This window comes from Saccostrea cucullata, unplaced genomic scaffold (genome assembly GCF_032062105.1).
Source record: "Saccostrea cucullata isolate Sc308-1 unplaced genomic scaffold, CSIRO_AGI_Scuc_v1 ctg305, whole genome shotgun sequence".
In the NCBI taxonomy this organism is placed as follows: Eukaryota; Metazoa; Mollusca; class Bivalvia; order Ostreida; family Ostreidae; genus Saccostrea; species Saccostrea cuccullata.
This window is the reverse complement of record NW_026938238.1, coordinates 119,160-171,486: the sequence shown is the minus strand read 5'-3', so window position 1 is coordinate 171,486 and position 52,327 is coordinate 119,160. Positions and strand designations below refer to the sequence as shown.

At 36.3% G+C, this 52,327-nt stretch overlaps 1 protein-coding gene across 1 annotated transcript; it reads right to left on the bottom strand.

Annotated features, from left to right (window-relative positions):
- Positions 1 to 18,915: 18,915 nt before the first annotated feature.
- Positions 18,916 to 48,066, bottom strand: LOC134249737 (uncharacterized). Its single transcript, XM_062732086.1, has 6 exons — positions 47,943 to 48,066; positions 31,874 to 32,692; positions 28,522 to 28,592; positions 21,079 to 28,301; positions 20,706 to 20,956; positions 18,916 to 20,470 (listed from the first exon to the last, which is right to left on the bottom strand). Exons 2-6 carry the CDS (start codon positions 32,682 to 32,684, stop codon positions 19,707 to 19,709), a joined length of 9,120 nt encoding a protein of 3,039 aa, XP_062588070.1. The 5' UTR covers positions 32,685 to 32,692; positions 47,943 to 48,066; the 3' UTR covers positions 18,916 to 19,706.
- Positions 48,067 to 52,327: the final 4,261 nt, after the last annotated feature.

Here is a 52,327-nt window from a genome sequence, read left to right as displayed (position 1 = left end):
GGCGAGGCCACAATGGCCGACCAAAGTTTTACATAGAAATATATAGGAAAATTCTTTAAAAATCATCCTATCAAGAATAGCAAAGCATGATTGGTCATGGGACTACTTTTGGATAATAACTATTCAATAATAAACCAATTTCTACTTTTTCCCAGCCACAGTGATCAGGTGAGCAATGTGGCCCATGGGCCTCTTGTTTAAACCAGGGACAAATTGTCTATTTCCAAAATTCCTTTGATTTAGGGATTCCTAAATATCCATATGTATGTTATCATAATTTTTTTTTTTATAAATCTGGTGTAAATGTCTTAATATCTACAAAAAATAAAACTGTTAAAAATATTGATGCTTTGATTTGTGATTTTTTCATATTAAATATTAACCTGATGTAGAAAAAATGTGCTGTACCCACTGGGGGCCTCAAGGCAGCCCCAGGCCTGGGGACCATAAAACTTAGACAAGCTCACTTTTGATCTCAGTCTCACTTTTCCACTATTTATTCCTTTGGGAAAAGTGAGACTGAGATGAAAAGTGAGCTTGTCTAAGTTTTATGGCCCCCAGGCCTGATCCCGTGCCTACTTTTGGCGCCCCCTCTAACTTATTTCCTGGATCCGCGCCTAGTATACCATCTTTTAAGTCAAAAACAAAGGTTTTTCAAGAAGAATCTACTAGCTATTTTGATAAGATATATGACTTCTTATAATTATGTAATTTATGGAAAGAAAAACAAGAGGCTCACAGGCAATATAGGTTACTTGAGCATCATAAAATTACTTAAATTTCCAACAATTGAAAATGTTTCATGCTTTTAACCAGAGGACATGGCATTCACTATTTTGAAAGAAGCACCATTGTCCATCATAACTATACACTTAGCATGCTTAGTTTGTTTACTTAATACCCCTAAGCAGTGTAGGGGAGCAAAAAAAACTGCATTTCAAGAAATCGGTAATAATCAGCAAAAATTAGTAGTGCCCCTACTCCACAGGAACCCCTCACCCTGGGGTTTTTGGAAAAGGAACCCTAGCTCATCATAAATATTTGATTAATACCAAGGAGTGGATTTAAAAGTATTTATTCATTTTCAGTATATACGTAATTAGAGCCCCCTCCCCCTCTATGGTACCCCTGACCTGCATGGTCTCGAAATTCACAATTGTGGAAGAGGCCCCCTTGCTCATTATGACTATATAGGTAGTTCATCTGCTTAATTCCCGGAAGCAGAGGAGATGGTTTTCATAGAATTGATCCATTTTCACAGAATAATTTATATAGCCCACCCTAACCCTGGGGCCATGAAATTCACAATTTTGAAAGAGACATTCTTGCTCATTATAGCTATATGTATGTAGTTAGTTTGTTTAATACCAAGAAGCAGAGAAGATCATCAAACAATGCAATTTTGCTTTCAAATTTATACAGTCCTGCCTAAACACTACAGTGGCATGAAATTCACAATTTCGGAAGAGGCGCACCCTTGCTTATCATATCTAATAGACTATAAAAGTAATTCATCTGCTTTATACCCAGAATTATGGCATTTTCACTATATAATCAATATAGAACCCCACACTATCATCACAACCCCTGACCCTGGGGCCATGGAATTCACAATTTTTGGAAAAGACACCTTTGCTCATCATAACTATGTATATAGTAAGTTTGTTTAGTACACAGGAGCAGAGAAGATTTTCACAGAATTAGTGCATTTTGACTATATACTCTATATAGTCCCACCCTTGCCCTAGTTCCCCTGTCCCAGGGACCATAAATTTCACAAGTTTGGAAGAGACACCTTTCCTCATCATAACTATGTTTGTATTAGTTTTAGCTCACCTGAGCTGAAAGCCGTGAACACAATCAAGATCCCTCGCTCTATGGCACGCCAAATTCACAAAAATGAGCAAAACTAGGTTTATCGCACGTAAACTATAGTTTACGGACTGTAAACTATAGTTAACAACGTTAATCTATATTTTACATCTGTAAACCATAGTTAACGCGATAATCTATGTTTCACAACTGTAAACTACCCGGTATACTTAATACCGAAAGCAATCATTTGCGATTGCAAAACATAGATTATCTGATAAATACAGTTTCACGATTGTAAACTATGGTTTAAAACTCTTAACTATAGTTAACGATCGTAAATAATAGTTTACAGACGTTAATCTATGTTCAACAACAAAATCTATTGTTAACGTTTTATTACAGACAGATAAACTTAGATTAGCATTCGTAAACTATAGTTAACAACCGTTAAATATAGTTTTACAGATGAAAACTATACTTAACGAATCGTTAACTATAGTTTACATTCGATAAACCTAGTTTATCATTTGTGAAACTATGTTTAGCTCATTTTTGTGAATTTGGCGTGCCATATCGCTCGGCCCTAAGCATGTTAAGCATCGAACAAAGTTCTCAATTTATTTGAAACCCTTCACCTTTATGGTGGCGTCCCTATATGAGTGAAACATTCTCGGAAGGAACGTTAAACAACGCATACATTCGGCATAGGGAAATATATGGTCCATTTCGAAAATATTCGATAATGAACAAAATGTACCGTATTTGTTGCCATTTTCAACTGATCTTCCGTAGTTCTCCAAGGATGCCTGAGTATCATGTAACAGCTTTCAAACAATTGAATTTGGTTCGTGTTTTAAACCAGAGGCCATGAAATTCACAATTTTGAAAGAGGCACCATTGCTTATCATGATTTTAAACTTGGCATGCTTACGTTATTTACTTTTAATACCCAGAGGTAGATCAGAGTAACAAAGAGAAAATGCACTTCCACTTATAACCAGTTGTGCACCCCACCCCAAAGGAACCACTGACCCTTGAGCCACATATTTCAAAGTTTTGGAAATTTTAAATCATAAATTTAAAATGGTTGATTAATACCAAAGAGCAGATTTCAAAGCATTAATTTATTTTCAGACTATGTAACCCTCCCCCCAGCTCCGATACCTCTGACCCAGGGGGCATGAAATTAACCATTTTGCTAGATGCACATATTTTCATCATAAATATATATTCGTACTTGGATCATTAACATAATACCCAGTAGCAAAGGAAAAGATTTTCAAAGAATTAATGTATTTTTACTATATAATCAAAAGAGCCCCCCCCCCCCCCTTACACCAAAACCTCTGAAACAGGGGCCATGAAATTCACAATTTTGAAAGAGGCACTCTTGCTCATCATAACTATGTACTTAGTAAGTTTATTTAATACCCAAGAGCAGAGGAGAAGATTTTCAAAGAATTAATGCATTTTCACTATATCATCAATAGAGCCCCGCCCTAACACCGGAACCCCTGATCCTTGGGCCATAAAATTCACAATTGTGGAAGAAACACTCTTACTAATCATAACTATGCACATAGTTAATTCATTTAATACCCAGGTGCAGAGGAGAAAATTTTCAAAGAATTAATGCATTTTCACTATATCATCAACAGAGCCCCGCCCTAACACCAGAATCCCAGAACCTGGGGCCATGAAATTCACAATTGTGGAAGAGGCACGCTTGCTCATCATAACTATGTACATAGTTAGTTTATTTAATACCCAGGAGCAGAGAAGAAGATTTTCAAAGAATTAATGTATTTTCACAATATAATCAATAGAACCCCGCCCTAGCACTAGAACCCCTGACCCTGGGGCCATGAATTTTATAATTTTGGAAGAGGCACTCTTGCTCATCCCAACTATGGAATTGAAGTTAGTTAAAAAAAGGCAGGGGGTTTATTTAATACCCCCAGTATAAGGGCAAATTTTGGGGGCCCAGCGAGCCCCCGCAATTTTCTAGCGATTTTGTAGGGTAAAAATGAGGTCTACCAAGTATACATATTTACATTTTCTAGACGAAACTGTGATTTACGTTAATTTGACAATTTTAGGGGGGGCGGGTGCGCCCCCCCCCTTAAATCCGCCACTGCATCCTAACTATGTACTTAGTTAGTTTATTTAATACCGTATAAGTTGAAATTTTAGCGAGACGCAATTTTAGCAATTTCTACCTTAAGTCTGGTATTTTATTTTTAGCGAGAAGTAATTTTAGCGATTTTAAAATGTTAACTAAAGAAGCTATTACAAATAACACGCAATTAATTTTTAGCGATATTCAATTTTAGCGATGTCAGTACCCTCGCTTATAATGCCAACATTAAATCCTCGCTAAAATTTCAACTTAATGCATTTTCACTATATCATCAATAGAACCTAACCCTAACACCAGAACCCCTGACCCTGGGGCCATAAAATTCACAATTTTAGAAGAGGCACTCTTGCTCATCATAACTAGGTACTTAGTAAGTTTATTTAATACCCAGGAGCAGAGAAGAACATGTTTGGAGAAATAATGCATTTTCACCATAGGAGCCCCACCCTAATACCAGAACCCCTGACCCTAGGGCCATAAAATTCACAATTTTGGAAGAGGCACTCTTGCTCATCATAACTATGTACTTGGTTAGTTTATTTAATACCCAGGAGCAGAGAAGAAGACTTTCAAAGAAATAATTTATTTTCACTATATAATCAATAGAACCCCGCCCTAGCACTAGAACCCCTGACCCTGGGGCCATGAATTTCATGAATTTCATAATTTTGGCAGAGGACTCAATAGACATTACATTCATGCTTACAGTTTGCTTGCTTGATGTCCAGGAGTAAAGGAGAAGATTTTTAAAGATTTCATTAATTTTAGTGGTTTTGGCCCAACCCCTCAGGCCCCTGGGTGGCAGGGACCATGAAATTCACATATTTTGTTCCCCTTCACCCGTAGATGCTGTTTAAAAAAATTGATTGAAATTGGTTCAGCGGTTTCAGAGAAGAAGCTGAAAATGTTCACATGTTAACACACGACGCACGACGGACGACGACGGACGAAAACGGATAAAAATGAATTTGAACTACAATACATATATTGAATTCCGAAACTTCATAAAAATCCTTAAATTATAAACAAAGACACATTGCAGGTTCCAGTAAATGTTCAACCAAGCCTCCTTCTTTACTCCTCACAGAAATATTGACAGTAGTGAAGGAAAAACTTCAAGAGTACTGTGCAACAATATATTCAAGAGGTGGTGCGAATCAGATGTGGATACTCAAAAATTCCAAAGAACTTTTGACAATTTGAAATCACAAGATTTTACAAAATTCAAAAGTTTAAAAACTTACAACTTTTCAACTTTATACACAACCATTCCCCAACGATAAATTAAAGTCCAGGCTTTTTGATATCATTGACAGCTGCTTTTTCAATAAAAATGGAACTCGTAAATTTACTTACCTGGTCATTGGTCATGTGCAAAATTATTCTGTTAAAACACATTCTGATTGCACACACAAGTACTCTGAAGATGACATCAAAAAGATGCCTGAGTTTCTGATTGACAATATCTATGTTGTTTTTGGAGACCAGGTCTTCCAACAATCTAGAATTACCATGGGTACAAAATACGCTCCGTTATTAGCAGACCTATTTTTGTATTCATATGAAGCTGAATTTATGCAAAACCTTATGCATGCAAAGAAGGAAACACTTGCTGTGGCCTTCAAATCGACATTTAGATATATCGACGACGTATTGACAATTAACAATGATAATTTTCATTCCTATACCGATACGATATATCCTGGTGAGCTTGAGATGCGATGAAAGATACCACAGAGTCTGACACATCTGTTTCATACTTGGATATTTTACTTGAAAAGACGTTAATGATAATCTAACAACCAATATCTATGATAAACGTGATGGCTTTAACTTTTCTATCGTCAACTTCCCTTACTGATGTGGAATATACCTTCATCACCTGCATACGGAGTTTATATCTCTCAGTTGATTCGATACGCAAGAGAATACTCTACGTATGAACAATTTCTAAAACGAGGTAAATTATTGACAAACTAGTTGATGAATCAAAAATATTAACAGTCTCGTTTAAAGTCATCATTTCGTAAGTTCTATGGTCGATACAATGACTTTGTCACCAAATACAATTTATCATTGAGTCAAATGCTGACTGACGTTTTCATACTTATTGTTAGTCCATTATTTATACACAGAACTGACGACGGATTTTCCGTTATTTCCCGATAATGACAAGGCGCATACGAGGCGGGTGTTACCGGTCGGCAGAGGATTCTCACTCCTCCATGGCACCTGATCCCACCTCTGCTGTTTTGGAGGTCCGTGTTTGTTCTGCTTCTATTTTTGTATTGTTTTATGGACTTTGATATTGAATACTGTTCGTTATCGCCATATTCATCATTGCATACGCCAAGATGTTCTCACATATTATAACAATCTCTAAAAACTACAAATTATCGAATTCAAAAGTTAGCGTTATAACAAGGTGTTGTTGTTGGTATGATCATGAATTAACGCTATACATGTATATCATGCATTGTCTTATCCATGTCTTCGCGGTAGGTATATTCTTGCGCGCTAAATTAGCCTCTAAAATATAAAGCTATTCTGTTAACTAATTTTTGTCCGTCGTTGGCTACTTTGTATAATATCATGCGAGCTGAAATTCTCTTAACCTTCCCCTACAAATCGTTCGAAAGATTGATTGTATGGTGTTTTACGTCCTGTTCGAGGGTTTTTCACTTTATTATATAGAGACATAACCATGCATATACCAAAGAAGGGCTTCAAATTTAGTCCTTTTCTTGTCACTAAGAGCCATTGAGCAGAGGTGGTTCTTACATTTATCGTGCCAATGCCTACCGCGACACGGTGCTTCGATTTTTAGATATTAAATCCGAATGACTTCAAAATGTCGAGCGCATGGCGAAGGAACAGTTGCTACAAAATGTACCTATGCGACTTAGCCTAGTTGGAGCCATGATTCGTCTACACGACCTTCCGATCCATGAGCGAGTGCTCTATACGTTGACGGCCCATCTGTAAAGAATGTCACTCTCAGTGGAAACATTATTCAAACATAAAAGAACCATAAAGAACTTCACACAAATTCTTAACCACTGACCTTCTCTTTGACCAAACGTTTGACTAGGGAAGAATCATTCTCTTTGTTTTGCATATCTTTTTTGATGAAATTGTGGCATTGTGCCGTTTTATAAAGACCAACTAACAACTAAATTGTTTAACAAACGAAATGATTTCAATTTTTTCATCGTCAACTTCCCTCATTTCTATGTAAAACTTGAATTCCCCATTGTGGCCCCGCCAAAACCTTTGAGGTCATGATTTTCAGAACAATTTAGAATCTACACTATCCCTTGGTGCTTCCACATACGTTTCAGCTTTTCTGGCCCAGTGACTCTTGAGAAGAAGATTTTCAAAGATTTTTCCAATATATTTCTACGTTAAACTTTGATTCCCTATTGTGGCCCCGCCCTACCCCAGGGGGGCATCATTTTTACAATTTTAAATTTACACTACACCAAGATACCTCCACATAAGTTTCAGTTTTTCTGGCTCAGCGGTTCTTGAGAAAACGATTTTCAAATTTTCCTAATATATTTCCATGTTAAACTGTGATTCCGTATTGTGGCCCCAACCACCCCCTGGGGTCATTATTAGAACAATTTAGTATCTACACTACCCCAGGATGCTTCCACATAACTTTCAGCTTTTTTGGCTCTGTGATTCTTGAGGAGAAGATTTTTAAAGATTTCTCCCATATATTTCTATGTTAAAGTTTGATTCCCTATTGTGGCCCCGCCCTGCCCCCGGGAGTCATCATCTGAACAATTTAAAATCTACACTACCCCAGGATGCTTTCACATAAGTTTCAGGTATCCTGGCCCAGTGGTTCTTGAGAAAAAGATTTTTAAAGATTTGTTCTATATATTTCAATGTAAAACTTGAATTCCCCATTGTGGCCCCGCCAAAACCTTTGAGGTCATGATTTGAACAATTTAGAATCTACACTATCCCTTGGTGCTTCCACATAAGTTTCAGCTTTTCTGGCCCAGTGACTCTTGAGAAGAAGATTTTCAAAGATTTTTCCAGTTTATATCTATGTTAAACTTTGATTCCCTATTGTGGCCCTACCCGGGGGTCATGATTTGAACAATTTAGAATCTACACTACCCCAGGATGCTTCCAAACAAATTTTAGCTTTTCTGGCTCAGTGGTACTTGAGAAAAAGATTTTCAAAGATTTTTCCTATAGAATTTCCAATCCAACGCTTTGGTTCCCATGTCAATTTGTCCGGATATATAAATTTGGATATCTGAATCACCAGTTAAACAAGACAAAATAACATTTAAAAATTTCGTTTTTATGAAAAATCTTGTCCGGATACTATATCCGGATATACATCAATCTCAAGGTCCACTGTATTTCTATGTTAAACTGTGATTCCCTATTTAGGCCCCGCCCTACCCCAGGGGGTCATCATTTTTACAGTTTTAAATTTACACTTCCCCAAGATACTTCCACATAAGTTTCAGCTTTTCTGGCTCAGTGGTTCTTGAGAAAAAGATTTTTCCTACATATTTCTATGTAAAACTTGAATTCCCCACTGTGGCCCCGCCCAAACCCTTGAGGTCATGATTTAAACAATTTAGAATGCTTCCACATAAGTTTACTTTTCTGTACATGGTTCTTGAAATTTTTTTAATGACCCCACCCTATTTTTGTCTTGATAATCTCCCCTGGGGGATTCGTATATATATGGATAAGTGATTCCTAAAACCGATTAACATCTTTCAAATTTAAAATTTAATAAGAAATAGTTATTTTATAGTAGAAAATATAAAGCAAGAAATAAATCCTTTTAAAAATAATCTATAAGAAGTCCCCTTTACAAAAAATGTTTGACATTTCCACATTAAACCTACATTGACATCAAAAGGGTCGATTACACCTCTTTCTAATCAACAGTGTCACCACAAAGGTCGACAGGTCGACAGTTGACACCTCTTACTAATCAACAGTATCATCACAAAGGTCGACATGTCGACAGTTGACACCTCTTACTAATCAACAGTGTCATCACAAAGGTCGACAAGTCGACATTTGACACCTCTTACTAATCAACAGTGTCACCACAAAGGTCGACAGATCGACAGTTGACACCTCTTACTAATCATCAGTGTCATCACAAAAGTCGACAGGTCGACAGTTGACACCTCTTTCTAATCAACAGTGTCACCAAAAGGTCGACAGATCGACAGTTGACACCTCTTTCTAATCATCAGTGTCATCACAAAAGTCGACAGGTCGACAGTTGACACCTCTTACTAATCAACAGTGTCATCACAAAGGTCGACAGGTCGACAGTTGACACCTCTTACTAATCAACAGTGTCACCACAAAGGTCGACAGGTCGACAGTTGACACATCTTATTAATTTTCAAACCCACCTGAGATATTAGGGTTAGTTTTCAAATCCACTTGAGAGACAAGGATTAGTATTCAAACCAGGCTGAAAGATTAGGTTTAGTACTCGAACCCTCTGAGAGATTAGGGTTAGTTTCAAACCCACTTAAGAGATTAAGGTTAGTTCTCGAATCCACATGAGAGATTAAGGTTAGTTCTCGAATCCACCTGAGAGATTAGGGTTAGTTCCAGAATCCACCTGAGAGATTAGAGTTAGTTCCAGAACCCACCTGAGAGATAAGGGTTAGTTCCAGAACCCACTTGAGAGATTAGGGTTAGTTCTCGAACCCACCTGAGAGATTAAAAATTTTTCCCACCTGAGAGATTTTAGTTAAAACATGATAGATTAGGGCTATTCCTCTATCCCACCTTGGGGTCAACCCGTCCATCTGTCTACCAGTCGACCCGTCAACCCATCGACCTGTCTACCTGTCAACCAGTCGCCTTGTCAACCCACTACCTGTCTACCCGTCGACCTGTCTACCCGCCAAGCTGTCCAAATGTCTACCTGTCAACCTGTCGACCTTTCAACCCGTAGACCAGTCTACCCGCCGACCTGTCTACCCGTCCACCCGTCGACCTGTCTACCAGTCGACTTGTCAACCCGTCAACCCGTCAACCAGTCTACCAGTCGACTTGTCAACCCGTCAATCTGTCTACCATTCGACCCGTCAACCCGTCTTCTGCTGGAAAAAATTCTTCTAATTTCCTTTTTATTAACCAACAACGCGCATTAATTCGAATCTGGCGCATGAATCCGATTATAAAGCAAGGCGCATCAATTCAAATTTGGCGTATGAAAATATTTTTACCGGGACTACTTATCCATATATCCTAGTTGAGCCCTTGGCTCTTCATTTTTACAATTCAAATTCCCTTTTACCCAAGGATGCTTTGTACAAAGTTTGGTCAAAATTGGCCCAGTGCTTCTTGAGAATAATTCGAAAATGTGAAAAGTTTACAGACGGATAGACTACGGACAAAATGTGATCAGAAAAGCTTACTTGAGCTTTCGGCTCAGGTGAGCTAAAATACATTAAACTATCAGCTGTTGAAGTCTTCAATTAAACAGAGACCATCTAAGCACATGATGAGAGGCTACGTGCCCTTGACATGCTTCAGATTGGCACAAGACAAGTCGCTGTGGGATGGGCAATGAATATTCCCAGTCTTAAATCATCGGATTATGGTCCACACATTGTGTTACAGGGTCTGTTCAGGATTGACCACGATCCGGACTACCAAGGGCACTGACTCAGGCTCACTACAGATTCACCAGCACTATTGCCTTGAGAAATCGTCTGGTAACAGCAAAGCAGATAAGGACTTAACTTCAAATGGATACTACCGTTCACGGTAGCTCAGTCGGTAGAGCGCTCCCTCCGTGATCGGGAGGTCGTGAATTCGTATCTCGGCCGCGACTGACCTAGTCGTTAAAATTGGTAGCAACTGTTCCTTCGCCATGCGCTCGGCACTTTGAAGTGAAAGTTACGGGTCCTTCGGATGAGACAAAAACCGAGGCCCCGTGTCGCGTCAGGCGTTGGCACGATAAAGATCCCTCACTGCTCAATGGCCCTGAGTGCCGAGTAAAGGTCAAAATGTGAAGCCCTTCACCGGCATACGGTGACGTCTCCATATGAGTGAAAAATTCTCGAGAGGGACGTTAAACAATATACAATCAATCAATCAAATGGATACTGGCTTGGTAATGAGTGGCCAGACCATCAGGTATTGACTGCACAGATTTCACTTACACACCCGATGTTCTCGTGTCATTCCGTGTTTGAGGGATCGTCACATTAGGGCCCGACTCCAATGGTGTCATCACAACCAACGCTGGGATAATCGACGATGGAACCACGTAATATTCTCAGGTGAGTCGAGGTTCACTGTGAACTTCGAATTCCTGGACAGACACAGGAGGGTTTGGCACCGACATAACGGACGTGAAAGCCATTAGATATGATCGGTTTGGGGTTGATCTGTAATTGCAAGAGGAGGCATCAGTGCTGCCGGCAGAACAGACTTGTACGTTGTTGCTGGACGTGTCACAGGGCAGTACTACTGGGACAAAATCTTGGCATCCCATCCCTGTTGTGCAGTTTGCACGTCGTTATATGTCTGCCGTTTTATTTTTCAAGATGACAATGTCAGGTGCATGTCATAGGGCCAGCATCGTTACAGATTACTAGTATCTCCAACAGCAGAATATCACCACATTACCACATCCTACACCCAGTCCATACCTTTCCCTCATCAAGCATGTCTGGGACATGCTTAGACAGCGGCTACTCCGACGTCAACCTGCCAATGTCTAAGAACTTGCTGCAGCATTGCAAAAGGAATAGAATAACCTTCCCCAAAATGTCCCGGGACGTCTCTTTAGGAGTAAGCAAAGCCGAACTCCTCGATCGAGGGGGATACCACTATTGACTTTCATAATGTTGGTAAATTTGCTTTGTGGCTGTGATAGTGTCGACACTTATTATGTTCCCCAAACGAAGTTGGGGAATCTTTTTTTACTCTGTTTCTTCTTATTATTATTTTTCTTCAAAATTTTGTCCGCGAATGATCTTGTAAAGTACACATCCGATTAAGGGGAAACCTTTTTAGGGTAAGTAGGCATGTTATTTTTGCGGAACGAAGGTCATTTTGCGCGCACGTGCTTGCAAGAGCGCGCACGTGCAACACGTGAAATGACCAATATACTTAAAATTGTCATAACTTTTACATTTTTCGATGTAATGCTTTGATATTTAGAATATATAGACATATTATAAATGTAGATAAGATGACATGGTCAACATGCCATTTTGTGTGCACGTGCTTGCAAGAGCGAGCACGAGCAACACGTGAAATGACCGATTTAATTGATATAGGCGTAATTTTTTACCTTTTTGATGAAATGCTTTGAAACTCATAATATAAGGATATAGAAGTAGCATAGACAAGATGACATGGTCAAAATAGCAAGATCTCACGCGCATGCACGTGTGCTTCGCTCTGATTGGCTGAAACTAAAGTCTCAATATCTTTCTTGTTTTTTGAGGAAATCCTTTGAAATTTTCAACATAGCCATGCACTAGGATATCCTACAACATGATATATAACAATTGTCATGAAAACACGAGCATGCACGTGTGCTGCAATCTGATTGGCTGAAACTTTAAATAGCTATAACTCCCTTGCTTTTCAACCAAACGGGATGGGATTTGGAACATAGATAGATATAATAGACTTCTACAAGAAGATATGGTCACCATGCACATCCATGCACTGCGTGTACGTGCGCTGCAATCTGATTGGCTGAACTTTTAAATAGCTATAACTCCCTTTCTTTTCAAGCAAACAGGATGAGATTTTGAACATAGATAGATATAAAGGACTTCTACAAGAAGATATGATCAAGATGCACATCAATACATGTGCGTGTACGTACGCTGCAATCTGATTGGCTGAAACATTAATCAGCTATAACTCCCTTGGTTTTCAACCAAACGGATTAGCAAAAGGAATAGATGTAATGGACTTTCTACAAGAAATGTCACCATGCTCATGTGTGCACGTGCGCGCACGTGAAATGAGTAAAATCAAAAATACAATTGAATGAGCGTATTTTTTAATACTTTTGGATTAAATACTTTAATATTTAGTTTATTAAAGTATATAGATTGTGTAGACAAGATGATATGGTCATTACGCACGTGCATTCACATGTGCACGCGTGCAATGCTAAAATTTGAATGAACTTGGTACCCTTCTGGGTAAACGTTGTTAAAGTCTTAAATGCATAGAGTTTGTCCTGTGAAGCCTCCAGTATGGCACCAAAAGGGAGTTGGGGAGCGTTTGTCATCTGAACGGTCCCCGTTACAATTAGCACTAGTTCCGGATGGAATGGCCACCACTAGCCGGAGGAGAGCTGCAAATTTTGTCCTATACTCGACACTCAGGGCCATTGAGCAGAGAGGGATCTGCTCTAGAGTCGCAAAGTAAGGAGTTGATCCTTACGTCGCGGGTTCGAATCCCACTGTGGGACGTGGAGACCGGCCCTTCGGATGAGACCGTATAAACCGAGGTCCCATGTCACAGTAGGTGCTGCCACGAAAAAGATCCCTCCCTACTCAATGGCTCTGTGTGCCGAATATAGGACAAAATTTGCAGCTCTCCACCGGCAAGTGGTGGCGTCTCCATATGAGTGAAAAATTCTCGAGAGACGTTCAACAATAAACAATATTCTGGAGAATCTGTCCTTTTCATACTGTATGCACAGAGTTTCGAATAAATTGACATTTCCTTAACGTTTTTCTGTCATTTGTTTCATGATCATAACAAGGAGCACACGGCGGGTGTGACCGGTCGACAGGGAATGCTCACTCATCTATGGTACCTGATCCCACCTCTGATGTTTTGGAGGTCCGTGTTTGCTCTGATCCTATTTTGTATTGTTTTATGGACTTTTGATCTTGAATACTATTCGTTACCCATTGGCGGATCCAGAGGGGGGTTCCGGGGGTTGGAACCCCCCCCCCCCTTTATTTTTGCCATGTGGAGAGAGAGAGAAGACGTTCTTTGAGAAAAAATATTTGTACGTCTAACTTATGTATTGAATAGATAGATTCCACACATTTAGTTCTCTCCATTCACCTTCACTATTACTTAATTTTATGAGAGAATGGTAGAAAATATTCTACTTATTTTTATATATCTTATATATGATATGTAACATGCGAGGTTTAATTTGATAAGATTCCTGCGATCTTTGGCTGTGTTGGCTCTATATGTACCCTTTGTTATCATATCTTTTGAAGGAACTAACATGCAACTCTTTGTTTTAAACACCATCCGCATCTTACCCCCCAAAAAATTTTCAAATTCTAATACTCTAATTTGGAAATACTGCAGATCCATTCAAGGCTTCAGAAGTTTTGGAATGAGTTTTTTTTACTCTGATTAGAGGTACCCATTCAAAGAAAAAAAGGGATGTAAACAAAGATATTATTTACCACAACTTAAGATCTTTCGACATGTGTGTGTGAATCTTTGCTTGAGAGTGTGTAAGAGGGGGGGGGGGGTTAGAGGGACACAACCCTGGAACCCCCCTTTCAAAAATTGCTGGATCCGCCCCTGTTACCTACATATGTTTCATTTCATTCCTGACCACATGATCTGCGTTTCATTGTCCTTGTAAAGTAAATATCCCTATTTCTTTTGAATAATATATACAACACCTCTTAGTAACTCACAGAGGTTTCTAATCACCATACCCGTGTTTCCATTTTTTGGACTAATCTGGTGTCTGATCCGACATTTGTAAATGCCCCTTTGCTTTGGTTTAGTTCAGCAGCTAACTTTAGTTTCTTAAGGTTTTGAGGTCGAGCATACGTGATTCAGATGAAATGTATTAGAGAAATGGTGAACAAGACGAGGATAATCTCAAACTCCGAGACAAGTTTGTTTTCTTCAATTTTCAAAGTTCACGCTATTCACGGAAAAGTTATATTTTTATAAAAGTAATAAGGTTTGGTTGACAAATTGTTTTTAAAGTTGAAATTCTGCATAATAAGTAGAAAATTCTATATAAAAATCAAACGTTTCTGATTATTAATTTACATTTCAAAAACTCGTTTATTTAAATTACACTGACACAAAACATTGACAACAGGAGTATGTGATGTAGTTGTTAACGCGTTCAGGTTTATGAATAACCGTAAAATTTGGGGAGAGTTGGAATCATTTCAAAATTAAATTTCCATCTTCTTTGTCCGAGATAAAATTACAAATAGTAAGTGTACTTAATTTCCCCATCAATGTATTGGTTCAATAGGTGCGGTTAAAAAAAAATCACGTGCAGGGCGGGACAAATAGCTTGACAGAAGCAGGGCTTGGAGACGCGGATTGGCGGAATCAAGACCATGTAAATATAAGGAATAACTGTCGGATTTTCTAATTTCATGACGATGATCAATCGATTGGCTTGCTTGATAATTTTATGCACAAACGCCTTCGGCGTTTATGCAAATTGTCAAGCAAGCCAATCGATTGTTCACATCATGAAATCGAAAAATAAGACAGTTATTCCTTAAAAGTTTGTGTTTTGGCCAGGAAAACACCTGACAATTGTATTCACTCATAGTATTAGAAAGGAATCATTCCATTAACAGCGTGTCACTTTGTTAGATCAAGCGTGCAAAAAGTTTCAAACGTGGATCACCACATTACGCATTATTGATTGGATGTTTGATTTCAAAGATATGATTTACTACTTTGCATCTTAAGAAGAGAATCTAGCAATACCCTAATACATGTAATACTGACTAATCACGTACTGTATACGAGGACGGCATTTGTTTGGGGAACAACACGTGGTCAGTCAAAGCCATTGTTGGTTCCTCTTTTCATATGCGAAGTAGTATTCTTTTCATTGAAATCCAACATCCAATCGATAAGAAATATTGTGATCTACATGTAAAACTTTAACACGCTCCATTAAACAAAGTGGCACGCTGTTATTAGAATGAAAGTAAATCGCCTGATGCATGTAGTATGGCTATGAGAAAGCTGTAACGTTAGAATTCCACGTTTATTAACACATAAAATGTTTGCAATTGTTAGCAAATTTTGGTTCGGTCATGTGCATATCTGATAGTTCTGTTAGTGATCTGAAGTGGTGGTATGAAAACATAGAATGTATATATATTCGAAGAGATTCACCTTCTCTGGAAATGTTTACCGATGTTCTCTTACTGTTGGCTGGGGAGCAGTTTTCAGGTGATGTACGAATGGGGGACCCTGGTTTGGGGAGATTGACAGCTCTAATTATCCTCATATTTATTATTTAGAACTGCTTGCCGTGTATTTAGCTCTCCGGTCCTTCAAGAATAAAATTAGAGATAAGCATTTGAAACTGCACATTGATAATTCCACGGCCGTAGCCTGCATAAATCATTTTGGATCAACTCAGTCCGTGATTTGTAACCAATTAACGAGGGACATTTGGCTTTTGGCTTATCGTTATAATGTGTTCCTTACCGCTGTAAATATCAAGGGCTCATTAAATGCTGTAGCCGATTTGGAAAGCCGTAAAATTCGCGATGACACGGAATGGATGTTAAAAAGAAAATTGTTTTTGAAGATAACCAGTATCTTTTCTCGACCAGTTGTCGACTTATTTGCATCTCGAGTGAATAATCAGTTAACTAATTACATATCATGGCATCCTGATCCGAGTGCTAGTGCTACTGATGCTTTCACATGTACCTGGAATTTGTATTCATGTGTGTATATTTTTTCTCCATTTAGTTTGATCCAGCGGATTCTGAAAAAGATTGTGGAAGAACAAGTACCAGCTGCAATTATTATTGTTCCAGATTGGCCAACAGCGAGTTGGTATCCATTCCTGATGAAACTGTGTGTCGATGCACCTCTTATTCTTCCTCAGTCCCGGGACACATTGGTATTACCTCATCGTCCTCAAGAAGTTCACAAACTATACCCAAAGCTGCGTCTTCTGGCATGTCACATATCTGGAAAATGTATCAATCCAAAGGTATTTCAGAGAAAGCAATTCCGATTTATGAACTCTTGGAGAGCGTCAACTAAAAAACAGTATGATTCGCATATGAAAAAGTGGCTAGAATTTCTAAATCGCAAATCTATCCAGGTATCTGATACTTTTTCAATAACAGTTGTCTTGGATTTTCTTACCGAACTTTTTGATAAAGGATATTCATATAGTACGATAAATTCCGCCAGGAGTTTTCTTTGTTGTTTATTACCACCTGTTAATGATGTGGCTATTGGTTCTGATCCACTAATTAGACGTTTCATGAGAGGAGTCTTTTCGACCGTCCTAAATTACCGCGGTATACAGAGACTTGGGATGTGAGCACAGTCTTATCGTTTATTCGCAGTATGGGTGAAAATGAACTTTTATCAGTGTTTGATTTGACATTGAAGCTTGTCATGCTATTAGCGTTAGTAACAGGACAGAGAGCACAAACTTTGTCACTTTTAGATTTAGATAATATGCATGTTTATGAAGATAGAATTGTGTTTTGTGTAAATAATCTTGTAAAACAATCTAGGCCATCTTATCATATAAAACCAATTACAGTGTTAGCTTTTCCGGATAAGATGCTTTGTGTTGTGTCATGTATTAAAGTGTATATAACAAAGACGGAAAAATATAAAGGCAATGGAAATAGAAAACTTCTTTTGACAACCCAAAAGCCGTTTTGAGAGGCATCGAAGGACAGTATTTCTCGCTGGATAAGAACTCTGTTATCTAAATCTGGCATTGATACCAGCAAGTTTTCTGGACATAGCACTCGCGCTGCTGCAAGCGCCGCCGCACGTTCTTCAGGGATTTCAGTTGACAATATCTTATCACATGTTGGATGGTCTAATGAGAATACATTTGCAAAATTTTATGACAAAACTGTTTTACATAATGATAAAAATTTTCAATCGGCAATTTTGTCTTCAACATGTAGCTTAGATAATATGAATATTCAATAAATTTTTGAAAGTTATAGGAATTCCTCTACTTTGTATAATTCCTATTTTCAATATGTGAATATTTGCTTTAAACATCTCACGTGATACCCACGTGACTTGGTGGTGAAGGAGAATTAGAAAATTAAAGGAGACTTACCTGTAAGGTATATATTTAATTAAAATTCTCCGAAACACCAAGGAACGTTGGGTATTACATCACTTTTTAGGGTGATAAATTTTATAATAATAGATAAAAATGTAGCATCTGTAAAATTGCTTATTATCAAGAATATTCACATATTGAGTTAAATACTGATCTGGGAGTAGGCTTGCATATCTCACGTAATACCCAACGTTCCTTGGTGTTTCGGAGAATTTTAATTAAAGTTCACCTTACAGGTAAGTCTCCTTTAATTTTCTAATTATTGCAGAACATCGAAAAAAAAATTAAGGTTCCGAACACATAAGTATGGCTGTACTTTGCTTTTCATATAATTCGATGCGAGAAACAAGAGCGATATAAAGTAATCAAATGTATGTTATCGCAGTAGATAAAACTTTTTAAGCCTGCGTATTAGGAAATTCACCTTATTTAAGCCTGCGTATTAGGAAATTAACCTAAGAAATATAATCAATACTTATCTCCAACCTTCGACTTAAATTGATAAAGAAGATAATATAAAGTGTGATTTTATCCCCCTCTCCTTTTTAAATAATGGGGAAGTCTTTCGAAAACAATCAGGAAACAAATTTTTACAGTAGCTTGTATTTAAAACAGTTAAAGCAATTTCCTGTTTACTGCCAATTTCATTTATAAAACTGGTTCGACCGTATCCTACTCCGAGTACTCTGTTCAAGAGCGAGTAGTATCGAGAGATAGATATAACTTTTGAATATGGGTAAACCTACACCAAGTATATAAATTTCATTATCAATAACATTAAAGTTTGATTTAGAATGCGGATCTGCAAAGTTTTAACAACAACAAAAAAGTGGAAACCAAGAGGAAAATACACAAAAGTAATCTTTTTTTAATTATTTATTGATGATACAATAAATCAAGATACGCACATACAGTATCAGAACATAATTACAAAAGCCTCTGAATTCATGCAACCAGTCCACATTGTATACATACAGCGATACACTATTGATGTGCAGCAAAATAATGAATAATCTGGTTCAACATTTTAATCCATACAACTTATAGTTCTATAACTGATTCTCAATCTACACAAGATGTACAATTGCATTGAAAAAAAGAGAGTTATCATTAGCTTTTGGGATTTCTTGATAAAAATTCATAAAACAGAGCTCGAGAAATTAGGAATTGATACACTAACTATATACATACTTAAAATGCCTCAACACTACCAGTACTAATCACAATTATAAAACATGTTGCTTATAAAATGTATGTATCTCTATACATAACAAAGTCACTAAACAATATAAAACAAATTAATTTTTCAAGCATTTAGCAATTCTAGATTAATTAATACTTAAAAGAGTAAATCATGCTGGGGTTTATCAATTGCTCATTTCATGACCTTGATGTAACCAACAAGAAGCCGGTTTTTCTATTACACAATTTAGGCACTAACAAATTTTCATAAAATAAAATGCACACAATCAAAATTTAATATAAAATAAACACGATTTGCAGGAAATTTGTATGGATTTCTCAGTAATAGCGGTAGTTCTTTATAACACTAACCCATATATTGTTCTTTCATATAATATCTGTATCAAAATAAAATCACGTTGTGAGCAACTGTACAAAATCCATGATGCAACATCTATACTTTCAAGAATTATATGACAATACTTAATCATCACTCAAATCTTCATAAGATATATCATCAGGAACATCTAATTCACAGTCACTTACATCATCATATTTCTGATTTTCTTCAATTTTGATTTCACCACTTGCTATCATCGTTTCCAAATCACCAGACTCATCTAATTTAGCATTTCCATTATCCTCATCACACTCTGGTTCTTTCTTCATCCTTTTAGCTAAGGGTGCATTTTCCTCATCATTTTCTTCATTCTCTAACCCTAATGTTTTTGACACGGCATGAAACTTTTCATCCGGAATGTAATTTAGGTCAATCACACAAACGGAAAAATCATTCAGAAGTTTCTCAAACTCTTCTGGATTCATAGCAAAAATATCTGTGAGTTTGACTTTAGGTTCCATATTTACTAACATAGCTTTAGTTTCCATTTCTTGGCTATTGAGACAACTACTATCACTCTCTTTGACAACATCTATTTCTTTTCCTGGATGTGATCTCTTTATATGATTTGTTATTGCACTGGCAGTATACTGGGAAAATGTGCAATAAGGACAAGAGAAAGGCCGTGTGGCAAAATGATAATCCACATGTGCATTGAAATCCTCATCATCTACTGCTAGGTATGAGCAGTAGCCACATTTTAATCTTGACTCTATCTGAGTCCCAGGAACAAGATGCATAAAACCATCATGAGTTGCCAAATGTTGCCGATAGTGATAAAGGCCACTTGCTCGGTGATCACAAAAGTTACAGTTGTACATCAGCTTTCCTGTGTCTTTGAACTTCCCTGAAAGGAAAAAGAATTTTTTAATATTTATGCTTCATATAGAATGTTCTTCTATCCAATTATTGTAGATTACTAAATATTCAAGACACCTTCTTTTCGCGAGATTGCCATGAACTCCTTATTTCAGAGAATGAAATTTTTGCAAGCAAACTGTCTAGAGTAATTACACAAAAAAATTAAGTTCTCGCAAATAATAAAATGTGATTCAGAGTAACTACTAAGTATCATAATTTACCTGCACCACCACTATCCTCGTCTCTTTCCTTTCTCTTCCGTGAGTTTGTTGCGTGGGCTTCTTTGATACTTTGTGATGATTTGTCAGATTTCATTTTCAATTGTTTAGTTTGTTCCTTCATTCTAGTCTTAGCTACAGATGCAATTTTTTCATAATTTCTAAACTTAAAATTTCCCATCCTTTGTCTTAAATCCACCACATGAACTGATTTGCCTGGATGCAGTTTTACTATGTGATTTGCAATCTTTGATCTGTAAATAAAAGTTCAAATTTTCATTACAAAAAAGCAAAAATAGATATTTATCCATTTTTTTTTAACAAATTGAAATAATCATTTATGCCCCCTCTCAAAAAAAACTACAGTAGAACTCACCTGGGATAGCACTGAAAATCACAGTATGGACATTTGAAGACATGAGGAACGTGGTGGTAAAAATGGGTAACAATAGTTTTGTTAACAGTACTCTGGTATGGACATATGCTACACTTGTAAATAGTCTTCTGTCTTCGGTTGTCAAATTCCACCTTGTAATTATGACAAGGGCTGAACATGTGTTTCAAGTCTCCTCTTGGTTCATCCTCTTCTTCTGAAGACTCTTCCTCCTCACCTTCTTCATCACCCTCTTCTTCTTCCATATCTTCCTCTTGGTTCTCCAATACTTCCTTCTTTATTTTCAGCTTTGGAATTGGTTGTGATGATGTAGATTCTCCTTTTTTCGACATTGAAGTATTCATTTTTGTTTTCCTTGTCAATGTTTGATATCTGTTTAAATCTAACAAGTTTGTTATCTCTTTTTCAACCTTCTCATTTTTGCGGAATGTAAATTCCGTGGTATCTTTATCAGGGTGGATTTTGCTAAGGTGCACTCTGATATTCTTTGGCATTTTGCATTTCATGTCACAATGGTTACACTGATATGGATTGTAATTGTAATGGGTGTACATATGTTTTCTTAACGGGCCCCTCTCTGATATTTTTCCACATTTTGGACATCTATACAAAATGCATGGACGTTTATCCAATCCTTTTTCCTGAATAGCCTTTTGAGATATTGCCTTCAACTTCAAATCTTGAACCTTTGTATGGCTGTGAAAGAGACGTGCATGGCGAAACAACAGGGAAGGTAGATGTGCTGCATACTCCTCACATTCACCACATAAAAGTTTGTTTTCTTTGTGTTGGTTCACAAAGTGGTCTCTGAATGCTCTGAGGTCATAAAAATGTTCATTACAAACTGGACAGTTCATACTCTGTTGCTCGTTTTCTTCACTCCACATTTTCATTTCACTTGACAAAGGTTTAGACATTGGTGATTTGCTTAATGTTTTCACTCTTAAATGGAAGCGACCTTTCTTCTTCCTAGTCTCTTCATCGTCCTTCTTGGTTGATTCTGGTAAATTTTCATTTTCATTGGAAAAAACAGTTAAAATTTTCCCACTTAAAGGTAAATCAGTAACCTTTGCTGCTTTGTGTGCATTTTTCACATGCTCTGCAATGTTGTCTTCATTTATACTAGTAAAATCGCACTCGGAACATCCTTTGAGAGGAGTGAAACATTTTGCATTAATGTGTTTAGATAAACTAGATTTCCGTTCTGACATGAATCCACACTCTTGGCATTGGTAGGATACTGGCTGTGGGGGTGTCCAAATCACTTTCTCCTTTGGTTTCTTTTCATCAGGATTGCAAGATTTCTTTGGTGAATTGCTAGTTTCCGTGTATATCTTGAAACGAATTCTCTCTCCAGGATGACAATTCTGCATGTGATTTTTCACATTTCGACTACATTTTGCTCTAAATGAACATACTGGACATCCAAACTTTTTGAACAAGGCATGTGTATATGTATGACGCACACAGTTAGCTCTTGCATTTGTTGTGTAACTGCATTTTGAACATTTCCATGAATCTCCCTTTTTTATGACTGTTGCTATGGCCTCTTCAGATTCTTTTTCCTTCACCGTCTCTTCACTTGCTAGTTCCTCTGTATTTTGAACTTTCTTAATTTCTTGTTCTTGTTTCAAGACAGTTACTGGCATCGTATGTTTTCTAATCTTGCCATTAAGAGCACACAAAACAGGTTTTGCATCTCCATTGAGCTTATGATTTTCTTTAATATGGTCTTTTATCACTTTTTCTTTGTCACTTTTAAATTTTCTTGTTTTACAAACTGAACACCTCCATATAGGTCTCTTGCACTTGGTTTCACGCATATGTTTATATATTTTTCCTTTTCCTTTAAATGTCAGCTTACAAAGCAAACATTTGTAAACTGATCTAAATCCTACCACAACTTTTTTCCCTTTTCTGTCATTGCTCTCCATTTCCTTGGTATCTGCCTCAGATTTGATTTCTACTTTGATATCTTCCTCCTCAGCTGAAGTAGCTGTTGGATTTTCATCAGGACTGTCCATAATTTGTTGCATCAAGTTTGGCGCAATGTATTGAGCATCCAACTCCACATCAGTCTTGTCATAAATCACTCTTACTTCCTCTCCTCTATGTTTCATATGTATGTGTTTGCAAATATCTGATTTGTAATGCGATTTTTTCTCATCACAGTATGGACAAAGAAATCTTTTCCTTGAGCAATGTGTCATTGCATGCCTGACCAAGATGTATGACTGGACAGCCTGTTGATTACAAACAATACACTTAAAATTATTTCCAAAAGAAATAATACATTCTGGGAGTTTATTCTTGTCAGGTGTTGGTGGCGGTTTTTCATTCAACACTGGCTGTTTCAAAATAATTGGAGAAGAAACACTTGTAGATTCAGCTTCTTGTCTGCTTGCAGATTCATCTGACTCTTGATTTGCTGGAGGGGAAATAATTGGAATGTTTAGAATAGGTTTCTCATCTGGAATTGATTCATTCTCTCCCCAATATTCTTTTGCTTTCATACTGTGGATTGCCCTGTTTATTTCATCTTCAATATCCTCTAGCTTCACCTTCGAGTGTTGAATAGGCTTTCGATGTGTTTTTTGAATGTGTGTAACCATTGCCGAATTTTCAAGTTCCCCATGTTCACAATAATTGCACTTGTAAAATGAAACATTCATGTGCTCTAGGATGTGCTTGTGGAGAGTGTATTTATCTTCAAAAACATCGCTGCACATAATACACTGAAACATAGGTTCATCTTCTTCCTTAGAAAAGCAAGGCTGAAGTTTCTTGTGCAGTAGATCTCCACCTAAGAAGAACATATTTGATTGCTTTAAACTTGCTCCACTTGTTGACTTTACTGCAACTTGCTTTCTCCTAGGCACAACAAAGTCAGATTCAACATCAACATCTTCATCACTCTCACTACTGGAATCCATTGTTCTCAATCGCTTATTAGTTTCATTCTCAGAACCATTCTTTCGTTTTCCAAATTGAAATTTTATTAATTCTCTTGTGGATCTTTCTTGAGGATTTGCTTCTTTCCTAATAGCCTTTTTCATCTTTGGTTCCAAATTTGGATGACTTTTCACATGTCTAAGTAAATCCAGTCTTGTTTTGGTTTTAAATGGACACTCACAACATCGAACAAAATCTTTGAAGACATTTCCTGGCGGAATGTAGTATGGTTTTCTTGGACCGGTGAATTCTGATCTTGGTTTTTGTTTGACTTCCCCTGAAGGTGATGACTTAGTCACCATCAAATGAATACTTGTGTGCTGGATAAAAGTATGTATGTCATCACAACTGAATGAACAGCAATCACAGTGATGTTTGTCAATGGATGCATCCACGTTTGAACCCCTTAATTTTCCTGACTTGTGCCTTGATACATGTGCTACATATTCTCTCTTTGACTTGTAAATATTTTCACATATTTCACAAGTATACACATTAACAGTGGTCTGAAACAGTCTTGTTTTGAAATCCTGAAGCCAATTTGCCCCTCTGTGGCTCTTTTGCAGATGGTTTCCAATTTTTTCTCTAATATTAGTTTGGTAATTACACAGCTCACACATATAAATGGTAATTTCATGATGACCTTCATGAAGATTGATATGTCTTTCAAATTTCACAATGGAGTCACTTGAAGATGGGCATACTGTACAACAAAATGGCCTGCTTCTGTCACTTGGTCTGATGTGCTGAAGTCTGTGTCTCCTAAGAAGCGAACTGCTTCCAGCCAAGTAAGAACATTTGCTGCATCGTAGCAATGATCCAATTCCTAATTTTACCCCCGTCTTTTCAACTGGCTGTTTTTCTTCAATTGCTCCAACAGTATCCATACTGGCAAAAGCTTCTACATCTTGTTGGCTTTCATGTGGTTTTGATGCTTCATTTTCATCTGAACTTTCTCTTCTTTCAATTTTTATGGGTTGATCTTCAGAGAAAGGTTTTGGTGATTTCTCCTTGTGGTCTTCGTTATTTGGCACTGGTGATATGGGTCTAGGTTCTGGAGAAATTGGTTTTGGTGCAATGTAAGAATTTAATTCCCTTTCTTGACAGATAAGTTGCGCAGTAACAGTAATTTGCCTGGGTTTTCCTGGGTGAATAGTAGAAATATGCTTCATGATGATTCTTCTATTTGGATCTCGTGTGGTACAATAGGGACACAAGACAAACTGAAGTTTATTAGCTTCACAATGGCCAATAAGTTCATCAATGCTGTTGAATACTTCCTTGCATGAGGAACACACAAAAGACTTCAGTGTTGAATGAGCTTTTTCTAAATGCTCCCTGAAGTGTTTTAAAATATTGGAAGCATACTTGCAACCATTTCCACATTTAAACAGCAGTCCTGACTGATTCTTGGCATGGCAAAAAATGTGTCGGAAATGACATTCATCTGTGTAGCTTTTGTGCCCACAGTGTGCACATTTGAATTCTTTAGCCCCTGAATGCATGTTTAGAGTATGTTCTCTAAAGTCTGTTGAGGTTAATCCTGCAAATCCACAGCCCTCAAATCCACATTGATAAAATTTCATAGCTGAAAAACTTCCCCTGTTTTCCTCTGTCTTAGCTTCTTTATCAAGTTCATCTTTTAAACAGGTTGATACAATGGTCTGATTTTGATTTTCATTTACTAAAGAATTGCAGCTCTCTTCTAAGAGGTTTGATTCCATTTTGTTCTTCTCACATGATTCTCTTTCAGTTGTCTCTTTATCTCTATCTGATCCATCCTCATATCCTTCTCTGCCTGCATCATCATGGTCCATAGTTTTTGTCTTTTCTACTTCATAATCTTTAATTGCACCTACTTCATCTGATGATTCTCTGTCTGGAGATAAATCTCTGAACATTTCTTTTTCAGACGTTATCTCTGATATTTTGTTTCCGTCATCTGCATGCTTCATTGTTTGATCAATATTATCCGCATCTTCATTTTCAATGTCTGATGAATTGGATGCAGGTTCACTCAAGCTAAATGTACTGGTTATTCTAATTTGAAGATCATTTTCACCATTATTTAAATCAGCATTGTCAATACTTGATGTTGGTTCTGCAAATGGAAGAAGTTCTTTTGCATGACTGTCCTCCTCCTCATCAGAGCTTAGAACGATTTGTTCTGGGGCCTGTATTATTTTCTTGGCATCTGAGGATAGCTTTCTTTGTGCCTCAGCTGCTGCAGCAGCACATTTCAAACCGTCCATAATTTTAGACACCAACTTGCATGATATGGTGGGTTTATATTCTAAATGTTCTCTCAACTTACACATAGTTGGGTGAATGTGTATCCATATGTGTCTCAAGAAGTTTTCTTCCAAATCGGATTTAAAGTCACAAGTTTTACATGAGCACATATTTCCTGATTTTTTGAACAGCAGTTGATTCTCTGGTTTATTCAAATTGCCATCAACTTTAATTGATAATTTTAAAGATGCTGAATCATCATTAAACCCTGCAGAGGTGGAATCCAATTGCTTCTTGTTTGAATTTGAATCGCAAGATGGTATATCAAATTTGGTTGGAAGACTTTTTTGTCCATGGTTATACTGAACAAAGCTATTAGCTTGTTGAACACTTTCAGCTGGGGGTTTAGTACTAGGAACCACAATCAATCTTTGTGTTTGGTTGTTTGATATAACAGCATTAGCACTTGGTGGAACAGGACTGATATTTACAAACTGGCCAACTTGGGATCTGCTTACAGGGATTAACCTGGAACCAATTTGTCCCTTGCCTGACTGAAGTGAGTATGGACCTGTCATTACAGTTCCTGGCTGTAGTTGTCGATGAATTGGAACTTGTACTGAATTAACTGGAACAAATATCACTGGTTGAGGCTGGCTTCTGACAACATTACATAAAACTGGTCCTCCAACTGCTGGCATTGGTTGAGCAATAACTGCCTGAGGTACTGAACTCACGTTCACTGGAAAACTTGCACTGGTCATTGATACAGCTTTTGGTTTGGATATTGCAGAAGTAGTTGTGTTTGCAGACAAAACTGGTTTTCGAGAAGTAATGCTTGGAAGCTGATTAACTTTCAACACATTAGGAACAGAGAGGATTGTTGTGGGATTGGATCTTTCTTTGGTAATCTTGTTTTCTAATTCCTCAATGGTTTTTGGCAATTGGCTTACAGCTATTGATTTTTTATTGACAGATATTTGGGAAGATTCTTCTTTTTGATCAATCATGGACAATAACATTTTCTTGTTAAGCTGTCTTCCTAAAAAGGTGATTTCCTTTTTAGTGTAAAGTTCCTCTATGATTTTGTTGATTTTCTTTGATCCTCTTAGGCCACACTTGACCATTTTATTTGAGTGTGATTTTTTCACATGCTTTTCTATATCTCTTTTTGAATCATAGGTTGTCATGCATGAAAGGCAGATATATGGGTCTGCAAGAATATGGAAAGCCACATGTTCCTCAAATTTTTTTCTTTGTGGTGAAACAAACAGACAATTTTTACATCCATATTTCCCATCCGTTGAATACATAAGATGAATTTCTTCCCTCTTTGTTTTCTGTTTATTGCATGATGACATATGAGTGTCGAGCAAGTCTTTCTGGTCAGTAGTGAAAAGACAGTGGGGACATCTAACTAGTCCAACAGTAGACCATGCATCTTCTGTTGTTCTCTTTTGTGAGGAATCAGACAAAGTATCTGTTTGCTCCATGCTAATTTTGGCACTGTCTGGTAATACCTTAGATTTACTTGATGAATTAACAAATTCTTGCAAAAGTGTTTGTATTTCTTCAACATCATCAGTGGACTCTTTCTGTGTGTCAGTACTGTCATTCTTGTCTTTGTAATCAACTTCTTCATTCTTGTCTTTGTGATCAACTTCTTCATCTTTGCCTTTCTCATCAACTTCTTGCTTCTCTTCAATTTCATCAACAGATATGACTTTGTTATTTTCATCAAGCTTCCCAGCCATTTCAATAGTTCCCTTGTTTGCATTATTTTCTTCTGCACTGGCATTTCTTTCTTTCTGAGTTGGTTCATTGTTTTCTGTTCTGGGGGCTTCCGATTCATTATTTTCTGTTCTGGGGGCTTCTGACTCATTATTTTCTGTTCTGGGGGCTTCTGATTCATCATTTTCTTCAATATCTATAACAAGACCCTGTGAATCTTCACCCTCTAACTCCAGATTGGTGTTCTGATTTTCTGGTTTTTCAACTTTTTGTTCTTCCTCTTGTTGTGTCTAGAACAAACATAAATTCATAAGGATATGATTTATTCAAACTTGATAGGCAGCCCAGTGGCTATTCTGAAGATTAGCACCTTGAAGGCATTCTTTACATTTATTCATTTTTTCTGACTCTGCTAATAATAGCATTGGAAAATTATTGCAGTAAAACAATGACTAAAAGTTAAAATCATTCAGTTCTAAGATTAAATGAGAGAACTGATAATTTACTAACCTGGTCTAACATCTTTTCTTTTTCTTCTGCTGAGTGTGTATTCTCTTTCTCTTCATTGTTTATTTGTTTTTCTGAAGGAAAATTGTGTGTGTCTTTATTTATGAAAAAAATAACAACCACAATTTTTTTTTATGAAACAATCAGAAATGTTTATAATTGAAGAAATATTTGTCATTTACCTACAGTCAGTTGTTCTAATTCGTGATTTTATTCCCTTAAAAGTTTTAAATAAAATATTAAATTTTGATATAACAATTCAATATTGCTATTCCCTGGAACTATACTACAGATGGTCTTTATTGCAGATGAAATTAACAGTTGGGGGCATAACTCAAACAATTTATCAGAAAAATAACTGAAACAAGAGATGTTTGTAAAACACTTATGCCCCCTCCCCCAAATTGGAACTTTTCCAAGTCTAAAGGGCATAACTCTGTCAAAAATTGCGCGATTGTAACCAAAACAGAACTTGACCAAGATATTTATCTGATAAATCTGTATACCACATTTCATTTCAATATGTGGAACCTCTGCAAAGAAAATGAAAGGAAACTGCAAAGAATTGGAATTTTTTCTAAGTCCAAGGGGCATAACTCTGTCAAAAATGGCGCAATCATACCCAAAACAGAACTTGACCTAGATATTCATCTGATAAATCTGTACGCTAAATTTCATTTTAGTATGTCAAACGGTTGCGAAGAAAATGAACGGAAACTGCAAATAATTGAAATTTTTCTAAGTCTAAGGGGCATAACTCGGTCAAAAATGGCGCAATTGTACCCAAAACAAAACGTGACCTAGATATTCATGTGATATATCTGTATATCAAATTTCATTTCATTATGTAAAACGGTTGCGAAGAAAATGAACGGAAACTGCAAATAGTTGAAATTTTTTTTACGTCCAAGGGGCATAACTCTGTCAAAAATGGTGCGATCGTACCCAAAACAGAAATTGACATATATATTCATGTGATATATCTGTATACCAAATTTAATTTCAGTATGTGCAACAGTAGCAAAGAAAATGAACGGAAACTAAATGGACTGACAGACCGACCGACAGACAGCAGCAAAGCAATATGCCCTGCCTTCTTCGAAGGGGGGCATAATAAGTTATTTTACACACACAAAACTTTTTTTTAATAATAACTTAAATAAGTTATTCTTATATCGTACTTGAACATTGATTTCTTGGGAGTTTTGTGTTTTCTGCCAATATATGCATTGCATTTTGGGATTCCATTGTGTAAGGCCAAAAAAAATGATAGTCTTGTTTCCTGCTACCAGCCTGAAAAAAATAGGGTAGGTAGGTAGGAAAATTATTTTATTTTTTTATTTTATTTTATTTTTTCCAGAGGTATTTTTTGGATATGAACTAATACAAAACCAAATAAAACATGTATAATAGGTCAACATTATATTTTAAAATCAGATATTATCACATCTTTACATACAGTTTTATAAAATACCACCTGATTATTTTTTTTTTCACTTTTTGAACATGAAATTCCTGAAATTTCCATTTTTTTTCCCAAAACTTAAAAAAAACTTTAGGGTCAGGTGCTAAAAAATAGGGCAGGTCGGGTAGCTGGTAACACGAGTATTTTTTGTTTTGGCCTAATACTAGATGGAGTGCATCAACTCCAATGGAGAATTTGTAAGGACGTGGAGATAAACAGCATTTTACTTTTTATTTTGTGGTTTTATCTACGTGGTTTATATGTCCAATTTTTATCATTAAATAAAAATTTTTCCCAATTTTCCCAAGACTGAACATTTGTTATGTATTGAGCAAGGTTTAAATTTATTGTACAATTGTTTTTGTCTTGGTGCCCAAGCAAAAACCTTTGGTGCACGGGGTGTGAAGTTAGGGAGGTCAATGACAAAAAATAACTTCAAAAGTTATTGATTTATTGAAGCTATTTTGGAAAGATAGCATGTTTTTAAGTTACTTAAATGCTGGTAAAAAGTAGGTCATAGCAAAGAGAGGTAACTCATTGTGATAAAAAAGTAACTCATTTGAGTTATTTTTTTTAAATAACTTGTTCAAGTTATGCCCCTGACTGATTAAGAATAAGCAAAGATTCAGAGAGAGAGAGAAGTCTGTTTGTATTGGAGCCACAAAACAAGTTGCAGTTTCAATATCCAGTGTTTTCCCTTTATTTCAAAGTAAAGGGTTAGAGATCAGTTGTAACAGGCTAGAGGCTGAGGTTTATGAACAAAGTCTCTGTGGACACTACAACAAATATTGGCATTTTTGTCAATTTAAATGGTTATTTTTGCCAGTAACGGGTTCTTTGGGAAAACATTGAATATAAACAAATTGTATAATCATTTAAACTTTTAACTTTCAATCAACGAACTTCCATTAAAAAACTTGGGCACATTGATAACTACACATTTTAGTCAGTGTCATTTGCTGCTCACATTTAAATTTATTATAATGAGGTGCTGGAATAAAAAAAAATACTTTTCTCTCCTGTATTTCTGTAAAGTGTTAAAGTGTTACCTATATATCATACAATACATTTTTAACAGATTTGCAAACTAGCACAATTTCTAACAATAGGCCCATGGGCCACATCGCTCACCTGAGCACTGTGGCTCGGAAAAAGTAGAAATTGGTTTATTATTGAAAAGTTGAAATCCAAAAGTAAACCTTTGAACTGTTATGGTTTTGCTATTCTTGAGAAGATGATTTTTAAAGAATTTTCCTATATATTTCTATGTAAAATTTTGGTTGACCATTGTGGCCCTGCCCTACTCCCAGGGGTCATGATTTGAACAAACTTGAATCTACACTACCTGAGGATGCTTCCATATAAATATGATCAATCATGGCTTTGTTATTCTTGAGAAGAAGATTTTTGAAGAATTTTCCTATATATTTCTATGTAAAACTTTGGTTGGCCAATGTGGCCCCGCCCTAGCCCCGGGGGTCATGATTTGAACAAACTTGAATCTACATTACCTTAGGATGCTTCCCCATAAGTTTATCTTTCCTGGCACAGTGGTTCTTGAGAAGAAGATTTTTAAAACATACCACCAAATTTTCATTAATTCCCAATTATCTCCCATTGAATGAGGGTGTGGCCCTTCATTTAAACAAACTTGAATCCCCTTCACCTAAGGATGCTTTGCAGTTTGTTTGGTTGAAATTGGCCCAGTGGTTCTTGAGAAGAATTCGAAAATGTGAAAAGTTTACAGACAGACGGACGCCGGACAAAATGTGATCAGAAAAGCTCACTTGAGCCTTCGGCTCAGGTGAGCTAAAAACAATTTTGCTCACTATTTTCATCTATTCTATTCAAAATACAGACTTCAAGAACAAAATCTATCATACAACTTACCTTGAACACCTTTATTTTCATCATCAATGTTATTCTCTGACAAAAGAACCCTCTCCTCACAGTTATGCTTCACCATTTCAACAGATTTTTCTTCAGAAGTTACCAATTTCTCATCACTTTCCCCAACTTCATCTCTCTCAGAAGCGTTGACAGGCATGTTAGTTGAACTTTCATCAGTTTCAGGGAAATTCAACCCCAAATCACTGGAACTTTCATCATCATTCTTTTCTTTCTTTGCATCTTCTTCTGCATCTTGTTTACTTCCCTGGCAAAGAGTTCTATCACCTGCACTTAAAGCTGGGTCCATGTCCTGATCAGGTGGATTAATTTCAGAATCACTGTCTTTCAAAGTGTCTACATGTTCTTCTGTGACTTTGTCTGATGAAGTTGAGTTCTGAATACCTATGGCTTTTTCAGATGACAAAGAATTTTCTGCCTCTTTTTCTTCAGTATCTCTATCAAATGCTGAATCTAATGGCTGACCCTCTTGGTTTTGAATGTCCCTCACAGTTTCTTCACTAGTTTTTGGGGAATTTCCCAGGATATGTGTTTCATCTTTTCTCACCTCATTTGACTCCATATCAGCAGTATGTTCTTCATCATTTACACCATCTATTTTTTCATCTTTTTCTATGCATTTAAAAGCTTCAAATATGTTTCTTTTACTCGATCGATCAAGATTCCCATCAGTTTTACTCTCAGCGAGTGTTGCATCAGTTGCCTCCTTGCTTACAGAACTTTGACAATTTCTGTCTTCACTGACTGAGCTGTCATGATCTTGACCATCTACTTCATCCTGTGGTCCATCCATATTCAATCCTGTAACCAGAAATCACATTTTTCACACTCATACAAAAAGGATTCAGACAATATTATGTTCTCAGGAACATATCACAAAGTATTAACCAAGTAAGATAGATTTTATTTTCTACTGAAAAATAAGAGGCCCAAGGGCCCAAATCGCTCTTAGTAAATTTGGTCATGCTGTTCTTTATCAGAATCCCCCCCTGTAATACCTATTGTGGCAAAACCCTACCCCCAGGGACCTTGATTTGGATAATTTAGAATCTACACTACCCTGGGATGCACATAAGTTTCAGTTTTTTTGGCCCAGTGGTTCTTCAGAAGAAGATTTTTAAAGAGTTTTCCTACATATTTCAATGTAAAACTTGGATTCCCTATTGCGTCCTCGCCCTACACACGAGGGTCATGGTTTGAACAATTTAAAATCTACATTGATCCAGGATACTTCCATATAAGTTTCAGCTTTTCTGACCAAGATTTTTCCTATATATTTCAATATAAAACTTGGGATTCTTTATTGCGGCCCTGCCCAATCCCTGGGGGATCATGGTTTGAACAATTTAGAATCTACAAAACCAAAGAATGCTTCCACATAAGTTTCAGCTTTTCTGGCCTAGTGGTTCTTCATCATCAGATTTTTAAACATTTCTCCTATATATTTAAATGCAAAACTTGGATTTCCTACTGCGGCCCTGTCTTACCCTCGAAGGTCATGGTTTGAACAATTTAGAAGCTACACTACCCCAGGATGCTTCCACATGAGTTTCAGCTTTTCTTGCCCAATTGTTCTTGAAAAGATTTTTAATGACCCCACCCTACTTACGTCTTTTCTTGATTATCTCCCCTTGTGAGGGGACTTGACACTTCATTTTAATAATTTAAACTCACCTTCACACAAGGATGCTTTGTAGTTTGTACCAAGTTTGGCTAAAATTGGTCCAGTGGTTCTAGAGAAGAAGTCTAAAATGTGACAATTTTACAGATGGATGGACGACAGACAAAATGTGATCAGAAAAACTTATTTGAGCCTTTGGCTCAGGTGAGCTAAAAATACAAAAAACAAGAGGCCCATGGGCCACATCGCTCACCTGAGAAGCTTTGACCATTCCGTTCTTTACCAGATTTCCCCATTGTAATACATATTGTGACCCCACCCTACCCCACTGATAATAATTTAGACAATTTGAAATCTACACTACCCCAGGATGCTTTGATTCCCCATTGTAAAAATTTGATTCCCCATTGTGGCCCTGCCCTACCCCTGGGGGTCATGATTAGAATAATTTAGAATCTAAACTACCCCAGGATCCTTCCACATAAGTTTCAGCTTTTCTGGCATATTGGTTCTTGAGAAGAAGATTTTCAAAGATTTTTCCTATATATTTCTATGTAAAATTTTGATTCCCCATTGTAGCCCCGCCCTACTCCCGGGGGTCATGATTTGAACAAATAAGAATCTACACTACCCCAGGATGCTTCCACATAAGTTTCAGTTTTTTTGGCCCAGTGGTTCTTGAGAAGAAGATTTTCAAAGATTTTTCCTAATATATATATCTAAGTAAAACTTTGATTCCCCATTGTGGCCTGGCCCTACCCCCGGGGGTCATGATTTGAACAATTTAGAACCTACACTACCCCAGGATGCTTCCACATAAGTTTCAGCTTTTCTGGACCAGTGGTTCTTGAGAAGAAGATTTTTTAATGACCCCACCCTATTTTTGTCTTTTCTTGATTATCTCCCCTTGTGAGGGGACTTGGCCCTTCATTTTCACAATTTAAATTCCCCTTCATATAAGGATGCTTTGTACCAAGTTTGGTCAAAATTGGCCCAGTGGTTCTTGAGAAGAAGACGAAAATGTGAAAAGTTTACAGACGGACAGACAGACAGACAGACGGACGGACGACGGACAAAATGTGATCAGAAAAGCTCACTTGAGCCTTCGGCTCAGGTGAGCTAAAAACCCAAATTTTTTCATATCAAAATTCAATTATGCGAATCGGCCATTTTGTGAACTCATTTATGGCATGGGACTGTACATATAACAAGAGGTTTATGGGCCACATCGCTCACCTGAGCACATGGGCTAGGTAAAAACGCAAATCACCTCAGTATTGAAAAGTTTAAGAAGGGGGGGGGGGGTATGCTACTTGAGAATGCCACTATATCAATATAGCATACATGTATATCTTTACTGTTCCTGAAAAGAAGATTTCTAAAGATTTTTTCCTACTTACTACTTTGTAAAAAAAAAAAAAAAAATGATCTCCCATATCATGCCCCCCCCCCTTCCTAAGGTCAAAATTTGAAATAATTTGAATCTTCACTACATGCTGTTGCTAACATGTCAATTAGACTTAATGTAACTTTTCTGTTCTGGAGAAGGTTTTTTCCTAAATATTCTTATGTAAAACTTTGATCCTTCATTGTGGCCACACCTTAAGCCTGGGGTAATGATTTGAACAAACCTGAATCTAAACAGCCTGAGAATGCTTCCATTAGTTCCATATAAGAAATCACTAAGCATGGATTTGATGTTCCCCAGAAAATTCTTAGAGAAATTTTAATATAAATTCCCATTATGTAAAAATTTATCCCATATTGTGTCCCCACCCTACCCCCAACAGATATGATTTGAACAACCTTGAATCTACACTATCAGATGATGCTTTCATATAGATATTTAAAAAATCATGGCTTTGCTGTTTTTGAGAAGATTTTTAAACATTTTTCCCTATATATTTCTTTTTTAAACTTTGATTTCCTATAATTGCTCCTCCCTTCCCCTGGGGTCATGATTTTAAACAAAAGGCCCAGGGCCCACATCGCTCACCTATTATATCTATTGATATAGCCTTTGTATTGCTCTGTTATGAACCACTTTAGTGGCTCTTCTATTCTCATGATCCGTCATGATTGGAACAAAATTAAATCTACACTAACTTTTTTTATGCTATTTAATTGATGATCAATCATGGCTTTGTGAATAATATTAACGATTTTTCCCATGCATTCCTATATAATAACTTGATCACCCGTTGTGGCTTCACTCTACCTCCAGAGGGGTGATGTTCTGAACAAACTTTAACCTACACTACCCCTGAATGCTTTCATATAATAGGAGTGAAATGGTTCATCGTGGTATTGATTCACCACAGTATTTTTTCTCGGTTTGATACACGGTACAAAATCTCGATCTATTTTCGGTTCGTTTTTCGGTCAGGATCATCATTCAGTCGGGTTTGGCAAAGGGTATAAACATGTTCCTCCATATAATAAATATAAAACCGTTAATTTTTGTTGACTTTTAGTTCGTAAAATAATTTTTAACAGTCAAATTAATTAAATTGATTTTTTCTATTTATTTTGCACATAAATTATTTGACTAGATTAAGTAAAAGGAAGCATAAAACAGTTAATGGTTGGATTTGATAACTTCTATCAAAATGTATTGTATCGAAAATAACCGAACCAAGATCAAATTTTATGATACTTATCGAACCGTGAAGAAGGTGTTTCGTTTCACCCCTATCATATAACTTTGACCAATTACAGCTGTGCTGTTCTCACGAAGAAGAACGTTAAAGACCTTTATGTAATCCTACTTTGATCACCCATAATGGCACCACCCTTGCCCCAAGGGGTCATCATTTGAACAAACTTGAATCTACACTACCTAAGGATGCTTCCATATAACTATGACCAATCATGACTTTGCTGTTCTTGAGAAGAAGATTTTTAAAGATTTTCCTATGTATTCCTATGTTAAACTTTGATCCCTCATTGTGGCCCCAACCTTCCCCCAGGGGTCATGATTTGAACAAACTTGAATCAACACTACCAGAGGATGCTTCTACACGAGTTTCATCTTTCCTGGCCCAGCGGTTCTTTAGAAAAAGGGTTTTGAAGGTTTTTCAAATGAATTCCTATAAACTTTGATACCCAATGGCCCCATCCTACCCTGGCAGGTCATGATTTCAATATATATGAATCTACACTAGATGAAGATGCTTCCACACAAGTTTCATCTAAAATTTACTTGCAGTTCCTAAGCACCTCTGCTTCGTGCTAGTTGGCTAGTATCAGAAACAGACGCCATTCCTTCATTAAGAAGAAATAAATTTAAAACCAGAGATGGATAATTCTTGAATGTAATTTTAATTATTAAAACATACGTTTCCGATGATCGATTATAAAAAAATTGAAAACGATCATTGGTATCATTTTTTTGTTGACAATCGATGTTTTCTGATTATCAGTACAACACTTAGGGTGTGGCCCTTCATTTGAACAAACTTGAATCCCCTTCACCTAAGGATACTTTTGGCAAGTTTGGTTGAAATTGTACAAATGGTTCTTGAGAAGATGAAAGTGTGAAAAGTTTAAGACAACGACAACGATGATATACAACAGTCAAATTATAATTATTAAATTTATAATTTGTAATCTACACTTCTTCAAAAATTAAATCAGCTTTGTTAAGCATTGCTGAAAGACTTAAATAAATCTGTTTGGTCCGAAGAATTTTTTCAACTGATATAGATCATAATTCTTACTTCCTTATATTCATTCGAATTAAGGTGTTTGTATGTTTGAGTAATATGTACAGAATGGGAAAGAATCACCTAAATGCTAGATCGATTGAACAGTTTTCATTTAAAAGCGTCTATGTGATGTTGACTAATTGCATATTACAAATCCAAGCATGGCAGTCTAAACTCGAAAGTGGTAATGTAAACTTGGTATAACAGAAGTTGATGGCATATCTCACTGTCATATGTTTTTAAATGGAAAATCACATTTAAACCTGTCCAGTTCAAAATACACTGGTAGATTGTGTGTTGCTCAATGTCCCTTTTGAGATTTCTTCACATTCATATTGAGATGCCATTATTTGCCGTTGGAGAGCTACAAATTTTGCCCTATACTCCGCACTGAGAGCCATTGAGTAGGGAGGGATCTTTTTCATGCCAGCACCTACTGAGACATGGGACCTTGGTTTATATGGTCTCATCTGAAGGACCAATCTCCACCTTCCACACAGTGATTGGGAAAAGGCAAAAAAGGTCAATGGGACTATGGCGCAACTGTCAACATTTTGTTATGGGCTATTTTGAAAATGAATGGGCCATCAATATTATCTGAGGGGGCATTTCAAGAAATAACAGAATGACAAACAAATATGAAAGAAAACACATTTTGAATTGACTGAATCTGATTTTAACATATGCAATGTCAGTAGCAAATTTAAAGGAATTTGCACTGAATATTATACACCAGTATTCCGTTTTAAATTCAGAGCTCCAGATAATTTTTTACCCCAAAGTGTATTTAATCCCTGATTTTCAAATCAATGCAGATTTTGATTTTCAGCAAAATGATTGAAGAGTATTTTGTTTATTTATAAATGTTGTAACCTTTATTTTGATTTTGAGCTAGTGTTAAATCTAAAGCAACCTAGCATAGTGCGGCACCATGCCCCTTTTCCTCAGCGCCATGCCCTTTTTTTCCAGCGCCATGCCCTTATTTCCTAACCAAAAATTAATAAATATGCCCAGTTTAGGCAATATTCCTTAGCTGTTCTGTTTATTCAGTGCATGCTGATAATCCCTTTGTTTTCCGAGGTGTGAATTCATGACAGGAAATCACTTCACGCTTGAACGCACGCACACAGCCACCTGGCTAATTTTAACATGCCTCAGGCTGTCAGGGTAGAGGATTTATTAATAACTGGAGAATCTCATTTGATTGCATTGATTATGCAAGAATTAGCTCAAGACCAAAGATAAATTAACTTGTAAATTATTAACTAATTAAAATCAGGATCGTTTTTTTAAACCGAAAGTAGAATAAAACACATAGTTGAAGAAAAAACTGATATTTTATCTGAATAAAATCAACTTACATTGCACCAAAAACTGTGCGATAAAAAGGCTTTAAAAGCAACAAACTAAGTTAGTTTCTTTGAATGAACTGATAGATTTGATAAGCTGAAGGTCATTGTTTCTAATTTAAGCCAGAGTTAAAAAAAATTATACATAGCTTTCATTTTTTTTGGGGGGGGGGGGGGGAGTAAGATCAGTTTTCACATGATCATGTTGGTAGAATATTTTCCAAGTAAAGAGAATGGTCTCTAAATGTATTTTCCAAAATGCCCCTCCCTCCTTCCCTGGAAAAAAAGTATTTTCATTTAGGCCAAAAAAAATTAATTAATAGTTTCTCAGGCCAAAAAAATCAAAATTCAATGCGGCAGGCATGCTTTTTTTTTTTTGTTAGCAGGTTTAACACCTTTCTTAAGCCTTTTGTTCAATAAAATGATCATATCTACCAATTTTTACTTTTTTTTCTCTGAAATTGGTTATAATATGTATTCAACTTTAAATAATGTTACTCCAAACATTTATTTAAAAGTTAATTCATAAAATACTGAAAATTTAGAAGAAATGTATTGTTTTTCTAATAAAAATGTCTATGTTAGCATTTATGAAAAGGGGAATAACTCGATTTTCTTTTTCAACTTGGAAAAATAGAAAATTGAGTTATTTCCCTTTTCAATATGTCAATAAAATTTATCACTGCGGTCGTTTTTTAACTGATGCGGCGGTGCCTGAGAAACTATTGATTAATTTTTTTTGGCCTTAATGTTTAAATTGACTGTACTACATGTAGTACACAAATAACACATTCCAAGCAGGTAAAAAAAATCATATCTCCAAACTTTAATAATTTTTGCACATGTTTCAGCTAGATTAATACCATTACTTTCTCAATTGTAACCTTACTAATTTTTTGATTAAAGAAATTGGATGTACCGTTATTTTGGGATTATAGGTCAATGGGGTATATAGGTCGAAAGGCTCATTTTCAGCCTAAATTTTTGAAAAATCCAAAGATAGGTCTAACTTACTATATAGGACGAGGATTTGTTTCCCGTTTTCTAAAGATTCTTACGCAGATACAATGTATCAGAACAGGTAAACCTCTAAAATTACCGGGGTTATTCCGTGACATGAACGTAATATGAAGAAAATAAACAGGTATTTTAATGAGTACAGCAATTAAATAAAGTTTTTTAAAAAAATGTAGTTAAAACTTCCTTTGAATTGTGTTACTACTTATTTTTCTCTAACTTGCCTGTTCAATGCCTCCGTAGTTTCACACTGTTGTTAAATCAGAGGCATAAATAACACGTGAATGCGTTATTATTTTACAGCTATAATTCGGGAAATACCGGAGACCAAAGAATAGTAATTCCGATTTCAGAACAACTTGGACACATTCCTAATAAATTTTATTCAGACATTATTTACCAGTGGACACCAATTACTTCGATATCCGCCATTTTTATTTTTCTTCTGCAGGGATTTGCTAAATCACGCAAATGACCATTGAATGTATATATCAAGCAACAGTAAAGAATTGAAATCATATTAACACTCTATAAGTTTAATTTATAAATTTAATTGAGAGTACATTCACAGTTTGACTGTCAACATGAATTTCACAGCTTTGTTTGTTCAATGATGTGTAACACTAATACCCTATTACTGCACATGGTTTGTTAAGCCTGCCCCGCAGGCATTTAAACCAACACGTGTTTACACCTTTGCGTACACAGTGTAAATCCCTTTAGGCCTAGAAAAAAAATGTTTGTTTCCGCTTTCAGGCTGAAAAAATATAGGGTAGGTAGGTAGGCAATTTTTAAAAAAAAAAAAATTTTTTTTTGTTTCTTTAATCAAAACGTGTATAGAAGTAACATTAATGACAAAAGAAATGGTGTTTTCAAGCATTACTGTGACTTAACTTATAATAGAAAGGTGACCCAAACTTCTTTCTGTCTTGAAAAGCTTGCAAAGTTAGAGGCTATAATTCCCTTGTTGAAATCTTGCACATCATGGGACAAAAGCATTAAAAAAATATTTAGGTTCGGCACTATAAATTAGGGTCGGTCGGGAAAGCGGAAACAAACATATTTTTTTGCTAAGCCTTATCTGTCAGACAATTAAAATTCTGTTAGAAGCCAATCTATGTATACCGGTAATTCAATTCAAGATAAGTTCGTTTGACCGGTATTATGATTAAAATAAAAAAAAAAAACAGTAATGACTCGCGTTTTTGGGGGGGTAATTAAATTTAGGAATTGGATGGCAACAAATTATTTCACTCATTTTACATTTAAATAAACACAAGACAATAAAAAAAATTTAATATACGATTTCAATTTATCGCTACTAATAAATGATAAAAACACTACAGTTGTGATCGTGAAAAATTTCCGTATTTTCAATTTTGATACGGTTGCGGTTTTACTTTTAGTACACGATCGCGACTTCCTAACTTCACAAGATGGATACCGCATGATGTTAATGGATAATACGTTGAGGAATTATTTAATAGATGAAGCAATGTTGTTTTCCTTTGTCATCAATGGATAATTAATGGAACTTATTTTGTAAGAAAGCTATAGAATAAATATTTTATTTTTTACCGGGGCATTAATTTTTTTGCGAAAAATAATCAAAAAAGTTACGAAAGTGGCACAAATTTGCTTTGAAATTGACGTAAATTTTACCGATTTGGGGGCATTTTTCGTAAACCTGAGCCTAAAATAGGTCGAATTCTGAATATTGGTCGACCCCAGCGGTTCTGAGAAAAAAAGTATCGACCTATATTCCGTAAATTACGGTAAATACCTTTTTTATATTCTTTTTTTATCAATAATTGTCATGTCAGCCCAGATTTGCTAATTGTGTTGATATATTTTTTTTTTAAATGAATGGAATACAGATATGAATTTATCTTTAAATTGCTTATTTAAATAAAGATTTCAATATGAAAGGATATTAACAGTAATTAAACATGTTAGAGGATGTAAAAATTAATAAATGTTTAATATAATTTTAAAGACATTCACATTTGTTTTAAAAGTGCCCTTGTTAGATCCTGTCGCGACGCAAAGTGCCCTTTTGATTCCTTGATTACCATGCCCTTTTTAGGGTCTAGATTTAACACTATGAGCTTAACATGTAATCGAAAAATGTGTTTTTGAAGAGGGAAAAAACTACATAGGTCAGTTCCTACATTTAAATAAATTTTGAAAATACCAACAAGACTTTTTGCTAAAATTGGGAAGCATTCTTTTTTGACAAGGAAGATTATACAGTAGGTCAAGGTACCATAGAGTCAGAGACACAAAAAACTTGTCCTTCATTTAAGATATCGTACCAAGAGTAAACTGAGAGAAAAGATTTGCTAACAGTGTTTGAAACTCACTGTAAAATTAGCTAGACATGCAGGGCTGATTGCTAGTGGAAGTTGTCAGCCCTGCCAAAAATGTACTAGCCCGAAAAAAGCATTTGTCTTTTAAAAGTTCGTTTTAACAGTAATCATGGTAATGTGAATGGGACCAGCTCACTATATATTGGATTACTTGATATCGAGATTACTTAATTTAGCAGAACTCTTTCGCAATGGAGGTAGGAAACGTCTGTTTGATGGGGCAAATGTGCTACTGAATACAATGCAAGATCGATCATTGTAGAATTTATAAGGACATATAAGTAAAAAAAAATTCCTGGTGGAATACCTTGCTAAACAATCGCTGACCCATCCTAATTAATTTGTGAGAAAAGCTAATCCTAAAATGTTACATTTTTACGATATTTTAAACTAAGCGGGCTCTTCTCATTAAATATTTATTGAAAATCATCACATTGTAAAGCTGATAAAATTTTCTACACTTATTTGACAATCTACTATTTGGAGTTCAATTCTTGGAATACATTGAACTTTCGGCGTAAAATTGTTCGAATCATTCGATTGTCACTACTGTAAACAATGCCACGTGTCCCAGTAATCTCACGAGATTTAGAGCTTTCTCGACTCCCCCGCAAAAGAGCGGTAGTAAGTTATAGATAACTGCGAGGTGCTCGCGATATTATGATATTACTGCTTGTTACTCTTTGAAGCCAGTAATATGAGTTGATTTGAGAGAGGTTTATCAAATATCTAAATTTCAATTTAAAGAAAAATTTTACATGTCCAGCCGGGCGTCAATACATGCAAATCTGTTCGCCCGTGACGAAATTTGTGCGTCTTGGGCGGTCGGGCGCATGGTTATTTCAAACACTGTTTGCTAATATGGCAAGTTGAGAGAAATGAAAAATTGGCTAGAGGCTATGAACCCATAATAAACAAGAGGCCCAGGGGCCACATCGCTCACCTGAGCAAATCGTCTACGAAAAAACACAAATCAGATAAGAACTGAAAAGTTTACTGAAGGGGGGGAGGGGGAGGGGTTGAATTTAATACTACTTTAGAATGCCTTCATATTAATACAGCATATGACGTTGCTGTTCTTGATAAAAAGATTTTTTAAAAAACTTTTCTTCCTATACTCTCACTAGTCATTGCTTTGAAGTACATGTACCTATGAAGACTATTTTTATAAAGATTTTTCCTATATAGTCCTATGTAAAACTTTGATCAGCCAATGTGGCCCCACCCTACCCCAGGGGTCATGATTTGAACAAACTTGAATCTACACTACATGAGGATGCTTCCACATGAGTTTCATCTTTCCTGGCCCAGTGGTTCTTGAGAAGAAGATTTTTAAAGATTTTTCCTATATATTCCTATGTAAAACTTTGATCGGCCATTGTGACCCCCGGGGTCATGATTTAAACAAAGTTGAATCTAACACTACCTGAGGATGCTTCCACATGAGTTTCATCTTTCCTGGACCAGTGGTTCTTGAAAAGAAGATTTTTAAAGATTTTCCTTATATACTCCTATGTAAAACTTTGATCGGCCATTGTGGCCCCACCTCTCCCCCGGGGGTCATGATTTTTTAAAGATTTTCCTTATATACTTCTATGTAAAACTTTGATAGGCCATTGTGGCCCCACCCTACCCCCGGGGGTCATGATTTGAACAAATTTGAATCTACACTACCTGAGGATGCTTCCAAACGAGTTTCATCTTTCTTGGCCCAGTGGTTCCTGAGAAGAAGATTTTTTAAAAATGCCATTAATTTTTCACTAATTCATAATCATCTCCCCTTGGAAGAGGGCATGGCCCTTCATTTGAACAAACTTGAATCCCCTTCACCTAAGGATACTTTCTGCCAAGTTTGGTTGAAATTGGCCCAGTGGTTCTTGAGAAGAAGTCGAAAATAAGAAAAGTTAACGACGATGACAATGACAACGCCGACGACAGAGAACAGACAAATTTTGATCAGCCTTTGGCTCAGGTGAGCTTAAAAGTTATGCATTGTCTTTCTATTTATGAAAATTGATTTTAATTTAAATCTCTGATTCTTCCTCCCGAAATGTAGATTGCTGTTGCCATTACTAGAATATTCCTGCTCACTAAAAGGCTTTTAAATCTATACTTTGTATTGAGAAAAATCAAACACCGAGTCCTTAATTCTTATCATTAAGTAAGTCGTACCTGTATTCTTCAACCTGATGTACACAGTACTTTCGTGGTGTAATGATTATCAATGATAGCTAATGCGTAAATGTACACCCTATTTTAATTTTCAATGCGCATTTTGTAAAATTCAATGTATATTTCTGCAAATACACATCTTATCTGGAGCTCTGTTAAATAACGTCAAAATTTGGAATGAGCACCTTCCTACCCTACAAATGAATGTAGTAATGTACCATATCTAAGTGCTTCATTAAAACGGAAGCAGTTTTTGATGGGCTTCCACCAATGAGATTTGTTGTTTTAAAATTGACTACATTAAAACTTTAGTAGAACAAGTAAGAAAGTCTTACTCAGTCAAAATGTCTCCAAATAAGATCACTAAAAATTGAATGCGTACCTTGGCGCCAACATCGATTGATTTAGTGCACCATTTTTCACTTCAATGCGACTATGGAGCATGGTGCAAGCCCTTCCCAATCACTGCCTACATTGGGATTTGAACCGGTGACATAAGGATCAACTCCTTACTTCGTGACTCTATAGCACACGCTATAACCACTGTGCCACATGGGCGACTATTGTTGGGTTGTATCATGGCCGCAATGATTTAACCAATTGTTCTACCTTTGTTTTTATACATTTGACAACCTAATTTATACACAAGGCTTATGGTACAGCGCCGTCTCAAAAGTATTCGCGAAAAAACATAATGGCAGATTTTTTATTTTAAAGTTTCAAGTAAAAAATGATTCTTACCCCATTATTCGTCGATTGTTGATTAAATTTAGAGTTATCCCGCGTATTCTTATCACATGACCAATGACCTAATCTAATGACGTATCACCGTTTTTGTCTGCTATTTTTATCCATGATTAATTTCCAACATGGGACACAAGTCAAAAGAAATTAGCAATGAGGTTAAAAAACTGGTCGTTGATTTAAAACAAGAGAGACACAGAAACTTTGAAATTGAGAGATTGTTGAATTTATCTGAGTCAACAATTCGATCTATATGGAAAAGATTTATTAACAACAGAAATGTTGAAAATACGCCTCGAACTGGCAGGCCTCCAAAAGTTACAAAGCGGGGAGAGAGTAGACTTTTGAGACTCATAAGAGGTAAACGTGAGAGACTGTTGCGAGATATTGCTGCGGATTTTAATACAGGGGGAGCAGTACACGTTCACCATAAGACTGTCCAACGAATTTTACATAGGAAGAAGGTTTTCAGGGGAGTTGTGAGGAAGAAAATGGTCGTGAGGAGTGTAAACAAAAGAAAACGACTTTCGTGGTGTCTTGCGGAAGGAGATGGACAGTTAAGAACGAATGGAAGCAAATTATATTCAGTGATGAATCACAGATCGTGATAGGACAAAATAATCGTGTATATGTATGCCAATCTGCAAATGAGGCTTACCGTCCGCAGTGCATGTGTCCTCGACCTAAGAAGCGAGTGTCAATAATGATATGGAGTTGTATAACATGGCATGGCATCGGAACTTTGAGCAATGTTGATAGAAATATAAATGCTGTATAAAAGTACAAAGAAATCCTGGAAAACAATCTCTGGTCTGTTTTAGCCCGTCATTTCTCTAACAGAACTTACCGGTTTCAGGACGATAATGCCCCTGTGCATCGCACACGAATTATTGAAGAATATAAACGTGACAATAATATAAACTGTTTGACATGGCCTGTCCAGTCACCAGATTCAAACATAATAGAAAATATATGGCTTCGCATAAAAAATTATCTTCAAAACACTGCCCGAAACATAAAAACTCCAGATGAACTTTTCAACGCCATTTACGATCTATGGACTTCCTATCAACCAAATTATGTCAAGAACTTGTACTATTCACCACCAAGGAGAATTATGGCAGTTATTCGATCGAAATGGTTGCTTGACAAAATATTAAAGTAAGTGTTTCTAATTTTTTAATAATTATTTCGCCCCAAAACTTTCGAGACGGACTTTGTTTATAATGTCCGCCATTTCGTATTTCCGCGAATACTTTTGAGGTGGCGCTGTAGATGTGACTGACTGACTTGCAATGCTTACTTTTCCTACACACCGGAGACCACTTCTGTACTTTCTGGGGGGTCTGTGTTTACTACACCTTGTTCACAAATCTGTTTGAAAACTTTCTGAGATCATGCTCACTTTTTGTTATCTTTTCCTTTTTCATATTTTACATGTTTAAAATAAACTTCCAGCTTTGTTTTGTTTTAAAGGGTAAATATTGTAAATACTGAAAAAATAAGACAAATACATTTGAAAAGTTTTATGAGCTTTGAACATTCATTGCGTCCAAATCATGCATAAGAAGCATTTTGCCAAAGGCAAGAACCAAACTGTTTGCCTTGGGTCATCTGGTCAAAGAACCAAATTTTTAACATAAGGCAGACTAACCCTGAAACTGGTCATGCACATATTGTTTTGAAACCTTAAATTATATTATTATACCTTTACTGTAATTACTCTATATAAAATTAATACCATAAAACTGTCTATTTCACCGAGAAGAGACTACTACCCTCAACTGAAGACTACTCCCTGGAAAATCAGAGCTACTCCCTGGGACTACTCCCTCATGAATATTTATTAGTAATTTTAACCAATCAAAGTGTTCAGTAGGTGGAGCGCTCAAGGAATCTCAAGTCTGTGACATCATGTTATTAGCAATGTAACTATGACGTCAAAACATTTCGACATGCGATGCCAAAATCATACTTGAATTTTAGCAAATTGAAGACAACGATAATTCTTCGAAATGTCAGTGAAAATACTTTTAAAAATAATTTAATTGTTTTAGGACACGATGTATTACTTATCATACAATGTGTTAAACGGCATGCATTTGTAATAATGCCTCTACTTTTTGTTTTTTTTTAACGTTGGGGTATCTGGTAAAAAAACTAAATGGCCTATGATTGTTTCAGTATAATAAAACAGTTATGGAATGGGAACTCGGGAAATAGCAAATTTATGGTTCCCCTCGGTAGGAAATAGTTTCCTCCCTTGGGGAACCATAAATTTGCTATTTCTCTCGTACCCATTCCATAACTGTATACTACTTCACAATTGAAAATAAGATAGAACTAACTCAGTAATTGACTCAATTTCCAAAAATGATCCCAGCTTAACTTGGAATTATCAAATATATTTTTAGAAGAAATAACAATCCAACATCTTGTATACCTATCAAACATTTCACAAAATGGTCCACATATTTTCGGAATGCACATTTGAACATTGGAAATTATTTGAAGAAGAGAAGAGGCACGAGACAAAAATTGGTGTTATTAACATATCTATTCCATGTGGGAGGAAAAAACCTGATGACCAGGATTGAAAACATAGTTACATATAGCTGTTTGTTTCTATTCAATACTAAAGAATGAAAAACCATTCATGATCTTCCTTCTCAATATTTGTCAACAATTGATAATAGTAACATTATGCAATAAATAATCGAGCTTCCGTTCAACGCTTCGTGAAAGGAAACTATTAGTTGTGTGGAACTGAAATAGTCACGTGCTTCGAATCCAAAACGAGGCTGGGTTTCTGCGTATGATTTATAGCAATATCTCATTAATCACCCGTCATCCCCCCGCCCAAATTTTACATGCCGTTACATATAGAAAACTAAAATTTGCACAAACCAGAAACCAATGTCGCCATTTTGATTTAACGTTATATTGACCATCAACATTAACATCGTAGGAGATCACTGTTTACACATCTATTCTCTAAACACATAATATTTTCTTTGTCTTCAATCAATTTAACGTTTACAATATAAAAAAAATAAAATGACAACAACATACCTCACTGGGCAAAATCCTTATCACTCGTCACAACACTCCCATGCGCGTCTCTTCGCCATTGTGGAGTCAGCGAATATGATGAAAGCGGCCTCGTTTTGATATCATTTGAAGTACAAAGTCACGTGATGAATACGTCATTTTTTTTCTTCACAACTGCGTCGTGTGAGGAAGTGGGAATGGTGGAGTTGCGGATTATATTGCAATGCATAATGCTTAGCCATATATATTAAACCATCCGGTTTAATCTTGTAATGTACGTAACACGTAAAATGAAGACTTTTTGAAAGGGACAAAAATGAAATTAAAAGAAGAAAAATATATATTCAGGTTAGGTATGATTAACGTCCACAGGATAATTTTTAATAAAAGTCAGGATCCCTCAGCTCTCATGTATTTAATTTATATAAAATGCGTTGTTGCAAAAAAGTCAGCATAAATTATTGTGGATAAGAATAAAATTATTGACGTATCTGAATCTTGACAATATGCGCAGTGTAGCTGCGCGCTAACGTTACGCCCCAAGGTACTTAGACTAGGTAGTGAAGAATTGTGGTCATGAATTGTTATATATAAGAGAGTTCGTCTTCTCATCGATCGCAGCAGACGACTTTTAACTCCGTTACGATTGGTCGGTGCATACACCATCACGGTAATCAGGTAATCTGTTTACCAAACCGACGCTCTATTTTTAGAGCATTCGACAATCCTAAGCTTTATTCGAGGAATAATATAGACTCGCGTCAATGCGGTCGGTGGCGGACTTCCTATATAAAATGAATTAATAGAGCTTGGTGATAGCTCTCTTTAATGGACATATGCACCCACTGTCATTTATCCGACCACCATCACGTGAATAAACTTATATAGACAGTCCACCTGGGATATGGCTCACATATTTGATCACCATCTCGATATTCAAGAGGGTCCACAATTAAAGCAGATATCCTTCAATTTTCAACACTTAATATTCGCGTTACACTAACTGAGTTTCACGAGATTTCACGGACGTCCAATTATCAATCGAAAGATCTGCAGATTTTTTCGTCAATTGTGTTGAGCAATCATGAATTTTTTTTAAAAAAGATTTGTGTTATTTGTATTTTTTACTTTGAGAGTTGAAATTAATTAATGCCGCTCTTCATATGCCAAAAGAGATTTTTTTAAATTTGATTTTTGTAATACGAAATTGTTATGGTTTCATAGTAATCTTAAAGGGTTAAAACATACAGAAAATTTATAGGTATCGGAGATCCATGGAAATATATGGAGTGAAACATATGGAGATAACGAACAGTGTTCCGGATAAAAAATCCATAAAACAATACAAAATAGGGGCAGAGCAAACACGGACCTCCAAAACATCAGAAATGGGATCAGGTGCCATGGAGGAATGAGCATCCCCTGCCGACCGGTCACATCCGCCGTGTGCTCCTTTTCATGATTGAATCCGTCGTCAATTCAGTGTATAAATAATGGACTAACAATAAGTATGAAAAACGTCAGTTAGCATTTGATAAATTGTATTTGCTGAGAAGGTCATTGTATCGACCAAAGAACTTACGAAAAGATGACTTTAAACGAGACTGCTTATATATAACCTCTTTATGCAGGTGATGGATGTATATTAGTAAGGGAAGTTGACGACTGTAAAGTTAAAGTCCCCATGTTTATCATAGAGCGTGGTTGTTAGATTACATTTAACGTCTCTTTCAAGTAAATTATCCAAATATGAAACATATGTGCCTGACTCTGTGGTATCTTTTATCTCAAGCTCACCAGGATATATCTATCGACGTAAGCAAAGGAATCACCATTGTTACTTGACAATTACTTAACCCGTCGATATATCTAACTGTCGACTTGAAGGCCACAGTAAGTGCTTTCCTCTTTTCACTTTTAAGATTTTGGACAAATTTTGCTTCATTTGAAGACAGAAATAGGTCTGCGAATAACAGGGCACAATTGGTACCGATGGGAAGACTTAAATTGTTGGTCTCCAAAAACCACATAGATATTGTCAATCAGAAAGTCAAGCATCTTTTTGATGTCATCTTCATAGTACTTGTGTGTACAATTGGAATGTTTTTAACAAAATATTTTTGCAAATGCTCTATCCAATGCGCCACACAGGTGACATAAGGCATCTATAGGAAGATTAGGTATTCATTTGGAAGCAATTTTATTCTGACATGCAGATTTGTTATTTTTGTTTGATTCCAACGGACTATTGTGAATGTTACACAAAGTGCATTAGCAATGTCTTTTATTTTAAATCTAGCATCCTCGTATATTACAGCATCAAATTAGCACATCATCTTAAATTGGATAACACCATAGATATTTATAGAATGACACATTATCTTCAAAATATTCGTCCAATGATATTTTTTCATTCCCGAGACTATACATGCAGCCAAAAAATGTACCGAATACAGACATCGTCATTTACATATATCGAACGTCATCAATAAATTCCAATCACAATTCAGGAAAAAATGGACAGCACCATAGTGATAGGCCTATGGTTTGTGGGGGCGCAGCCTTGGCTAGCGAAGATGGTTCAGTGGACTTTTACAGTCGACGGCTTACTTTGTCATTTAAATTGCACTGTGTACGGATGCTCGTAATTGAAAAAGGAAAAGAATGCCTAGTGTGCGTAAGTTTGGTTATGATGAAGCTGTGGACTGCAAAATGCAGCGCTTCTCACATAAGTCCAAATGCAGTCCATTTTTAAACTCTCCTTCATCACTTCTAATTTTCAATTCACAAAAATTTACTACATTAAATTAGCATTTCTGTTTATTTCACTGGATCTTATCATCAATCTTCTTGGTTTTTGTATTCTAATCGCAGTTTTTCACCAAAACTCGCATCGTCATCTTCTAGACCGGTCACGGTAACCTAGTGGTAGAGCCTTCGCCTCGTGATTGGGAGGCCCGGGTTCGATTCTCGTTCGCGGCACCGCGTCAAACCTAAGACGTAAACATAGGTAGTGACTGTTCCTTCGCTAAACGCTCGGCATCACAAGTGAAAGACACGGGTCTTTCGGATATGACCTTAAAAACGTGGGTCCCGTGTCACGGTGAGCGTTGGCATGGTAAAGAACCCTCACTGCTCAATGGCCCTGAGTGCTGAGTATAGGTTTAAATTTGAAGCCCTTCATTGGCATACAGTGAAGAATTCTCGAGTGGGACAACATACAATCATTCAATCTTCTTCTTCTTTCTCTTATTTGAATTCTTTTCTTTATTGCAATTATCTTTAAAATGGTGGAGTTTCAATATGACTGAAAAAGTTGAAGGGAAATTAAACAAACAAACAAATAAATAAACGTAAAAAATGTTTAAAGTTAGGGTTTGACTTTAACATCTTCCCACGACGATTCACATTGACATGCTTCTTCGTCGAACGCTGCTTTAAAGTATTAACACACTGGTAATGTGAAAACTACATGTACATGTAAATATTACAAGCTGATGCAACTACGAAGGAATGTTGATTCTCGTAGTTGTTCAAGAAGGATTGAGAACGTAATAACGCAATAATGAAAGACTATTGTACTACGGTACGATAGTGAGATTACGATGGTCACGTCAAAGGTCAAATTCTATCAACCAATCACATTGTCGTCTGCAAAATCATCGTGTATTTGTTGAAGTGAATAAGTCTCGAGTTGTTCCGAACTTGTTCCGAACTTGACCTTTGACGTAACCCTCTTTGGAATGTTGTTTGATGTTTGTGTAGCGAGTATTCGAGCAGATCTAACATCTAATTTTTATTAGATTGCAGATTACCTACTTGGACAAAACTTGCACAATTGTTGCATCAAGGGAGGGACGCTAACTCTGCTCTGGATACTGTCCTACTGATCTGACCTATATTTTTCAGATGAATGATCAGGTTAAAATGATTTTGGAGCAGCTAGGTCCATTCCAAGTTAACTAAAGACCTACCTTGAGGTAAACTTACTTGGAAAATGAATAGATCTATACTTTTCTGATGAGTAACTTGGTTGAAGAATTTCGTAGCAGTTCCATTCCCAAAAAAGTATAAGACAAACCTTGATTAAACTTTCTACAGGGATGGATATCGGGTCTGGTCTATATTTTCCAAATCAGTGAATATTTTACCTCCCTGAATTAATCTAACATTGGTTATTTGTCTTGAGATGAACATTAGGCGAGTTGCTTCGGATACTACCTAATCTGCTTCAAATGCTGCATGGTCTCAGACCTATATATTTTCTAGATGAGTGAATATTTTCCGTACCTAAATCAACCGCACATGGATGATGTGTCTTGATTTGGACATTGAAAGAATTGCTTTGGATACTTGATCTGACCAATTTTTCTAAATGACTGACCAGGGTAGCTTTGGAATTAGCT

Coding starts and splice junctions, on each gene's coding strand:
- LOC134249737 (XM_062732086.1), bottom strand. CDS start 32,684: ATGGATGGACCACAGGATGAAGTAGATGGTCAAGATCATGACAGCTCA. Junction 28,593..31,873: donor TGAAAATAAAGGTGTTCAAG/GTAAGTTGTATG, acceptor ATTTTCCTTCAG/AAAAACAAATAAACAATGAA. Junction 20,471..20,705: donor CGAGGATAGTGGTGGTGCAG/GTAAATTATGAT, acceptor TTTTCCTTTCAG/GGAAGTTCAAAGACACAGGA.